This window comes from Coffea eugenioides, unplaced genomic scaffold (genome assembly GCF_003713205.1).
Source record: "Coffea eugenioides isolate CCC68of unplaced genomic scaffold, Ceug_1.0 ScVebR1_1901;HRSCAF=2835, whole genome shotgun sequence".
In the NCBI taxonomy this organism is placed as follows: domain Eukaryota; kingdom Viridiplantae; phylum Streptophyta; class Magnoliopsida; order Gentianales; family Rubiaceae; genus Coffea; species Coffea eugenioides.
The window spans coordinates 1-50,793 of record NW_020862339.1 but is presented as its reverse complement, the minus strand read 5'-3'; the positions used below and the strand labels follow the sequence as shown (position 1 = coordinate 50,793).

The window sequence follows — 50,793 nt, the reverse complement described above, 5'->3', positions numbered from 1 at the left end:
CGATGTCCCTCCCGAATCGGGCACCACCTGGGGTGGACGCGGCGGTGTTTGTTACCCCGTATTCCACTGCATGGCTTCCCTGGATGACCGCTGCTAAGAGTACGAGGATGACCGCCGAAGACGAGAGGAAGAAAGTTTTCCGTTGACCCATCGCTGTGTTGATTTTGAAGTATCTACTATCTAGTTTTGGTCGGTATGTTTTGCATTTGAAGCGCACAACGGCTTTTATTTATATAGAGCACTGGCAGAGGCAGAAGCAGAAGCAGCAGGTATCACGGGCCAATTTTGCTAATGCACTCGAGTAAAAAATTGACTCATTCGTAGTGCCACCACGGAGCAATGAGGTTTTAATACTTATTGTGGGTTCCAAATGATGTATCTCATCTCCACTAAAATTGCTAAAATAGCAATGCGTCCCTTATGCAAAGCTATTATGACCCTGGCGTCTGAAAGCACATACACTTTGAATGCTTATCTACAAATTACTAAATCATTTAAGGAACCACAGTTGCATTCATTCTCCCACCATAAATTGATTATTGATTAAAAAAACAAGGTTTACTAAGTGCACAAAAAATATTGGAACTGAGGGAGTATAAAAAAATAAAAGATTGTATTGGCAGATCCACTTAACCATTTCGTCTCTTATTTTATAATTAATATAGATATATAGACTGGTTATGCTTACTTTTCCGGTGTCCACTGTAATTAGAAGCGTGCATTCTCTGCCAGAAACGCATTAACGCATTAATGCACAAGTTTCGAGACAAATTCTACCATTGATGCACAAGTTAGATGGCTACATTTGATAGATAACATAAATAAATTTATGCTTATCTCATTAGATATAACATTTTTTGATATTAAATATTATGCTATGGGATTAATCTTTCCTACGCTGACAGTATATACACTATCAGCGTTGGATGATTGATAACTATGCAAAATTTGAATTTGAAATTCAACTTTTGCTTACATGTTATGAATCTAACGATGATAGTGTATACACCGTCAGTGTAGAAAAGATTTATGTATAATTAATCTGTTTACAATTTTGAACTTTATCAATTATACTAATCCCGTAATAAGTTGTTGTAATTTTCATTAGACACTAGTGTGATACACATCACTTTTGCCCCGCTCTCCGAGGACCAAATCCTGGCTCTGCCTGTGCCTGTAATATTGATCCCAATTTCTTAGTCAGGTAATACAGCCTACAGAGGAAGCTATAGGATAGGTGTCGTAAAATTAATGCCTTGTGGTTATAGGCAATTATTTGTGCATCGAAAATCTTGTCAAACTTGTAGGACTGTCACTGAATAGTTGACGGCTTAGATCAATCGAACTCAACTTAGCCTGTTTTGGACCGTCAAATGCATGTTTCGATGGCATAACAGCACCAGCCCGTGACCCCATATATGCACGCTCTCTTTGCAAAAGACTTGGGAGAAATTTTATGAGTGCCATCAGAATGGTATACGAGGCAAGAAAAGGAAAAAGGGGGGATTGTACAAATGATTCTGCTAAATCGTGCTTTGAATCCACAACTTAAAATTTCACTATACTATCCATGACAACTAGTCGTTCTTTCTCACGATAATAGTACGTAACAATTCTAACAAGAATAATGCTCTTAGGCCTTAAAGTATTTCCTTTAGGACACAGCCAATTAAAATTCATGTAAATTATGTTAATCTGTTGTGACTAGTTGTTGTTCTTCTGAAGGATGATTTATTTTGGTATTCACTGCACATAGCGAACGCTGGGGGCGTTCGTTTGTATTTTTTCTTTTTTTTTAATTTTGAACTTTGATTTTACTATTTTATTGTCCGTATTTTTGTTTCCTGCCCTTATTATTGTTTAATAATTTTAAAAAATGATTCTATTTATTTTCTTTTTGGAAATAGTTTGGGAGAAATACAAAATAAAAGCAACTATGACTTTGTTTCCTTTTTTTTTCTCTTTTCTTGGATCCCAAATTATAACTATTTTTTATTAATATGATTCTATATGGCTACTGTATGAGTTAGGGTAATGTTGTGATTTTACTTGTTAGACAACAATAATATTTTTATAATTTTATCCATTTTTATATTTATTAGTAACATATATACACACATATGTATGAATATTATAATTTTATAGTATTATTTTACATTTATATTTTATATATTTAAAAAATTAAAGTTTGTAAGACTTACGTCCTTGAGACTTTGGCCCTATTTGAACGAACATAAAATGTCCTGCGTAGCGCTCTCACCTTTTAAAACATTGCAATGCAAAATGGATGCACAGCGTGAGTACAACGATGCAATTGATGGTGGCTATTGTTCCCGCCTTCCTTTTACATTCCCTTGTTTCCCATGCCCAACAAAAATCACGCACATACTTCGTTCGTGGATTGGAATCCATTTACGAATAAGGCTGCAAACGAATCGAGCCGCTCGCGAGCCACTCGAGTCAAGCTCGATTAATATCGAGCTCGAGTCGAGCTTGAGCCGGCTCGCGACAAACTCAAGCTCAGAATATTAAGCTCGTTAGCTCACGAGCCGGCTCGCGAGTTTGAGTATATATATATATTTTTTTATTTTTATTTAATAATAAAATTACGTATATATATATTTATTTTTATTTTTTATTTTCATAGTAAAATTACGTATATATCCTTAATATTTTATTATTTATTAAGAAAAAAATATTATTTTATTTATTTTTTAAAAAATAAAATAATTATTTTTTATTTTTTTCGAGCTCGAGCTCGGCTCGACTTGATTCGAGTCGAGCTCGAGCTTGAAAATTGCCGGCTCGTCGAGCTCGAGCTTGGTAAAATTCAGTCAAGGTTCGGCTCGATTCGATTAGCTCAAAACTCGACTCGGCTCGACTCGTTTGCAGCCCTATTTACGAACACAAGTTATGGACGCGTTTTGTTAGCGGATTGATAAAATAAACACACTACCGATAGTCCAATTCCTATTCTCCAATATTAAAAGGTTTTTCATCCTAATCGATAATTAGTTTGTTTACTAGATAATTTCACTAATTAAATTTTCTTTTAGTTGCCATGACGCGTGGTAATTATCAAAAGCGAACCCATTCGAACTTTTTTTTTTTGCACAAAAAAATGATCTTTATTTCAAGGGTGGTAATCTAAAATTTGAGAAATAATCACTACCTTTATTATATGAATGATTTACATCACATCCACATTTCATATCCGCCCAATTTGAAAAATAAAGGACAAATTCCATTTTACTCCCCCTGTGGTTTAGCGTTATTTTACATAATCCCCCTATAGTTTCAAAAACTATATATAACCCCCTCATGGTTTGGATTAAAGTGTCAAAATGACGGGAATGATCATTCTTAACGGAGTTACCTAAAATGTCAAAAATACCCTTATGTAAAGTTGAAAATTATTTATTAACTAAGGAGGGTTATGTGTATATTTTAAAAATCATAAGGGGGTTATACGGTAAAATATTAAACCATAAGGGGGTTATATGGTGAAATATAAAAATCATACGAAGTTCATGTGTCATGTATTTATAAGAGTAATTTCGATATTTTTAGAAATTCCGTTACGAATGACTATTTCCGTCACTTTGACACTTTAATCAAAACCATGAGAGGGTTATGTATAGCTTTTGAAATCATAGGGGGGTTATGTAAAAAAATGCTAAATCACAATGGAGTAAAATGTAATTTGCCCAAAAATAAATTATGTTTTCCGTTATAATAAGACCTCTTATTGGTTGATTTCAACATTTGAAACTTCAACATGTTTACCTGCACTATGATCTATTGCCGACTTACTCTAAAAATCCAACAATCTGCTTTCAAGTATCTTTCTCTGAACTATTCTAATTCACTTAACCTTTGTGATCATTCTTGTTGTTAATCTACAGAACTCCCTAATTTTATTTTCAAAGACCACATTTTATAGTGTTATCTATATATGCTACTATCTACTCACTAGATATCGATTGTGCACCTAACATACTAATATCCAACTCTATATATCACATCACATTACCTTTGGGCTAACCGGACAATGATACACTTAAATCTCAAAATATTGCCTTAGAGACTAATAATGCATTTAACTTTTAATTTATTTGTCTTCTACTTCATTCTTCCTTTATACTCATTTAATTACTATACCTACTTATTTATTAATGCGTATTCATAAATCTTATAACTTCTATCTTTTTTTAGATTAATTAATGTTGCAAATTTTCGATTCATCTTAAATTCTAATTATTTTAGATCAATAGAGGCCTACTCATGAATTATACATCATAGTTGTGGATTGTGGTCATAAGCATATATTTACATTTGTATCTAACCACATTTTCATTCATTTTAACTATAGCTGGCAATTATGCCCAAAACCCAACAACTCACCCAACCCACCCACTAATTTGAGAGGTTGGGTTGGGTAATTTGGGTGTTGGGTCAATTTTGGATTGGGGAATAAAAATTCAAATATATTTTGGGCGGTTTGGGCATTTGTGTTGGACACCCATTACCCAACTTAAATTAAAAAAAAAAGAAATTAAATTCAAGTAATACAACTCTCATTTCCTTCCGGCAACTTCAACTAGCCCAAAACTTCTTGTCTTGTTTGGCAGCAAATAATATCAAAACAGCTCCTGGTATAATCCCCTTATCACATATCGATATCAATCAAGAACCATGGATTCACTAAAAACAGTTCCTGATGTAATAATCCCTTTGTCACATAACAATACTCTGGTTTTTTTGAAAAAACAATACTGGTAAAGAACAACGGATTCCATTATATGTTATGATTTAATATGTACCTATATCAATATTGCTGTATTGAATGAAATATCAATACCAAATTCTAAAGTTAAAATCCAAAGCTGAGTACTCGAAAAATAGAGAATGGTTATAAAGTGGATCATAGATTAACTTTTCCTCTATAATTATAAAGTAGGACATCTTCTCCTTTATTTTATCATTTTTTAAAATTTTTATCACTTAAAATTTTTAGAAAAATGTAGGACCAAAGGCATTAGAATGTGCTTTATTAGTGACTGGTGAATGATAGAGTTGTCATTGGACCTATTTTAATGTTGTGTTAATTTTCCCAAAAATTTTCAAATGAATTGGATAGTGATATTTGAACTAATTTGTTGAGAATTACATCTCTCTCATCAAAATTTCATTTTAATTAAGTTGTGATTGGATCTTTTATGATATTAGAAATATGTTTGGTATGGCAAATGCTAAATCAAGTAACAAGACTTGGAAAATTGTATATTGATATACCATTTTTTCATGCTATATCCAACTTGGACCAAAATTATTTTAGTGTGTGAAAATGTGTTTATGTGTGCGAAAAAAATTTTTTGCACATAAAAATGTGTTTATGTTAAAAATTTTTAACATATTTTCATGTGCATATACATACATGTATAAGGTTACTTTTATGATAACAAAAATGATAAAAAAATTCAAAACAAAATAAAATGATTAGTTTATCTAACATTTTATCTCCTATCAATTTAAAGCATACTAAATTATGCTTGTCACTCCTTCATTTGATCAGAGGCATCTATGAATTGAATCAATAGTAATTTCTTGAATACGAATAATAGATGCTTAAGAATAAGTAATCATAATAAAGGTATAAAAAATTGAATTGGATTGTTAAAACAATTTTAAGGACAACATGGAAAGGTTTCACTTTTTAGTTCCTACTGCCGTCTATGATATAAAAATAATGAATTCTACCTTTAAATTACGGACTGCAATTAAGAACCAAAACTAAATAATTAATTAATAAATAATCATTACGATAGTATCTTCAAATAGACTAATCATACATACATAAAAATATAATAGAAGACATTTTAAAGCCAAAAAAAAAAAGGAAGAAAAAAGCATTGCCTCTTAACAATGGAGTTTGAAGGAACACCCATCCTTCAAAAGATAATGATGAAATCTGGGGAATTAGATCATTAAAATCACAATAATGAACTTTGGAGGAAATAATACTATGTTTGTCAATTAAAGTCTTGATTATTAGTGTGTTAATTGGAGTGAATAGCCTATAAATAAATCCTAATGCAAATATCTATTTTATATAAATTCTAATAGAAAGCAAATTTCCTTTGACTTGTTAATTGGATTCGATCAACTTTATGAAAAATCCCAATAGAAATTAAATTTCCTTTAGTTTAACATTTGTTTCATTTTGTATAATTTTATTATTTTGTAAAGTTTGTTTCAAAAAATTTGTGAAAGAAAAGTTGCCTAGCAGTTGATTTCTTGCAGGAAACTTTGAAAGGGAATTTTTTTTTTTTTACACAAAATAACTTTTAAAAAAATTAAAAGGAACCCAATTAATCACTTAAGATAAGTGCGTTGGAGGTATGGTTGATAAATTTTAGCTAAAACCTACACAAGTTTTAAAAGTTCTAAAATTGACTAATGTCGTTAGTGGACGTGCCAGACTGCCTCAAATTATTCCCCACGGCTAGCGACAACATCAAATTGAATTATTCCCCACGGCTCGGCTAGCAAGCAACATCAACTTGAATTATTCCCCACGGTTGGGCTAGCAAACAAGATCAAATTGAGCAATGGACTTGTGGGTCTTTCTGCCTAAATGGAGCAGCTTTACACCATATGGTGACATCTCCACCACAGAGAAAAAGGCACGTCAATGAGCACTTGAGCTGATCCTGTGAAACCATATGACTATATCTTAGTTTAAGTCAACTGCAAGTGAAGTGCAAACCTGGTTTTCCAATGTTCTAGTGAAGCACCTTTGCGAGCAGGGATCGCAATGGGCTGGTTTGCAATGTTGTTAAATTCGGATCGGATATCAACCCGGCGAAATTGTTAGGTTAGAGGTTAATTTCTAAAAAAATTTGCTAACATTAGTATGATGTCATAATTATTTTATATTTTTTTTGAGTTTTAGAAATATTGAAATTAAGTTCTTGGTTATATTTTGACCAACTATATAAAATGTTTTAAAAATATTAGACTTGCAATCAAATATACACCTAAAAATTATATATAAAAATATGAATTCATGTTTAAAATATGTCTATTCTCCAAAACTCCTCGAAAAACTAAATTAAAACAAATTATACCCAATTCGAAATCTTTATGATTTTTTGATACAGGAATCACTAATAATAAATTGATAAGGTGATAGGAATGAAAACTTCTTGGTTTAGAAATCGTTTAGGGGTGAGAGTGATTTTGGTATTTATACTAAGTGGTGGTGTTTTTTTTATTCCCATTAATAAATGAAAGTTTTATAATTTAGGTAATTCAAATTATGTTTAAAAAAATTAAAAAAATTGAGAATCGGATTAAGTAGTCAAATCGGGTCATCGGTTTGGCCGGTTTTTAACTAGAGCAATTTTGTGCTACTCATCAATTCAGGAAGAAGGCTGGTTCGTGGTCAGACTGGTCGGACCAACTGATCTGGTCTGCCTCTAACAACATTGTCGGTTTAGAGTGAGAGGGATCTGCTCTCGAGTCCTCTCCATTGCCAAAAAATTCCTCTGGTCCCCACCCCATCCCCCACCCCTGTTCCGTCAAATCCCCCTTTCCTTTCCCGCCTCGCACCCTATGTGGGCACTTGAGGGTGACAATTTTATTTTTTTAATTGTCTTAAACTTATTCCATCTTGATAGGGTGAAACTTAACCCAACTCTCAAATCCATCTCCAATAGATCAAGACTAAATTTCATGAACAAAATAAAAAAGAGAACTGAAAAAGTGAAAAGGGAAAAAATGAACAAATAAAGAATCAAGAGTCAAGAAAGCACCAAAAAAAAAAAATAGAAACCTTAATCAAATTGTACAAATAACCCTTGGGAATGCTCATGCAGCCCAAAATATGCCTGTGCCAAATACCAACTATGAATCTGGTGTTTTCAAAATAATTTCCAAACATCTCTGTTTAAATTTCATTCTTTACAGCAATGGTTATTAAAAAAAATCAAGAAACATCCAAAAAAAAATGTCAAACTTTCATTCCAATATAACATAGAACAAAATAAAATAAAATAATACAGATAATCAATATCCTAAGTATTATTGTTAGATTACGCATTATATTATATTTATTTATATTAATAAATTTAAGTGAGGGAAGGAGTATGGGATGGGGTAGGGTAGAGAAAAATTTCCCTTGCCCATGCGCTGTCCCTACCCATTACCATCCCCGCGAAGCCGGCACCTATGGCACCCGTGTCGTTGCTATCCCTATTTACTCGCGTTAACTCTTTGATTTTTACAACTTTTTTGTCAATCGTTTTTACACCCTTTGCAAGGATCAATGCCTCACGAATTAAAATTTGTCCAACACAAATCGGTTAGTGTAAATCATACAACTAATCAAATCATTGAAAAGTATTTCCAAAATCCATACATCCACCCACTTTCAAATTAAACCTATTGCCACTATTAATTGCACTTCGCAATCACAAACTTTGAACAAGAATTCTCAATTGAAAAACTGTCAAAATACCGTCTTCTCTAGTATTATACCCCCAATTACACTATGTATCAAGGTGAACCTGCTTTCAATATTTCACAAACCTTCTATACATGGTGTAATATGGAGTGTGACGTTAAAAAATTGACGGAGGATCCAAATTCGTCAAACCACTTCAAGAGTACTTCAAATCCCTTCCTATAAGAAGCGCAGACCTTAGTCCCTTGGTTCATCGCAGTCTTCACAAACCATATTCCACCAAATGATGAGTCTCAAAGTTCATTCAATTGCTTCAATAATAGTCTCTATACTCTTTTCCCTCGTCTTGACTTCAGAATGTGGAGTCATTGTGGTCTACTGGGGCCAAAATGTAATGGAAGGCACCTTGCGCGATACATGTTCCTCTGGATTGTATCGGGTTGTTAACATAGCCTTCCTCCCAACTTTTGGCAGTGGTCAAACTCCTAAGCTGAACCTAGCTGGTCATTGTGAGCCTTCATCTGGGGGCTGTAAAAAATATAGCGAGGACATTCGCCAGTGTCAAAGCCAAGGAATTAAGGTCATGCTCTCAATAGGCGGTGGCACCGGGAACTATTCTTTATCATCAGCCAATGATGCCAAGCAAGTGGCTGATTATTTGTGGAACAACTTTTTAGGGGGAAAATCAAATTCAAGACCACTAGGTGATGCTGTTTTGGATGGTATCGACTTCGATATTGAACTTGGCCAAGGCCAATCTTATTATGCTGCTTTGGCTCAAGCATTGTCTGGTTACAGCAAGCAAGGCAAAAAAGTGTACTTAACTGCATCACCACAGTGTCCATTTCCTGATAAGAAACTCAATGCTGCCCTTAGCACTGGACTCTTTGACTACGTATGGATCCAGTTCTACAATAATCCTATGTGTGAGTACACTTCTAGCAGTCCCAACAACTTCGAAAATTCATGGAAGAAATGGACATCATCAATAAAAGCAAATCAATTTTTTGTTGGACTTCCGGCTTCAAAGATGGCTGCTAAAAGTGGTTTTGTTCCAGAACAGGATCTAAAATCGAAGGTCCTGCCGTTCGTGAAAACATCATCATCAAAATATGGTGGCATCATGCTTTACGATCGAAGCAATGATAAGCAGAGCAACTATGGTTCTGCTGTGAAGGGCAGTGTTTGAGTTTAATATATAAGCCACCATGTTATTACTAAATAAAAAACCCAGAAGAGTAATGTGGCCTAATAATGAAGCCACCATGTTATTACTACTTCTGCTGTGAGCATGTTATTTGTGTAATCACTAAAAAACCTTATTATCAATAATACACCAATAATTGTCCTTGTACTTTTATAGTCTAGTATTTTTGTTTAAGCATGTCAATAAAGAACTGGAGTTTATGAGGACATGAGTTGATCTTGAAGAACAGCGGTAAGGTTAAAAGAATTTCATATTGACTTAAGTTGATCTTGGTGAACCGATTTCAGTTAATTCAATTCAAAATAATTTTGTTTAAAATCCAATTCCAAATTTGGTATCAAATTTTCGACTTCAATTTTAAACAGAAACCGATTTTGATTCTTACTTATTTATTTTTTCTTGAATACATAATATTGATGTTGTTTATTTTTATGCCTAATGAATTATATGCCTATGTTACAACTTATTATTAAAACATGCTTAAAAAAAACTTATTATTAAAACATATATTTACATATACAAATTGATTAATAAATATTCACTATGTTATTAATTATGAATACATCTATTACTACCTTTCTTATACAAAAAAAAACTAAATAATGCAAATTAATATAGATAAAGTTGTAATAATGTCTACTACTTTATTACTTATGACAAATTGTGTTAGTGTGCTTACTTCTTACCATATACAATTTATATGGACACATGTCATAATATTCATATGATGGTACTTCTTTAGAGTTTATGAATAGTTGATTTGTGTTTGCATGAATACACTTAATAAATCACATGATATAAATAATTAATAGTAATTTAATTAGTCAAGATGGAGAAAATCAATTTTTTTGAGTTAACCACATTTATTTTTAAGTTTCTGTACCAAATATGAAAATAAATAGAATGATGAACCGATTTACATAAATTCATTTCCAATTTCAATTTTATATTGAACAGAGAAAACCAATGTCGACAGATCGATTTAATGTCAACTTAGCAGTGATTTTAAGTGCGATCCATTTTTATGGTTTACAAATGGACAAGGAACATGATGAGCCTACTTTGTAGTTTAATTTCATGGGGGTTTTCCTCAAATCAAAAGGCAACAGCAAGTGCTACCTAATGCAATTAATATGATACAAATTACAAACCTAACTAGATCTAATTTCGATTTAACTGCTTCAAGTTATATAAACCTGACTTCTAGCATCTCTCTCTTGCCTTCCCCATACCCCCTTGACCAATTTAAAGTTAATTTCTCGAGTTATTTTCTTACACTTTTTTACATGGAATTTTTTTAATATACTAGTGAGACTAAATAAATACCAATAAATGAAAAAGGAGAATTTAAATTTGAATAACGGCAATGTGTTTTTCATCTAACTACAAGTGTAGAAAAATATTGGATAAAAAACAAAAAAGTCCCCTGTGGTAAACCTAATACACAGAAAAGCCCTCCATGGTTTCAAAATATATAACACGACCCCTCATGTTTTGAATTAAATTGTAAAGGTGACGGAATCCGTTAAACTTAATGAAAATGGATGAAATGACCAAAATGCCCTTATATAATTACGCAAAAGACAGTTCAAAAAAATCATTTGTTTTATTCTCTAAATAGAGAGAATTGAGGGTTAAGGGGTAGAATAGGTATATTTGATAAAAATTAGGTATAAAATTTTTTTTTTAGGTTCCAATAAGTCATTTCCGTTAAGTTTAACGGATTCCGTCACCTTTACAATTTAGTTCAAAGTATGAGGTGTCGTATTGTATATTTTGAAACCATAGGGAGCTTTTCTGTGTATTAGACTTATCACAGGGGGTTTTTTTGTTTTTTACCCAAAAATATTTTACATTGATAGTGTAAGAAAGAATACTGTATTTCTTTACAGTTATCTAATTTCTACAACATGCTTAGTTCTATTCTTTACAAGTATAAATATTTTAAGTGGTTTGGAACTAAACTTGTCTTCAGTGCTGAATTTCCTTTGGTCTATTGTGTACTCCACCCATTCAAATTGGTGAACTGGTTACCCACTCCATCGGTATCTGCATGTAGTGGAACTCTTCTTTCTTTCCTTGTCTTCCATTTGGTCATCTTTATAGTTTCCATTTAAATCTCCATTTCATTTTTTTTTATGTTATGCAGGTTCTAGTGTATATACTATCAAAATATATATAAGACTAGTACACTCCAAGCACATGGGTGGCAGAGGCATGGAAAAAATTAGTACACCCCAAGCACTAGATAGATTTTAACCAAAGGGGGAAGTATACAGGAATGGATTGATTGGAACTTGAAAGGGCAAAATTGGGGAATAGATGAGGAACTTAATTGGCAAATCATGTTTCAGCAGATGGAGTATTATGCACTACGTCAAGAAACAATGCTGAGTCTGGAGAATTTCATTTAGAATTTTATTTTAAGGATCAGGGACCAGACAAGACAGGTGCAGAACTCTAAAACAAATATACTGCCTGAAGGCCAAAAAGAACTAAGATTCATTGGATGGGAAAAACCTCCAAGTGGGTGGACTAAGTTAAACGTGGATGGGGCATCAGCAAGAAATCCTAGGAAGGCAGGTACAGGAGGTTTGCTAAAGGATGATTCAGGCTGTTGGATAGGTGGATTTGCAGTAAATATTAAAATAGCCAGTAACATTGCAGCGGAGCTTTGGGCAATAATTCATGGCCTTGATCTAGCATGGGAGAAGGGTGTGAAAAAAGTGATAATATAATCAAATTCCAGAGTGGGCATTCAGCTGATTAATGAAGTGAATCGAAAAAGCCCACACTTCAATTTAATTGGGATGGCGCAGGACAGATTGAGATGTCTTCTATAAGGAAAGCACATTCGGAATGGTTAGAGCAGCAGCAGATAGAGCACAAAGAGAAAGGAGAGAGCACAGAAGAAACAGTCCCTAGGCAAGATGCTCAGGATCAGAATTATGTAAATGAAGGAGAAGTGCTAATGGAGGTGACTACAACCACGAAGCAAGGGCAGCTATTTGCGGGAATTGGAGTCACAGTTAAGCTTTTTGAAAGTAACACGATGATAGGGTGGGCACTGAAAGACATTAGTTCTGGAAACAAAATCCTAGATGAAGCTCTGGCACTGAAACTGGTGTTGTGTAAAGCTGTACAACGCAAGTGGAGCAATCTTAAGCTGAGGTTTTGTAACAAGGAACTGTGGAGACAATTAAAACATCAGAGCCCAACGGACAGCAAAATGGCAACAGTACTTGAAGACATCTCTCAGTTACAGAGATTGTTTTGCATGTGCTCTTTTGTTTTGTATAGGGAAGAAAATATGATAGTCAGTAAAAAACTGAGTGTTGATGCTTTAAGCATTATTGTGGATGAGGAGCGACAGCTTCCTCAGTGTCTTTGAACACTAGTTTGTAGAGTTTCGTTCGAGCCGTTGCTCGCACTTGTAATTTTTTACCATCAAAGCAATGAGATCATCTTATCGTTTCGACAAAAAAAGAGAGAATGCAAGGTAACTTATTCGTGGAGGGAGAGTCACTCAAGAACTGATAAGCTAGCCAAGATGAGTTTGAGCATGCCAACAGGAGTAACAGAGCTAAAAGAGCCACTGAGATCCTTGAGACCCTTTCTAGCCACCCAAGTCCCGAAAAAAGAAAAAACTATAACCCCATTTTACTAACATTGTTTTAATTTTTCACTTAGCCAAAAAAGTAGATAGAGGTATAAATAATATATATACCATTTAAAATATCTATTATTGTGGCAAAGTCCTTGGTATTTTGGTTATATTTTATTTTTCAATAATTCATCATAGACTTAATGAGTTTTACTTTCAATCCAAAGATTACACATCGTAACCAGTAGCCAGGAATGGCATGAATTGAAAGGCCAATTAATTTGCTCTAAAATCACTCTAGAAATTGATTTACAATTTAAGCCTTTACTATATGTAAACATTGTTTGTTGTTCCCTTGTATGACTTTTAACATCGTTGTTTTGTGTATAACAAACTATAATTTTATGATTTAATAAACGTAATGATATTGTGAATCTAAAATGAACTTGATAAATTATGATACTATTAGTATTTGTGTGTCAAAGTTCAAACTATTAATTATCCTCATAGTCTAGAGAAGTTTGAAAATTTTTAGACCTATGACTTTTAAACAATCAATTGTTGAAAAAATTAAAACAATCAATTGTTAAAAAATTTAAAACATTAAAAGAAACTATTAAAAAATTATTTAGTTCAAATGCAAATATTGTAATATGACATTGACAATCAATATTTGATAAAAGAATGAATTTCAGATAACATAACCACATACAAATCACGTGAAGTATTAATAGTTTATGTCAAATAAAGGAATAATTTCATAAATGTCCCCTAAGATCTCTGACTATTCATTTAGTTCCCTCAAAGTTTTAAAATTTACACTTACCTCCCTTGATTTGACACTTGGGTAACCAAAACTTAAAATAGGTCAAAATTTTAGTGAATATTCTAAAATGCCCTTATCTTATAATATTTAATTTATTCTTCTAAACAATTGCAAAGTAATTTGGCACAATTATAAAAGGAATGAGTGTCATTTTTTTATGCCAATATTTTTTGTTTGATTATAACAATAAATCTTTTTCTATAATAGGCTATTTTCATATTTTTTTATTAGGGATATAGATTCTTTCTAAAATCGAGAAGATAGTGTTGTCGTTTGTTTTTAAATTTATGGACTAGTTTTTTTTTAAGAAAAGTTTATGGATTAGTGCAATAATGGAACTACCATAGTTTGGTACTGATTTTTAGCCATTTGTTTTAGTTATTTATTTATTTATTATTGATTTTGATACAAAAAAAAGAGCTAACAAAAAATTGGATGATATTAAAAGTTACCAAAAAAATATTACTAGTTTAACATTTGATTGGGATAGAGGTTAGAGACAACATTCGTTGTTCTTCTATATTTTTAATGAAATATAAGAGAAACGAATAAGAAGAAAAAAGGAAAAAATTATAAAATCCATCCCTTGTATAAACATGAAAACAAGGGAGTTTTATTAAAATATTAAGATTCGTATTGTCATTTTAAATGGGTAAGGGAGGTAGGTGTAATTTTTGAAATCTAAGAGGTACTAAGTGAAATTGTTAAAAATCTCAAGGGAGGTTTCTGAAACTATCATAATCCAAAAATGATACATTCATTGAAACAACTCAAATGTGCTTCAGAATTGAAATGTGGTTTTTTTATTTTTATTTTTTTAGTGGGGAGAGAGAAATAAGATTATTCTGTAGAATTGCAGCATTATTCTCCTGGTACATGTAATTTTGAAAGCTGACATTCTACAATTTTATCTCTTCCACATATCTTTGAATTTTCTTATTCATTTTCCAGTTTTGTATGTGGAGGTATATAGTGTCTGGTTAAACCTGCTTTTGGTATAATTTGCTATGTACGTCTCAACCAAGTCCATATAACTTACATTCTTGGAACGGTTTATGGTATAAAGCAATGTTTTAAAAACCGGACTGTTAATTGAACCGGTGAAGTGAAAGGGTCGAGATTCAACCGGTCGAACCGATTCAACCTCGATTCAATGAATTTTTTAAAAAATAATTTATATAAATATATATATGTACAAAATAAGACATGTAATGGACTAATTTAATACTTTATATGATGAAAAGTTTACTATTTTTTAATAACTTGGATTTTTAAAAATAAATTTTTAAATTATAAGTTAAAACAAATAAATTTCATCTCAATTTCAATTATATCTAAATCCAACCCAAAAATATCACAATATTTTGAAATTATACAAAATTCACGTCTATGAGAATTTAGATATTGTGAACTTAAATTTTATTCTACGTTTTGGGATTTAGAAATTGCAATTTAAGAAGTTTGGAGTTCAAAGGTAGTCAAGAAAATCGAAAATAGAAATGTAAACTTGACAAGAAACAAAAAATGAGATAAAAGTGAGTGGTTGTGGCATTAAATAATTTGGGTTAAAAAAATAATTCTTTTTTAACTTTTTTCAATTTAATGGACAAAAACAAAATTAAAAGATAGAAGAAAACATCAATAAATTAAAAATAAAGAGGTTTGATTAAAAAGGGAGTGACAAAAGAAAAGAGGATAGAGAGAGAGAGAGAGAGAGAGAGAGTTGAAAATTAAAAAGAAAGAGTCATGAGAGGATGAGATTTTGTAAGAAAAATGGAAAAAAGAAATATGAGTGTTTGCTTTATATAAATAAGTTATCAAAAAAAACTAATAAGATGCGATGGTGTAACGGTTAATACATTGGTCTTCTATTACAAAGGTCTTGAGTTCGAATCTTGATAGTTACAAAAAAAAAAAAAATCAATGACGGTTTTTACAGTTCGACCGATTCTTGACCGGTTTTTCTGACAAAGTCAACTATAGCATTGAACTGGACCGGTGCCATGGCCGGTTCGCGGTTCAATCGGTCGAACCGGCCGGTCCGGTCCGTTTTCAAAACATTGGTATAAAGCCATGTTTCAGAATAAGCAACCATCCACTCAACCAGCACTCCGTACAATTTACAGGACAATGCTCTGCTTATGCATCTTCCAAACCGACTCTAAAATCTAACGCTAACTGAAGAATAGGACTAATTTCACTTTGCACTACTAAACTTGTACCACTTTCTTATTTTGCACTCTAAACTTTATTTTAAACACTTTGCATCCTATACTTTCAATTTTAGATACTTTACACCTAAATTATCAAGTTTGTCTCATTTAAATCCAATCGATAACAACATTAGCAAAATTAACGAGATAAATTATGGTACAAATTAATGACAATATATCGTTTTATTCTAATTGCAGACGTTATTGGTTCCTGTTGATTACTTTTGGTATATGATCATTGATTTGTTTGTCCTAAACATTAGCATTGTTATCAAAATTTATACAATAAAAGACAGTGCAAATTAATGTCAATATATCATTTTGTTGTAAAAGTGATATCTTAGCTCCTTTAGACTATTTTCAGCAAATTATCATTGATTTCCAGAGTTCTCTATATCCGTTAATCTTGCTAACATTGTTATTGATTGGACATAAATGCAACAAAATTGAGAATTTATGGTGCAAAATATCCAAAAGTAAAATTTAGAATGCAAAGTGAAAAAGTGATACAAATTTAAAGGTGCAAAGTGGAGTTTGTCTGAAAAATATGTTCATCATGATATCATTCCCCACTTCATTTCCCTATCATTCCAATTCAGATGCCGATTCCGAAGTGCAAATGAAACACCTCCTAAGTTCAAGTTTTGTTAATCATTTGTGACTAGTTATTCTTTAAGGATTTACACTGCATGCTGAGATCTGTCTTGGTCACAGAAAAAGGAAATGGAAAACGTACTAGCAGTCCTTCCAGCTACACTCAGTAGATCATGTAAGATCTCACCGTTGGTGGCTGAAATCTTTAAAAATAAATATAAAAATAAAAATAAAAAAATTAGTGGAAAAATAAGCAAAATTCTCAGCGTAATGCAGCTGCAAGAAAAGTAAAAGGCACATTACGTTAGCTAATTGTGTAGTAAACTAGTAATTAAGGAAGTCACCTCAGTGCCAAGTAATTTTTGGTTTTTCCAGATTTTCTTGTACAGCTACCTTGCAAGTCAACTGCCTACTTTTTGTTTTTTTCCTACTTTCTATTCAAGCTTACGTCCTCGCACCTATAATAGTGATGCTCAGTTTCTTAGTCAGGCAACTCAGCCTAGAGAGGCAGCTAGTATAAGTGTCGTAAGATTAATGGATACCTTTATGGTAGGAACGCGTTGACCGTGCCTATGGTAGGAAGGCCGACACGTGTTGCAGGTGGATGGATTGCAAACGGAGACGTTAAGCCGTAGAATCGCGCGTGGAGATGCAACGTTAACATATTGTCCGCGGCTGCAAGGTAAAAGCACAGGTTCGGATATTGCCTATTATATGAATACAATAGTCAATTGTTTTGAAAGACTAAGTCTGCCTAGATATTGCCAACTAATTAAAGATAACTTTTATTTAACATAGCAAATACATATTTACATATGAAGACGGTAATAAGAATACATAAAATAATTAATGATACCAAAAGTTATCCTTAGTGTTTGGGTTTTACATTCTTATTCAAATCTAATCAGGGTCAAATTTGGGTTAGATATATACAAATTAAGTAGTATTTTAGGGTCGAATGTTCTATATTTTTTCTTAAATTATAATGTTACTTTTTTTAAAATTTTTGGTAGAATTGGTGTTGTTATTATCATATTTATCAAAAAAAAAATTCCACGTTAAAAGGCTAGTAGTACTTTTTTTTTATTTAGTGATTTCATAATTTAGATTTCATGAATGGTACCATTCTTGATTTTTTAAATCCACGACATTATTTCCTTTTGTTTTCTGTATAATTTTGCTATTTTACTTAGGATTACTAAGTTAAAAGATAAAATATTATTATTTACTTTTTTACTTTTACTAAGTTTGGTAATGTTTTCTCTTTATTTACCTTCCCACTAATAAATTTCAAACCAAATTCCTATATAAGTGGAGCCACTTCTTACTTATTTAAATTAGAAAGGCATGGAAGGCACTTCTTACTTAGAAAAATGTTATTTGCACTCCATTTTTTATTATTTGTAATTCCACCATTTGTTTTATCATATAGTCTAATTAATGAAAACTATATGATCAAAATGATTATTGAAGTGTGAATAACAAAAATATAGTGTAAATAATCTTACTTATTTAAATTAATAAGAAAGCATGAAAGGATGTCATATTTGTAATCTCTTGTTATGGTCTTATAAAAGTTTTAATTGGAGTAGAATCATAAATAACGCAAGGTAATCGAAAACGTGATAGGTTGAAGTACAAATAAGATAACATGCACATTAACCAACAATTTGAAATGAAATGATTTTAAAAAATAACTAACAATTTCAAATGTGAAGAGTAGATGTAGAAGTTAAGAGAAATATATTTTATAAATTAAATTAAATGTGAAATGCTAGAAAAATAGAATTGGTAGTGGGAAGACGTGTGAAGGCTTGTTGCTAAAAATTCTTTCTCAAATTTATATAGATATAGATAGATATAGATGTCTTTTTTTTAGTGGTTCAATCTCATATTCATGAACTATCTGCAGAAAAAAAAAATTCTGGACTATACTAATTTTGTTATACCAACTCTGTTATTCTTATTAGTGTATTAATTGTTACGCTATTTCTCTCATTTTGTTGGGTCTACATTAATACAAGTGTAATTGTTATTATGTCTCGTGTCCCAGAAAATACATAATATCCTATTCAGGTGGATACATGCAACAGATAATCAAATTGATGGTAAAAATTTAGAATGAATAAGTTGCTTTTGCATAACGGTTGTAAAGGTTTCTTGAGACTTTATGAATTAGGTGTCTTGCGTTTGCAAAAAGAATTTCAGAAGATTTTTTGTATTGGAAATGGAGTTAAAACTTGCTATAGGTTACTTTCCTGTATTTCAATCTTATCGTAAAGGGTAATTTGCTGTTGAACCTAATTTTTTTTCTGATTATATCCAGCTAATAAATTAACTTAAGAAAATAGATAATTTATGGAGGAAAGCTATAAGTAGCTGGTGCTTATTTTGAAAAATAGATTTATTTTTATTTTATCCAATAAATAAATTAGTTTATGAAAAATGGGTACTCTGTTCTTATAATGGAGGAAAGCCATAAAGAGCTAGTGTTTTATTCAAAAAGGATCTATTTTTATTTTATCCAATAAATAAAATTTTTGTATGCAAAAATGGGTACTCTATTCTTATAATGGAGGAAAGTCAGGAAGAGCTAGTATTTTATAAAAAAATGTGTTTATTTTTAGTTTAGCCAATAAATAAAATTTTTTATTTATAGAAAAATGGGTACGCTGTTCTTATAATGGAAAAAAGTCATAAAGAGCTAGTGTTTTATTGAAAAACGGGTTTATTTTTATTTGATCCGATAAATAAAATTTTTTATGAGAAAAACGGGCACTGTGTTCTTATAATGGAGGAAAGTCATAAAGAGGTAGTGTTTTATTGGAAAATGGGTTTATGCAGAATTTTATTTTATCCATAAATTTTTTTTATGGAAAAATGTGTACTCTATTCTTATAATGGCGGAAAGCCATAAAGAGCTAGTGTTGTATTCAAAAACAGGTTTATTTTTATTTTATCCGATAAATAAATTTTTGTATGGATGTCTAGATAAAATTTATTGATCGGATCAAAAGAAAATTTATTTTAACACTCATTTTTCCAAAAACAAATTTTCTTTTCGAAAAAAAAGAAAATAAGCCCGTTTTCTAATAAAACAGTCGCTGTTTATGGCTTTCCTACATTATAAGGAAAGAGTACCCATTTTCTCAAAAACAAATTTATTTATCAAAATAAAATAAACATAAAGGCGTTTTACAATTAACCACCCACTATTTACGGCTTGCCTCCATAAATTATCCACTTCACTATATTTCATAAGTTAATTTACTAGTTGGATAAAATTGGAATAAAATTAGGTTGAACAGCAAATTACCCTTTAGGATAAAATTGAAATACAGGAAAGTAACCTATAGCAAGTTTTAATTCCGTTTCCACTACAAAAAATCTTCTGCAATTGTTTTTACAAACGCAAGAAGAATAATTCATAAAGTCTCAAGAAACCTTTACAACCGTTATGCAAAAGCAACTTATTCATTCTAAAATTTTAGCATCAATTTGATTACCTATTGGACGTATCAACGTCAATAAGATAATATGTATTTTCTGATACACGAGACATAATAAGAATTAAACTTGCATTAATGTTGACCTAACAAAATGAGAAAAGTGGCGTAACAAATAATACAATAATAAGAATAACATATTTGGTATAACAAATTTGGTATAGTCTAAAATTTTATTTTTTTTCTGCAGATAGTTCACGAATATAAAGTGCAACCACTAAAAAGAATGACATGCATATGTAATGTAAAAATGAATATAAAATGAATGTAGTTACATTGTGTCATCCGGTATTCGGGCCCATAGTGGAAGCCGAACTTCAATAATGGAAAGCCAAAGTTGAAGCTTACTTCAGACGCTATGGGGAAGAAGTGGGGTCACCAAATATTTGGTACAAAGGAAAGACTTGCAATAACATAGTACGGAAGTCAGTCTGCTATTTGCTTCCATCCGTACACGCTTTTACTTGATTCCCTATGCACTCGCTCTCCAACAATTTAACGTCTCCATTTGGACCGTTTTGCCCCTAACACGTGTCGCTCTCTGCCGGCATTCCTACCATAGGCAGGTTCCTACCATAAAGGTATCCTAAGATTAATGCCTTGTGGTCATAGGTAATTATTTGTACATCAAAATTTTGTCAAACTTGCAGGATTATCTTAGTTGAGTTTCGAAACTGTTTGTAAGGAGGGTAGCATGAAATACTTGGCCCCCCTAAGTTGCAATTTTGGTCCCTAACCTAAATATAATAGGTGTTTATTGTGCAATTAATTGAATATAAAGTCATATAAATAAAATTTAAGTGTAATTTGAGTTCATTTAATTAAGAGAATAAACTTATAGACTCATTTTATTCTTTAGACGATCAAAAGAAAAGTGAGGGAGAAAACTTATGCCAGACTAAGGAGAGGGAAAGAAAAGAAAGAATCAGTTCTAGTTGCTTCACAATGGAGGTAATCTTAACACTTTATTTATTAGTTTTTTTTTAATGAAATTATAGGAGGTTTCTTTGATAAGATTTTTAGTGTTAGTCGAATTGTTAACAACTTGCTGGAAACCATGCGATGGAAATATATAATGAATTATAACTAGGGGTGCAAACAAGTCAAGTCGAGTTGAAATTTAGCTTAATTGAATCGAATCTCAACTTAGTTTTATGAATTTCAAGCTTCATGAGTTCAATATATAAATCTCGAATTCGAGCTTGAAAAAAATAAAATAAAATAATTATTTTATATTTAAAAAATAAATAAAATAATATTTTTTTAACAAATAATAAAATATTAGGGACATATATGTAATTTTATTATTAAAATAATATATATATATATATATATAATCAAGTCGACTCGCGAGTTAACGGACTGAATATCTTTGAGTTGAAGTTCGACATGGTCAACTCAAACTCGACTCAAGTTCAACCGAACTCAAGAAGAACTCGGACTCGAGTTGCTCACGAGCAATTCAATTCGTTTGCACCCCTAATTATAACAGGATAGGTGGTTAAAAGAAGAAGACTAGAGAGATGACATGAATTCGATGGATGCATAATTATTGCATCAAAACAAGATGGAAACAAATAATTTGAAATAATAACTATCCGTGCGATTTTTGGAGATTAATGAACTAAACCCGACATCATAGATGTCTAATGTACTGCTGTGAGTAGTGTACTGTAAACCTTTCCATAAAAATAAGCAAATCAAAATGTATCGACTATCTTACTTATTAGCGACTGCTGTTCATCCCGCCTTAAAACAGTATAAAGACTTACAATTAGCGTTTCAGGAACCAACAATGGATATAAGATAAATCAGTTGTTGCAAGTTACACTTTCGAAGGATGATTTGTTTTGGTAATTTTACTGCATATAAAGATCTGTCTTGGTAAAAGAAAAAGGGCAGAAGAAGTAGCTGTCTTTCTAGATACAATAGATAGATCATGTACGATGTTTTCATGCGTGGTTGAAATCATACTTAAATCAGCGGACAAAAATGCAGAACCGTTGGCGTAGTGCAGCTGCAAGCATGGTTGAACCGGCCGAGTCCGAGATGACTCAGCCGAGTCATCACCATCTCGGGAGCGTCCAAGACGATGCCGGGACGATATGATTTCGAGATACTTGATTCGTCGAGACGTCACCGTGAAGGGTTGAAACGGTTGAGTCACACCAAGTCATCTCGAGTCAACTCGAATTTTTATTATTTTTACTAATTTTTTACTTATTTTTGTTTATCATATTTTTTATAATTTTTAGAATATTAAATATTTCAAAAATTCGCCGCGACCGATATGCCGAGACCGATGTGGAACAGTCCAGGCCGCGACCCCAACTGCGACCGCGACTTTGAACCATGGCTGCAAGAGAAGAAAAAGGCAGATTAGTGCTTGAGCTGATTATGTGAAACCATGGCTACATCTTAGTTAAGTCGACTACAAGTCAACCGCAAGTCAAGTGCAAACGTTTTGGCTTTCCAACTTTCTAGTGAAGCATCTTTGCAAGTGCCAACTTTTTGATTTTTACAGCTTTCTTGTCAAGCGTTTTTGCACCTATAAAACAGATGCTCAGTTTCTTAGTCACATTGCAGCCTACAGAGAAAGCTGTTTAAACCAAAGATGAGCTTAAAACACTTTTCTTCCTTTCTGTTGTGTCTATGTGATCTTTTCCCTGATTCTGAAATCACAATCTGGAAAGATTGTGGTCTATTCGGGCCAAGACTCGAGGGAAGGCACCTTGAGGGAGACTTGTGATCTGGACTGTATGAGATTGTAAACATAGCCTTCCTCTCAAAATTTGGCCATGGCCAAACTCCTGAACTCAACTTAGCTGGTCATTGTACGCCATCATCTGTTGACTGCCAAAAATTGAGCAATAGCATTCGCCTTTGTCAAAATCGAGGAATTAAGGTCATGGTATCAATTGGTGGTAGCGGTAGGAGCTATTCTTTATCATCACATGATGATGCCCAGAAATTGGTTGATTACTTGTGGCATCATTTTTTAGGTGGTCCAGCAAATTTCAGACCACAATGTGATCCTGTTTTAGATGGTATAGACTTTGATATTGATCAAGGCAAAACTCATTATGCTGCTATGGCTCAACGATTGTCTAGTTACAGCCAACAAGGTAAAAAAGATTACTTAACTGCAGCACCACAATGTATTTTCCCTGATCGGAAGCTAGGCAAAGCTCTTAGTACTGGACTCTTTGACTATGTATGGATCCAGTTCTACAACAATCCCATCTGGTGAGTTCAACTCTGGCAATCCAGACAACTTCAAAAACTCATGGAAGCAACGGACATCTTCAGTACAGGCAAGGGAGTTTTTCATTGGTCCTCCAGCTTCAAAGGCAAAGGCAGATGCTGCAAATGGTTATGTCCCAAAGCAAGTACTAACATCACAGGTTCTGAAATTTGCCTAAGGGTCACCAAAATATGGTGGCATTATGGTTTGGAATCGATATTATGGTTAACAGACTGGATACAGTTCCTCTGTGAAGAGGAGTGTCTAAAGCGTGTGGAGCCATGTTAGAATCAGTTGAATAAGGCCTAAACAGAGCACCCTATGTGCCTTTAACCATGTTTGCATCAGTCAAATAAGGCCTAAACTTCTGTATGCGCCTTTAACCTTTAATAAGAACCTTGATCATAAAAGGTAATTTCTACTTTTACAATGTAGCAAAGTTTTTACCATTTTAGCAAATTACTAGAGCTTGAGAGGGCCTAGAGTTTTCCACCCTGTCAAATTAATAATGACTTCATCATAATGAGATTTCTTCAATTTCACAAAATTTCATCCAATTCAAGTATGATCCCCTGGAAACAGAAACTCTTGCATAAATGATAACCTATTCCAACCATTGAGAACTAAAAAGCACACGTCATTTTTTCGAGAGGTACCTTTTCTGCAGTTGTTTATTAATTTGCATTAGGCATTCCACATTGTTTTATAGAGAGTTGCTTGAAGAACTGCACCAAACTAGTCATTTAATTAGCACACTGATACCCATTATACTCATAACAGAAAATTGTTGCTCTGTAGATTTGATGATAACATGCAGAGGTTTTACTAATTGCTGACTTCAACAAACTAGGGTTTCCCTTCTCTTCAGTTTTTCTAGTTTTTCTTGTTGGAAGAATTCTGGTAAAAGCAGAGTCCTACTTCAGTTCCAAAATACCAAGAACATAAGCGTCACTTGTTCTGATTGTAGATTTTAAGTTTGAAACCTGTTAGGGTGATCAAATTGTTCTGAATGTGCTAACATTAGCATCGCAAAGCCAAGAAGATACCATGCACACTAATTTTATACGACAATCCAGGCTGGATCCTAGTTTTCATATAAGATCCAATGCAAAATGGTTGCAGATAGCTTACATTAAGACCACCTGCAACAAGTTACTTGTACTTCTTACCTTATCAAATTACTTCAGAGTAGCATCTGCTTAACAATACAAGTTAGTTCATAAGAAACAGAACCAATTTTAGGTAGGATCCTGGTTATCCTGTGAGATCTAAAGCACCACAATATGTATGGTGTATGGTGCAGAAGGCTTATACTGTAACACCAGCTACAGTGATCAAATTGTACTCGTTTTTTAGTAGAATTGAGCCTAAAGTGTGGCATTTGTTGAGCAAAGCCAAGAAGATGCTTTTCTGACTGATCAACTTCATAAGATCCTAGCTCCTTCTGAGATCTAAAGTACACCACAGTTGAATAATTCAGAAAGCTCATATTACACTATTAATAGCATTATCAAACTGTACCTGTTTTTCATCAAATTGATTCATACATGTTGCATTTTCTTTTGCTGCCAAGAAGACATATTGGTTTTCTTACGGAATCTAAACTGAATGACTGCTGCTTATGTGATAGGACATAATCTAGGTAGGATCTTGTTTAGCTATGAATAACACCTAAATGTTGCCTGTCACAAATAACATTTAAAGCTGGTTGATCTATTAGGTCCTGTCACCCAGAAATTAGAGCGAGATACGTCTGAATATAGATGGCGCATGTAAACGTTACAAAATTGATCCCACTTTTACCAGTTCAATCTTAATCTCTTCCTTTGACTTAAAGAGGGGGAGGAGGTGGGTGGTAAGGGTATTTTGGTAGTCATCATTGAGAAAGAAGAAGATATAACCCTCACAAGATAAATCATCTACATTCAAACCATCATTTCCTATAGTTTCTTTATTGTCGTACATTAGTATCCTATAATGAAGAATATCATCACCCCGTACACTCGTATGAATAAAATGAAAGGAAAACAGCCTCAAGAAGAAGTTAATATGAATGTTAACAAACAAAGAACGGACAATAAAACCAATCACACAAATCTGTTAAAAGGCTTCCTCCCAACTATAGCTGGCATAGAAACTGTTGATTCCACACTTACGTCTCCAATAGATCTCATCGATTCATGTTTCTCCAGTACCTTCTGAGAAGTAGCTTCTTTGCTAGATGCTTTGTTCCACTTGAAAGAACCTATATTTGGAGTCAAAGGAAACGAAAATCGTCTCTTTGAGTCATTTCCTGGAGTACCAGGAAGTCTCTCCTTTGGATTGCTACTTGCTCTCACTTTGGCTTTGGCCGAGACAGTAGGTGCCATGTAATTTGGAACAGAAAAAGGTGGACAGCTAGTAAGACTATCAGTATCATTCATTGGAAGATCAAAAGCAGATTCAGCTGCACTGGCTCTTGGTCTTGTATATTTCATAAGACCTGAGCTGTTTGGTGGTGGTGTTCTCGTTGGAGTGTGAAACTGCTTGCCTCTACCTGGGACAGCTGATTTCGATGACCTTGGTGTCACTGATTCATGATTGTCAAAAGCATAATTATGATGCTTATAGTTGCTTGCTTGAGGTCGCGGACTACGCTTGTACTCTGAAATTGGCCTCGGAGGTGTTAGATGAACATTCTTGGCAACAGATTGGTTCTCTGAAGGATTTGCTGGAGGAAGCTGACGTTCTAACCAATTCCACCACCATGGGAACCCATTGGATCTGATGTCAAGAGCTGCTTGAGATGACCTTGGATTTGCTTTCCACAACTGATGCACAAAGGGAGGAGGAAATGGATTACGAAATTTAGAAATTTAATACCTGGATATTGATTACTTCCTGCAATTTGACGTCTATCAATTAATCTTGTATTAAAGTTAAAAATAGTTGACCCACTGAGCAGATTTATCCTTATTTACATACTAGAGTTGCACATCTTCATCCTTTCTAAAGCATGCAAGTTCATGTGATAGGGTGTCCATTTACAAGCTCAGCATTCCAACTAAATTAACAGTTATTCTGGTCTCTTGTCCAGTCTATTATTTGGAATCCATGATTCTAAAGTCTAATTTCAATGAATAACTTGACAATACATACTAGCAAGAATAAAAAGTTGAAAAAAGCTATAGAAATGGACTTGGGAGTAGCAGAAGCAAATTTGAATTGTAACATATCCCCCCCCCCCCCCACCAAACAAAACCAAAGCCGCATTATAAATAGTTGACTACAATTCCAAAAGGGAATTGAGGGGAAAATAAATCTAATTATGTTGTAACTAGGAAAGCCAACTGCACCTGGTGAGAGTATGCATAGGCCATAGCTCTCTCTCTCTTGATGACTGCCTCTACTCTCTTCCGGAGCCTTGCTTCAACTTCCTCTTTAGTTAGTAAGCTATCATCCCAATCTTCATTGTTACCTGCCTCAGACTAAACCAAGTACAATTCTTTAATGATACAACCAAGTAAGAAGAAGTATATAAAAATGGAAGTCTATCACAGAGCCACACGTCCATTTTGTAAATGGTATCATTCAACACCGGTCCACACAGAATAAAAGACGCAGCATAATTTGCAAAGGTAAGCAGCTCTTTGTATAACCAGTCATGGGTTGGTAATACATGTTCAGCAAACGACAAAACTTTCATAGTTTTGCTTTGTAGTAAGTTCTCTTGAAGCAGATCATTAGATACAACATCAAAATGGACTGAAGCATAAAGGAACACATACTGATGTTATGAAACTTATAATTGACTAGTTTAAAGAAACAATGTAAAACAATTCATAATGAGTTGCCATCTAAAGAAAGGGAAAATGAAGACTCTGTCCATATATATGACTTTCACTACCTGGTTCAAGGTGCATTTGCTCAGTGTACTCTCTGCTTCCTTGTCATTCTTACAAGATTGGCGCTGCATTGCCTGGCTTTCCAACATTTGAATTCTGCGTGACTGAATTTGCGTTTGAACTCTAACCAAAAGCTGCATCTGTTTCATGGCATTCATGGTCTGTCGCTTCACATTCTGGCCTCTCACCACACCTTGAAGCCTCACTAACCCCCTCAAAGCTCTGAAACTTCTCCTTGCCTATATAACAAAATTGTTTTGTGATCTTATTCCTATTAGAATATGTTATAAAGTAAGAATGCTCAAGAGGCAAATTTAGATACACCCCAAAAAAAAAATTTTCAGTAGACATAAAAAAAAAAACTGGGTAGAAAACAAAGTGTTGCACTCTACATCACAGTGGCACGTGGAAAACTTTTTTAGGGAGAGGTCAGAAAGCACAAAGTACTTCAAATGCTTCATAATTGTTCACAATGTCACGAGGCTATATAGTATGTCCTGATCATTTTTGTACTGTAATCAAGTGGAATGATATTTCCCCTTTGGTTTAAGGCAAAACTATTCCAGATAAATGCCAGAATAACTAAATCAAACACAAGCAATGTTTCTTGAGATCTAGCTTTGCAAGTTATACGCTAGACAGAACTCATGTCCAGTACTCACCATAGGCTACTAAAACAAGTAAACTATTGAATTGCATGAGCATTGAACACATTGTCCTACTAGATTGTGGAAAATCATGGCTTTCTCCAATTCTATCGGCATTCTTGAAGCTACCATGAAAATTTAATGACCGAATGCAATTAAATTATTTCAAATTTGGGACACAGACAAATAGTTCAATTCTTCTGATAGCAGGGGAACAAACAGTTCAAATTCCGATTAAATTGAAAAATTACCATGTAGCCTCTATAAGCTGCCTGGATCTTGGTGGCTGCAAGGTGAACGTTTTTCGATGTAGGTTCAGGCCTGTAAACATAGTTGGTTTCCCTGCGGATTTGGGGAACCACAGGAGAAGCACCCCTTGGCGAAGCAGCACAAGGAGGAGCTGGCCTAGGGGAAGCCACTCTTTGGGATGGAGCCCTAGGAGAAGAAACCTTTGGAGAAGCAGCCCTGGGAGAAGTAACCCTGGGAGAAGCAGCTTTAGGTGAAGAGACTCGTGGAGAGACTGGCCTCACAGGTAATGCTGGTGGTGTTCTCGGAATTTCAGAAGATGTAGTAGGTCTGATAAATAATTCATCTGCTTCACCAAGGATTTGCTCAATGCTACTTGGTCCCCTGAAGAGGGGAATTAATGATCTGTTCTCTCCATGCTTCAATTTACCTCGTCCCTTCTTCTTTTCCTTCGAACTTTTCTTATCTGTTCCCTGCAACAGTCGAAGCAAGCTTGTAAATCACTTAGAAGACAGGCGCTTTCTTACATTCATGATACTTTCAAGCCAATTGAGTGGTGTAGGGAAAGATACGAAGTATAAACATGAGTCATATACCTCAGCTAAAGCTGCTCTTACCTAACTGAGCTAGCTCTGAGCTACCACAAAACTTTTTATTTCTTTCAGTAAAGTTTTTACTAAATCTAGGATCAAGCACCAGAAAATGGAACATAACTGTACATTTTCATTTTGTTGGCGACCAAAATGATAATGCATTACCCAATTAGCTTTTCAAGATATAACACGAGAATAGCTCCTGACAAACTGTTGCATTTTCTCAATATTATCAATTCAAAGCCTAAATCCAATCGAACATAGTTTCACTTATGCCACTAGCAACTTATTAGTCCTCCTGTGAAGCAATTTTATGTTCTCCATCAGACTAGGAGCCATTATGCACACCATGCTTTTGGCTTTGACAGGAAATACTAGAAAGGAGAAATCTGCTTATCTTGAGAAAAGACCCACTTACATCATTAGGCTTCTCCTTGGAGCTGGATGAGAAAACTTTCTTGATGGCTGAAAACCAACTCCCTTTCTTTCCCATATTTCTAGCATCAGTGTTTTCCCTTGGATAAGCTGAAACACAGAGAATGGTTTAGTACTGCTTAATTGCAGTTTCATCTTATCAAGAAATTTCTAGATCACAAGTAATCTCATTTGTAATAAGAGCATGTCATCATCTTGAAGATACAATTAGAAACCATCTCCACAACGAAGCTGGAAAATAAAGTATTTGTTCCTTGTCATGGATAGACCACGATTTACCTATGCAGCAATAAAAACATGATATTCGTCTTGGTCTTTCTTTTCTTTTTACCAACATTTCCATTTGCAGCCGAAGAATATCAGCCTCTATCTTGCCAACAATCTAATAAATAAAGCAACAGGATACACAATCAAGGAATATGAGTCAAAACATTGACAACGTCAAGCTGACCAAGTCTCTTCTGACCAAAACAACACATTTTACATGCTAGAGCACACGCAATTGTCCATCACAAGGTCTACCAAGGGACTTCAGCTTGATCTAAGGCAATTAACCAGAATGGGCCTCAACAAAAGCAGAGAGGCGGGTCCCTGGCAGGGATGGGGGGATTTGGGGATGTGGAGAGGTCTATTCTGGAGCAAAATATTGGTTGGAGAAAACAGAGATTTTCCATATACACACATCTTTGCAGTTGTTAACATCGAGCAATAGATAAAATTATCCATTGTCATGGTTCTTTCTATCTCTCAATAGAAGCCAAAATTGGATTTTTTATTTTTTATTTTTAAAAAAAAATTCACAAGAGAACACAGTTAAGCCAAATTCTGTCCAAGCGAATACATACAAGAGAGAAATGACATATAAATATTTTGTCTGTTTTTGAGCTTGCTTAGGTAAAAAAAGAGGGAAACAAAGCCATAAAAGATATATATCACAAACCCTGTAAAACCTTCCCTATATATATAGGAAAATTATCTACTTTCATTTTCCAAATTAATATAAGTTAAGAGTCCAAAAAGGTGAAAAACCAAGGTATAACTGAACTAAACGTGCAAATTTCACCAATTTCAACGGACTGAAGCCCATATTTCAGGCAAAAGTGTCAACAAAATCAACAATTATGACATAATAAACAAACCAACTTGCCCAGAAACCAAGAAAACAGTAAGCTCTGCTACCATTACCAAAGATCAATTAAAAAAGCTTACTTTTTTGCACCATACTGACCAAATTGACACAATCCCAAGAGAGATCATGCAGAATTAAGTACAATTAGCAAGCAAGAACACATTTTTATTGCTATTTTACCTTAAAATTCTCTCCAACCTTCCACAAACTTTCGGAAGAAAAAAGCTGCAAAACCAACAAAGTACTCTAAAATTTTTTGAAAGAAGAATTCTTGAAGATTTCAGCCAACCTCAGCCTTACTGCTGCATAATACCATGCTTCTTTTCCTCATACCTTTTTTGGGTTCAAAAAAAGAAATATAATGGGCTAACTAGAGAGAATTATACAAGTAGAAGGAGGAAGGACTAGGACTCTTCTCCTTTACTTTCTTTAATTTTTTTCCCCCCTATGTTTGGAGAATCTGGTTCTTGCTTGGAGGGGCTTCACTTTTGTTACAACTTTTGTGGTTTTATAATTTTACTTTCGGATTGTTTGATCATTGATGATGAAAGGGTTCATTTAGTATTGGCTGCATATGGAGTGTGAAGAGCAGTGGGGTGAAAAAAGGGGAAGGGAGGGAGAGGGGAGGGGGCTGGGGTGGGTGGAATGTGGATGATGGATGAGGGAGGTTGGCCAGTTTCTCACTCAATGGCTTTGGCCACCTTTCAACTACCTTTACTTGGATGGGAAGACTATTTTCAGCACACAACAGCAGATAGATAGGATAGCAATCCACCACTTAAATTATTTAATCAACTGTTAGGTACCTTCTTTACTCTATCCATCTTCCCTCTTTAATTTCTTGCTATCATTCTTGTAGTAGTAATTAATTTGGAATGAACTTTTTTATATTTCAAAGATTTTTTTTTATAAAGGGGACCATACAAACATGTTATTATACTAAAATATAAAAATGAGTGAAAATTTGCACAAAGCGAATTCACAAGACAAGATTCGAATCTTAAATTTAATAAGTATTTTATAAATGATAATATCGCAGCTAAATTTTTAATGTCACATCAAATACGACAAGAAGATCACTTATTTAATTTGAGAAGGCTAATCCTAGTATTTCATTAAAAAAATTTGGGTATTAGAGTCTAGAGATTCATCCCAAATTGAGCAAGGCAAATGTTGATTATGGGAGGTAGTAGAAGCATTGTAATTAGATGATTTGTTGAACCCAACATTAACAACACAATAAATTTTTATTAGACAATAAAAAAGGGGGTAGGGCATGGAAAACCCACTACTATTTTGGCGCGTGGAAGGACGCTCCCCCTCCTCTTTTCTTTTTTTCCCCTGTTTTATGGGTAGAGGGTAAAGAAATGGAGAGGGACTGCAGCAGAGAGAGTTAAAATCCCATTTGGCCCCCACATGTTGGGAGGGATGTATTGGCTCTCTGATATTTGGCATCCCAGTTCTCACATGCCCCTTGGAGATTCCTTGGACAACCCAAAGAAACAGGGCATGCCTTTGGCTCCTGTAATATGGCTTTGCGCCAAAGGAACAATTTTGTATTGTAAGCAAAATTTAATTTTGTGTCCCAAAAAAAAGACAAAAAATCATTATGACATTTCTTCTTTTCCAGAAAATGACTATTATTTTTGTTTTTTTTTAAATACTGAAATGTTATGTTTCGACTAATTTTTGTATATATTTAAACTTTAATTTAACCTGCAGAGTCACATTATATTATATTTTGATTTGTTACATAAATTAAGATTATGTCTAACAACTACGATATTCATCTTTCAATCATTAGTAATATACAGGACTTCGTATTAATAATTTTCACCCTGTTTAGTAAAAGAAAAATATACTTTTGAAAAATTCTATTCTATCTGACATATGAGTTATATAATAAACACAAACTAAATTGATGGTCCGCCAGAAATTTTTATATTTGTATTTATCGTTTAGAAATATCGTGATTTTCAATCGCTTTTTTTGTAGATGAATTCAACACTTTTTTTTCTTGAAAATTGGTGCGAAAATCTTTATCTCCTTTTTTTAGTGGCAATGGAAATAGTTAACCTCCATACAAATATAATAGCCTATATATCATTTGGACTCAACAACTTTTGCTATGTGATTATTCATCACTTCATTAAACGCACAAAGCGCCATGCTGTCACAAGTCTAAGTGATATGAATTGCACATCCGTAAAGCAATTCTTGATTGTAACATTGCATCTATACGTCTCAATATAAGTGGACAGCAAAAATGTTACTTATAATAGATCCAATTAGGGTGGCCTATGCATTAAAATTCACAAATCACTATTCAATGAATATGGAAGCAAGGCAAAGATCATATCAGGCAATAATTATAGCTAGCGTATTAACTTTTTGTTGTGACAATGTACCGCCTAAACTATTAGGTTATGCTACTTTGACCCATTTTGACATTTGAACATTTGATTCTGTATCATTAATTTTGTACTTAGGCAACACATTAATGACATGGTTGTAGTACGTGACGCCTTTTATTATCAAGGATAATGGCCTCATTAATGTTTAGAGACCAATAATACATTTCGTAAATTCAACCAGACTTTTAACATCCGTTTTTCATTTGGATCAAAGTTATGACGTGCAAGGATTTTAAATAATAATCACGGCGAAATAAAAATTTAAAATGCAAAATATTCTGATAATCTTTTTCACGTACGTTACATCGCTATCTATAGAAGGGAAAATGGAACACTACAATAGTAAAAATAAGAGTAATTCTTAACATGTTGCTCAAGAGAAAAGCATCTTTAATTCTTTATTCCTTGAGCCAATCCTTGCTCCTCAAACGGCAATTATATATAATTCTGCTTCATTATCATCATTAACCCTTTGTATGTAGCATAAGAAACTTGCTTTTGGACTTGTCATGCCTGTTGAATTGAATACCCTTAGTCCTCCACGGAGGCCAACACCAACAAGAAAGCTCCTAGTCCCAACCGGCCAACCATTTTGGAATAAAATATAGAAAAACACACATACACAAACACATAATCATATATTTTCTTCTTTACTCTTTCACGCAGACACACAGTAGTGAGACACACAGAGAGATAGATAGTAGTGAAAAAAGGGGCATAAAGCTGGTCATGTATTTTGATGAGGAATGTGGGACATGATTGGCACTCAAATGGAGCTAGAGCCTTGTAATTCCAGCCATTGGATCCCAAGAAAAGTTGCCCTCTGGAAAGTTAGTACTGGATTCCAAACATGATTGTGTTTGAATATTTTATTTGCCAAATTGTTGAATGCTTTCATTGCTTCACCATCATGTCACACAGTCTTTGCACATGACCGTTGCAATCTTAGACCTGCTACAAACGTTTAAAGCCCTTTTTTGTTTTCTTGTTTTTGGAATTTTAGAGGGCATAAAATGTTGAACCATGAATGAACAGATGGAAAACATTCACAAAATCTTAAAGCAATTTAGTTACAGGTGTCTGATGACTGCATGATTACTACAGGTAAGGAAGGAGAGTTAATTTTATGAAAGAATAAAATCTAAAAGGTCTTATATATTTAGGTATTATACTGAATATAAATTAAGTCCCCTAACTAGCGCTCTTTTTGTTCATTTCGAACATCATTTGCGAAGATGAATGTGTATTTATCATTTGTTAAGTTGTGACTGATAAGTCATTTAAGTATTAGCCAATTGGAAACTTAGAGAAAAATTAACATGCTAGACTAGAGTTAGTTGAATATGTGCCTCAAATTTCAAGCTATGATAAATAATTACATATTTTTTTGTAGTATCCATGCATGAGAAGTATGATTTTGTGTCAAATAATAGAAAGTATAAAATTTCTCACATAGATAACAAGAGAAATTGACTTGAGTCTATTTCAAGTTCATCACATTATGACTCGGTCCAATCCCAAGTCCTCTTAATGAATTTGCATCTGTCACTCTCTTTCTACCAAAAACAAAAACAAAAAACAACAGAAAAAAAAAAAGAGGCCCTCTCTTTTTTTTTGTTGGGGGTGTTGTGGGATTATTTTATTTTGTTTTGTTTTATTTTATTACTATTATTTTTTGGCTGTCATCCTAGCAATAGCTAAGCCCACACCTGTCGTTTTGTTTGAGACAGAATTCTGCAAAAAGAATGTAGATTGAGAAAAGCCTTTCAGTCCCTTGTGTCAAGTATGGTTGACTTGCTTCAAGTTGTAGTGACTTAGCTTGTCAAACTATTATTGCGTGAAGACAGAACTATAACTATTTTTTTTTTTATTGGAGAGGACAGCTCAAAACAAAACCGGTGCATTTAATATAGAACAATGATTCTACAAGTGCCCTCAAAAATTAAGACCTCTGAAGAAAAAAATCATTGTCATATTTATATGGGCGAAAATGTTCTTGTTTGGATTGTAATTTTTTGAAATTTTTATAAAAAATATACTGTAGTGATTTGATATATGTGAGATAAAAAGATAATTGAAAAACGTGTTCACGAAATGTAGAATTTTTTTAATGAAAACTAGCATTCCAAACAAGGGATGATTACGAATCAGTTTACACAGCAGTACATCCTTTACATTAAGCAATGTCTCCCTATCTACTACTTCCTACAATATCTCCCTATTTACTACTCTATATATAATCTACCAGAATTACTATGAAAAAATCTCAAGACTAAAATTCCATTCTAAACTCAGTTCCCAATTTGCTTTTAATTGACATTAGTTTCCCTAACTAGCCAGCAGAATGCATTTTATTTATAATAGTACATAAGATGATCAGCTACCAACCAATGGATATTTAAATGCCTGATTTTGGACTCCGATGTGGCTTGGGGTGCTTAAGAAATTGATAAGATTAAAAAGAAGATTAATCCCAGCTCTACCATGCATGGAGCTCTGAAACTACAGTATACTGCCTTGTTTGGATTGCATTTTCTTGAATTTTTTGTAGAAAAATTATTGTAGCGATTTGATGTATATGAAAAAAAAAAGTAATAAGGAAATGTGATCACGGAAAATGATGCAATTTTTCTGCGAAAAATGGCTGTCCAAACAAAGATAACACTAAAATCGAGTGGTTCCTAGAATGGTTCACCAATAGAATAGCACATTTGTTAATAAAGACTTATATTGAATATGGGCATGGTAATAAATTGACAAACTATCATTTTCGAGTAGAGGGAGTAGCTTTCATCATGGGAATTGTTTACTAATGTTAACTATTCCTAACGCAAACTCCATTTATATAGAAATATCAGAGGATTTTTATTTTAAATTTTTTTTTGGGACCAGAGTTGTTTTCCTAGTCGATACGTACATGCAGTAGTAGATTTCCCATCTAATACAAAAGGTTTACCAAACAGAAATCTTGGTTGTTGTTCATTTAAGAGGACAATTAAATGGTTTATTCAGGAACGTACTATGCATAACCCTAGGAATTTCTAGAATTTCTTGCATCAAAAGAGCATATATTTTATCTTTTATCTCATTCTACCACTGTATTCAATGTGTTTTTTTTTTTAATAAATATCTCTCACAATTGTTTAGAGTTTTGGTTTTGAGATAATACTAATGAAATATCCAAAGCCATAAAAAATGGAAAAAAAATAAAAATGTTGAGGTATTTAGCAAATATTTTTTGTCAAGCACTCCCGAAAGATATCCATGTATGATGACATAAAAACGAAAATGAGTAATGGTGTTTTTGCTTTTATTAGTCCTTTTTGAGGAAAATGAATGTTTTAGTTGGGATTCATATTAAAAAGTAAGAAAGGAGATCATCAAACAACATATGAGAAAATTGTTTAGTAAAACTCCAAGTGGTGACGTCCGTAGAGAGAATTTATACAAAATTGACTAAATTGAGCAAGCCTAAAAAAAATGGTTTTCCTTTCTAATATAATCTTTTCATGTGATATAACCTTTGCTAGAACAAGAAATACTAATTATGTCTGCAACATGAATAAGTATTTTTGTAACTTGTCTTAAAAAAGGATTTGTTTAACTTGAACATTAATTTGTTTTGTAATAACGAGAAGTAAAAGATTCGTATGAAAGGCAACATACATATGAACCTGTCTAAAAGAAAATGAAAATGTCAAATCTAGAAATGTAATACCCAATATATCTCAAATAATATTTCGCTTGCATTATAAACACATTTTCTAACCCACCTTTTTATATTTTCAATCACATTTTTATCTCACATACATCACATCACAAAAAGTGCTACAGTAATTATTCGAAATAATATTTCAAATAATATCCAAACAAAAATACTCCATTATTTTCCTGAGTGGGGAAATAGCGATGTCAACTTCTTATTTGAGGATGAATTATTAATTATATCAACGTTGACTACTCATAGGATGTTGAAATTAGTGTTAAGGTTTCGTACATTCATCAAAAAGTCCCTTTTTCTGTCACAATCTGAATATATATATATATATATATATATATATATATATATATGTATTTCCTTCAAGCTTTCAAGATCCTTCGAGACTTTTGAAAACTGATCCACCATTAATATATGTTGGGTGTCAAACCAGCAAAAATAAAATTCCTACTCTTAAGTCACGAATTAAGTCCACTATGGTACTGGAGCAGGGACTTAGGCTGTGCAATGGGTTACTAGCTTCACCCTGGTGCCAGAGTTTGCTTGATCCGATATACCAAAGTGTATTAATTACGTGAAAGACAAAATTCGAATATAGCAGCGAGCAGGGTCGAATCCACAGGGACTTGGGAATTTATTTTGAATGAATGTAACATTAAATAAAAATGGGGGAAGTTGATATGGAACTGTCTAATTTAATTGCTCAAATTAAAAATATAAAGTAAATTGACGGAAGGAAAATCTCTAGTCAAAGGTATAATCTCCACTTATGGTTCGAATCACTGATCACAGATGCAGAGATAAAATCTTTCATTTACAAATAAACTGGTTATGGTTGTCAACAAGCTCTGACAACCTGCCTAACCTTACTGATTCGATAACCACAACAAGCTCTGTAGTTATTGCCCTAGCCAATTAAGCAGTCCTAAACACGCTCTTAGGATTTAACCTATTGACAGCATTAATCATTAGACTGGCCACCAATTATAACCAACAAACACACACGCTCGGTTTATTTAGGCTATATCATATATTTCCGCAACAACGACTCAAAAGTTTCTACTACAATTGAATCATATCACTTGCCACATGCACTAAAATTACCCAACAATTACGGATTGAGCACTCTTAGATGGCTGTTAATTACTCACACAATTAAACAGTGATCAAGTATTTAATTGCAAGAAATAATCATATGCATAAGTGAACAGGAAATATATAAACACTTGCAAATTAAAGAACGTAGGGAAATCAATTCGATCTCACAGTTTTGTCGAACCAAAGCTTCGATTTAACCTCTGACTAGATGAAGAAATTAGCCACTCCTCATAGTTGAATTGCAGCCAAAAGTACTGGATTGCAAAGGCATTGCGTTTTTACTAGAAAGCAAGGAATAAAAGATGTTTTTCCCGTTGGGGAATATTGTCGAACACCTGGCGTGTGTCAGAGGCCAGTCCAGAGAAAGGAAACTAGAACTAAACTAAAAAGCTAAACTAGAGGTCCCCCCTTGCTTCTGTACGTCCTCTCCTTAAAAAGCCAAAAGTAAGATGACTAAAAGCTATCTCCGGTGGTCCCCACACATGTGGACAAAGTCTCCAAAATTACTCCTTCTTCCAAGTCTCTCTACGTTGCTTTCTTTTAAGAGCCCAAATGACTTATAGCTTTGTGGTCCCCACCAATCCAAGGCCTAAGGATTGAAGCCCTTAGAAGTCTCCATATTCTCCATAAAGTCCCTCCTTTTTGGTAGTTTTCTGCTTCATTCCTGAAATTAAGTCCCGATACCAAATATGAGTAAATATCAGCAATTAACACAATATTTGTCAGGGATAGAAGGGAAAATTAATAATTAAAATACCAACAATTAACACCCTATCAATTCCCCCCACACCTAAACCATGCTTGTCCTCAAGCATGAGAACAAGAAACAAACACCAATATTTGATAGTGGCTATTGCTCTATCCAACAAATTGCCAAGATACCAAGAAAAATAATATTCAAGCATCAATGGTCAAGTCCAAGAAACATCACTCCGGTTAGCTTCTAAACCACAAATGCCTCTAATTCCAGGTTAACTAATCTAAGAAAAAGGAATGACACACAACAGTTATCAGCAAATGGTCCAACTATTAACCAAAATCTCAACATTAAATCCATAATTCGGCAAGCTGACTTTTATTACACACTAACACAACCTTCACTTTTTTTCACATTTTTTCTACTTTTCTCTCCTTTTTTTTTTCTTTCAATAGTAACAAAAGACTTAGTCGCTAGCCATTTGAGCCTTTTGACGCGAACTCCAACATTGGCCAGATGAAGGAGCCCGGTTACTCAGCTTCTATCGCCACGTGACCACGTACTCATAGAAGTTACTACCTTTTGACGCGAGAATCAACACTTTTAGGTGCAGATCCCCGGTTACTCAGTAGTAACTAATAGCGGAGTACAGTCAAGTTTATTCATAGTTAAAAATCACAAAAACTCAATATAACACAAAAACCAAAAGAAAACTTGCATCAGCTAGCCTCATTTTCAAACATGGAGAACTAAAGTTAATAACCGGACCAATTCACACGAAAATGCCAATAATCATTCCCTATGCCTAGGAAAGTTAACCAAAAATTATAAGAGTAAAACAATCATTGATATTCACCAAAGAGATGTTTTTGGATTCAACCACATTAACTTGGTACCCTTTTATTATTAAAACTTGGCAATAGCAGAAATAAAGGCAACAATCCAACATCAAACTTGGCATCACATACGAGCTAATCACTAAAAAGAAGAAAAAGAAAATGAATGAAAGACACTAGCACCATAACTGCTCCCCCCACACCTAAATCCTACATTGTCCTCAATGTGACAAATAAAAAGCAAAAGTGAAGCAAAAGTGAGAGGGAAAGCAACCACACTTCCCTGAAATCGGGGCATAGTGAAGGGCGAGGTGGAAACGGAGGTGCAAAGCCTGTAAGAAACAGAGACTGCGCCAAATCATGTGCCATGCCGGCGACATTGGCATCGACGTTGACCATGCGAGCCTCCAAAGTCTGAACCTGGAAAACTAAGAAGAGAGGAAGAAATGAGCTGAAATCGCGTTTCTGAAGCCTTTGTTGGGACACATAAAACGCGATTGAAAACGCGCCTTCAACTCGCGTTTTATAAGTCGCGTTTCCTTCACAAATCTTGCAGGAATGAAAACGCGATTGAAAACGCGCCTTCAACTCGCGTTTTATAAGTCGCGTTTTGTGCACAAATCTCGCAGGAGTGAAAACGCGATTGAAAACGCGCCTTCAACTCGCGTTTTATAAGTCGCGTTTTGTGCACAAATCTCGCAGGAGTGAAAACGCGATTGAAAACGCGCCTTCAACTCGCGTTTTCTAGTCGCGTTTCACTGTGGCTTTCGGACGATTCTCATTGTGAGCTTCCTGCACGTCATCACGCGGGCACGTCAAAACTGAAGGGCACCTATAAATCGGCAAAAACGAAAACTGAAACCCAAAATTAGTCGAATTCAAGGAGAACACCTCTAAACTACCACACGGAATTGAACAAACAATTAAAATGAACAATTGGGTTGCCTCCCAAAAGCGCCTTTCTTTAAAGTCTTTGGCTAGACAAAATAATGCTTCAATCAGAGAGTTCAGGCACTGCAAGGGTCACCTCCTCAACATTATTAACTTGAAATCCTTCATAAAAAGGTTTGAGACGATGACCATTAACCTTAAAAATCTTGTCAGTGTGAAGACTTTGAATTTCTACTGCACCATGAGGAAACACATTAGTCACAATAAAAGGTCCAATCCAACGAGAACGCAATTTACCAGGAAAAAGTTTAAGTCTAGAGTGAAAAAGAAGTACTTTTTGACCAATACAAAAAATTTTCCTTGAAATTGCTTTATCATGAAATGCTTTTGTCTTCTCCTTATAAATGCAAGAACTCTCATATGCATCATTTCGGATTTCCTCCAACTCTTGCAATTGCAACTTCCTGTGTTCTCCAGATTCATCCATCCGCATATTATAATTTTTAACTGCCCAATATGCCCTATGTTCCAATTCCACAGGTAGATGACAAGGTTTGCCAAAAATTAATCGGTAAGGAGACATACCTATGGGGGTCTTAAAAGCTGTACGGTAAGCCCAAAGTGCATCATCTAAGCGCAAACTCCAATCCTTTCTATTGGGATTCACCGTCTTTTCAAGTATCGACTTGATTTCTTTATTGGAGATTTCTGCTTGACCACTAGTCTGCGGATGATAGGACGTAGAAACCCGGTGAGTGACGCCATATTTCTTCAACAATGCTTCCATTACTCGATTGCAGAAGTGTGTCCCTCGGTCACTGATAATTGCTCTTGGCGTGCCATACCTGACAAAAATATGAGATTTAATAAAATCAACTACAACCTTAGCATTGTCAGTCCTAGTTGCCTTAGCCTCTATCCACTTTGAGACATAATCAACTGCAAGTAATATATACATATTACCAAAAGAGGAAGGAAATGGACCCATAAAATCTATACCCCATATATCGAAAATTTCACAAACCAGTATAGGAGTAAGAGGCATTTGATCTCTATGGCTTAAATTACCTGTCTTTTGACAATTTGCACATGATTTACAAAATAAGTATGCATCACTAAACAAAGTTGGCCAAAATAAACCACACTCTAAAACCTTTCTTGCAGTTCGCTTAGGGCCAAAATGTCCACCACACGCATATGAGTGACAGAAAGATAAAATTGATGGAACCTCTTCTGTAGACACACACCTGCGAATAATTTGATCAGAACAATATTTCCACAAGTATGGTTCGTCCCACACATAATATTTAACATCACTTTTAATTTTTTCCTTTTGAGCTCTAGACAAATCATTAGGTAGCGTTCTAGTAACCAGATAATTCACTAAATCAGCATACCAGGGAGTTGTCTTTTGAACTACAAAAAGATGCTCATCTGGAAAATTATCCTTCAAGGGAGCAGGTCCTTCACTATTGATCAAACGACTGAGATGATCAGCAACCATATTTTCGGCACCCCTTTTGTCTTTAATTTCCAAATTAAATTCTTGGAGTAGGAGAATCCACCTTATAAGTCGTGGTTTGGCCTCTTTCTTGTTGAGCAAATATTTCAAAGCTGCATGGTCAGAATAAATAATGACTTTAGTGCCAAGTAAATAAGAACGGAATTTTTCTAAAGCAAAAACAATAGCTAAAAGCTCCTTTTCCGTAGTCGAATAATTGCACTGGGCACCATCCAAGGTCCTCGAGGTATAATAAATGACATAAGAAGCTCTGCCCTCCTTCTGGCCAAGTACTGCACCAACAGCAAAATTGCTGGCATCACACATTATCTCGAAAGGAAGACTCCAGTTTGGTGGTCGAACCACTGGTGCTGAAGTCAATGATCCCTTGAGCGTGTCAAATGCACTCTTGCAATTATCATCAAAATGAAATACCACATCCTTTTGAAGTAATTTGCATAGAGGATGGGATATCTTTGAAAAATCTTTGATGAAACGCCTATAAAAACCTGCATGGCCAAGAAAAGAGCGAACTTCCCGCACACTTGCAGGGTAAGGTAAACATTTGATAATTTCTACCTTAGCCTTATCTACCTCAATTCCTTTTGCAGATACCACATGGCCTAAAATTATGCCTTGGTCCACCATAAAATGGCATTTCTCATAATTTAAAACAAGATTAGTCTCAATGCACCTTTTAAGAATTTTTGTGAGGTTAGTTAAACATTCATCAAAAGAATTACCATAGACAGTAAAATCATCCATAAACACTTCTATGATATTCTCCACATAATCAGAAAATATACTAACCATACACCTTTGGAATGTAGCAGGCGCATTACAAAGACCAAAAGGCATTCGTCTATAGGCAAATGTACCAAAAGGGCAAGTAAATGTGGTTTTCTCTTGATCTTCAGGCGCCACTGGAATTTGTAGAAAACCTGAAAAACCATCAAGACAGCAATAATGAGATTTTCCTGCCAACCTTTCCAACATCTGATCAATAAAAGGCAATGGAAAATGATCTTTACGAGTTAATGCATTTAATTTTCTAAAATCGGTACAAACTCTCCACCCATTTTGAACTCGAGTGGGCACTAACTCACCTTTAGGATTTTCAATAACAGTAATTCCTGTCTTTTTAGGAACTACTTGAACAGGACTTACCCACTTACTATCCGAAATGGGATAGATTATACCTGTGTCAAGAAGTTTTAAAACTTCTTTCTTCACTACCTCCATCATTGGTGGGTTCAATCTCCGTTGAGCCTCTCTCGAAGGCTTAGCACCATCTTCTAACAAGATGCGATGCATGCAAGTGGCTGGACTTAATCCTTTTATGTCAGCCACTGTCCATCCTATTGCCTCCTTGTGGTCCTTCAACACCCGAATTAGTTTTTCTTCCTCTAAAGCAGTCAATTTACTGGAAATTATTACTGGGAGTGTATCTCCATCTCCCAAGAATGCATACTTTAAATTATCCGGTAACTGCTTTAATTCCACCTTCGGGGCTTGCACAATAGATGGCAAAAGCTGTGAATGAGACAGAGGTAATTCCAAGTAAGACACATTGGAAAATTCTGGGCAAAGAGAATTCAATTCAAAAATAACTTCCTGCAATTCAAAAGGAAAAACAAACTTCCCTTTTATCTTTTGCAAATTTTCCTGACAGAGACCAGTAGAAATAGCAACCTTCAACGCATCGTCATTATTAAATTCAAAATTTTGCTGCGCCAAAGAATCAATTACATCTATAACAAAAATTGAATGAGATTCACCAGGATATTTCATGGCATCATAAATATTAAATTTAATAACATCACCATCAAATTCCATAGTCAATGTGCCAGTGAAAACATCAATTTTTGTTCTAGCAGTTTTCAAAAATGGTCTCCCTAACAGTATTGGAGATGAATTAGAATTATCATCCTCCATATCAAGCACATAAAAATCTGCAGGAAAAATCAAATTATCAATTTGCACTAAAATATCCTCCAAAACTCCATCAGGATAGGCATTTGATCGATCAGCCAGTTGAATTATTACGCCCGTCTCTTTTAAAGGCCTAATGTTCATCAAATTATAAATAGAACGAGGCATAACATTTATCGAAGCACCCAAATCCAACATAGCTTTTTCAATTTTAATATTACCTATTTTGCAAGGGACAGTAAACATACCTGGGTCCTTGCATTTAGGAGGCAATTTTTTCTGCAAAACTGCCGAAACATTTTCTCCCATATGCACTTTCTCGTTTCCTTTCAACTTTTTCTTACCAGTGCATAATTCCTTCAAAAATTTAGCATATCTAGGAATTTGCTTAATTGCATCTAAAAGAGGGATATTTACCTCAACTTTTCGAAAAGTGTCCAAAATCTCCTGTTCGTGCTCTTGCTTTTTGGACTTTGCCAGTCGACTAGGAAATGGAGGCGGAGGTGTAACCACTTGTGTTGATTTTTCTCCAAAATCTGGTTGTTCCAAGGCTCTAGGTTGAGACACATTCCCCTCTTTTTCGAGCTCTTCCTCGATTGCTTGTTCAGAAATTTTCTTGCTCGGCTCAGGCAACTCTTTGCCACTTCTTAATGTGATGGCACTAGCATTTTGCTTGGGGTTGACAATTGTCTGCGAAGGTAGCTTTCCAGATAATTGGGATTCCAATCTATTGACTGTGGAAGCTAACTGGCTCATTTGATTCTCCAAATTATGAATGCTAGTTTTCGTCTCCTGTTGAAATTGTTGAGTGTTAGTAGCCAAAGATTTCACAATATCCTCAAGTGACATACCTGATTTAGGAGCAGGTTGTTGCTGTGAAAGTTGAGGTCTAGGTTGATATTGTGACTGATGTGAAAATCCTGGTGGCCTTACTGCATAATTAAAATTAGGATGATCCCTCCATCCTGGATTATAGGTGTTTGCATAGGGATCATACCGTCTCTGAGGTGGTCCTGGAAATCCAACTGCATTAGCCTGCTCAGTCGAATCATCTTGGAGTGTGGGGCACATATCTGTTGGATGACTCGAACCATAGCAGATTCCACATGTTTTCAATTGCTGCATTTGTCCTATAGCTAACTTTTCAACCAAAGAAGTTAGACAATCTAATCTTTGCTCTATTGTAGAATTACTTACCTCATTGACTCTACGAGTCGTGTTATCCTGCCTGTCTCCAAATTGTTGAGCATTTGCAGCCATACTCGATATCAAATTTCTTGCCTCCGTGGGTGTTTTATTCACTAAGGAGCCCCCACTGGCAGCATCAATAATTCTTCTGTCAGTTTGGGACAGACCCTCATAAAAATACTGGATGAGGAGTTGGTCAGGAATTTGATGATGAGGACAACTAGCACATAGTTGCTTGAATCTTTCCCAATATTCATGTAGAGTCTCTCCATTGAATTGTCGAATTCCACAGATGTCTTTCCTAATGCTTGCAGCTCGGGATGCAGGAAAGAATTTTTCTAGAAAATGCTTCTTCATGTCTGTCCATGTGGATATTGACCCAGAGGGCAGATAATAGAGCCAATCCTTAGCTTTATCGGCTAAGGAAAATGGAAAGGCTCTTAATTTAATTTGCTCCTCTGTGACTCCCTGAGGTTTCATTGTCGAGCAAACCACATGGAATTCTTTGAGATGCTTGTGGGGATCTTCACCTGGTAAGCCATGAAAAGAAGGAAGTAAATGGATTAGTCCAGATTTTAACTCAAATGCAACCTCTAATGTAGGATAAGTAATGCATAGAGGCTGTTGATTTAAATCTGGTGCAGCCAATTCTCTCAATGTCCGTTCATTAGCCATGGTGCTATCTATCTCTTCCGTCTCACTAAATGAATCCACAAAATCTACTACTGAATTATGTCCAGTAGATGAGGAGGATGCCTCTGCTCGTTCTCTTGTTGCTTTTCTCAATGCACGAGCAGTTTTCTCTATCTCAGGATTATATTGCAGTTCACCTGTACGAGAAGATCTAGGCATAAACCAGTAACAATAAAAATAAAAATAAAAAATAAACAAAGAAAATATAATTCAAAGAAAATAAATTTATTTTGACACCAAGTCCCCGGCAACGGCGCCAAAATTTTGTTGGGTGTCAAACCAGCAAAAATAAAATTCCTACTCTTAAGTCACGAATTAAGTCCACTATGGTACTGGAGCAGGGACTTAGGCTGTGCAATGGGTTACTAGCTTCACCCTGGTGCCAGAGTTTGCTTGATCCGATATACCAAAGTGTATTAATTACGTGAAAGACAAAATTCGAATATAGCAGCGAGCAGGGTCGAATCCACAGGGACTTGGGAATTTATTTTGAATGAATGTAACATTAAATAAAAATGGGGGAAGTTGATATGGAACTGTCTAATTTAATTGCTCAAATTAAAAATATAAAGTAAATTGACGGAAGGAAAATCTCTAGTCAAAGGTATAATCTCCACTTATGGTTCGAATCACTGATCACAGATGCAGAGATAAAATCTTTCATTTACAAATAAACTGGTTATGGTTGTCAACAAGCTCTGACAACCTGCCTAACCTTACTGATTCGATAACCACAACAAGCTCTGTAGTTATTGCCCTAGCCAATTAAGCAGTCCTAAACACGCTCTTAGGATTTAACCTATTGACAGCATTAATCATTAGACTGGCCACCAATTATAACCAACAAACACACACGCTCGGTTTATTTAGGCTATATCATATATTTCCGCAACAACGACTCAAAAGTTTCTACTACAATTGAATCATATCACTTGCCACATGCACTAAAATTACCCAACAATTACGGATTGAGCACTCTTAGATGGCTGTTAATTACTCACACAATTAAACAGTGATCAAGTATTTAATTGCAAGAAATAATCATATGCATAAGTGAACAGGAAATATATAAACACTTGCAAATTAAAGAACGTAGGGAAATCAATTCGATCTCACAGTTTTGTCGAACCAAAGCTTCGATTTAACCTCTGACTAGATGAAGAAATTAGCCACTCCTCATAGTTGAATTGCAGCCAAAAGTACTGGATTGCAAAGGCATTGCGTTTTTACTAGAAAGCAAGGAATAAAAGATGTTTTTCCCGTTGGGGAATATTGTCGAACACCTGGCGTGTGTCAGAGGCCAGTCCAGAGAAAGGAAACTAGAACTAAACTAAAAAGCTAAACTAGAGGTCCCCCCTTGCTTCTGTACGTCCTCTCCTTAAAAAGCCAAAAGTAAGATGACTAAAAGCTATCTCCGGTGGTCCCCACACATGTGGACAAAGTCTCCAAAATTACTCCTTCTTCCAAGTCTCTCTACGTTGCTTTCTTTTAAGAGCCCAAATGACTTATAGCTTTGTGGTCCCCACCAATCCAAGGCCTAAGGATTGAAGCCCTTAGAAGTCTCCATATTCTCCATAAAGTCCCTCCTTTTTGGTAGTTTTCTGCTTCATTCCTGAAATTAAGTCCCGATACCAAATATGAGTAAATATCAGCAATTAACACAATATTTGTCAGGGATAGAAGGGAAAATTAATAATTAAAATACCAACAATTAACACCCTATCAATATACGACCTCCATTTGGCAAAATTTGGTTAGCCTTAAAACATTGAGTTTCAAACATCGACTGCTTGAAACCCCAAGAGGCAAGAAATGAAACATCATCAGATTGAAAAATCAAAATTGAGGACGTTGATTAAGAAAAACTCAGAAGCACTTTCCGACATTGTTTACCTAGGAAGGAAAAATTTTGGGACGTGGCAGAACCAGGATTAATGAGCAATTATCTATCCCTTGTGTTTAATTGTTGTTTAATTAGGATAATGTTATTTACATTATTTGCTATCTGACTTTGAAGTCATTTCATTGTCTTTTGGCCAAGTAGTATTCATTGTTGAATTTGTACGAGTAGAAAAGTACCAAGGATTAATAGGTTTAAACATTAAGGAGAAGACCTTTTATATTAGTGATAATTACTGAAATTTTAATTGTTTAATGAGAATCGTGAAAGATTAGAAGGAAAAAAATTAGGGGAAGAAATTTGGAACAAATTGGGAAAAAAAAAAGAAGAAGTTGTTCATTCTCTTGCCTAGTCTACAAAATTTTTGCAGTTGAGGAGGGAAAGTAAAGACACCTTCGACCAAATATGACTCTTATTAAGCTTTCGATAACTTCAATCTTATTCAACATTTTTCAATAGAAATCAAGCTTGAAATTTATGAGAAAAATAAACAAAGCAAAATGAAATTCAGGGTTGATGTGTTTTGCATTTGATTCTTTTTCGTTTCCTGAATAGGGGAGTGAGAGATTATGAAACTAAGGAAGGGTGCTGCTAACAATTCTTGATATCCAATCCAATAGTTACCTTTCAAGATAAACATCACTTACGTAATAGAGTTGGTAGATAGATTAGAACTTAAAAAGCAAAATATCAACACAATGGTTGTACCAATAAAATAAATGTTTCAACTGCATGAGTTTCAACAACAAAATACAAATCTTAGTGTTGCAGGGTTCTCAAATGTAGCACATCAATTTAGGGTTGTATCTTCCATAACCAAAAAAGAGTACAAAATCAGTACTAGAACTCATGTTGGATTTATTATCGAGACAAAGAACAATAGCAACACCACCAAGCTTTACTTCCCTTTCCCTGTCCCTCTATTTCTTTTAATGTCATAAACAGCAAACAAGTGTTGCCATGTCCAAAATCTACTCTGCCATTGGTTTTGAATATCATCACTTTTTAGCCTTTTTGAAGATTCCTTGAGTAAAAGAAATAGCAATCCAACAGATCTTTAGTCGTTCTATCAGTCCCAATTTCTTCTTTTTCTTTCTTTGGATACTTTATTTGGTACTGTCAATTCAACAGTATACATTTTGTCCCCTAGATGCTATTCAAATTAGTCCAAATGCCTTCCTAACATGAGTGCGGGATAGGGTCGGTTGCTGCAGCTCCTGTCCCTGAAAGGTAAAAGGTTAACATTGGCCAAAAAAATGTAAGACTTCGCGTTTGGATTGCAATTTTTTAGAGTTTTTTTTTAGAAAATGTATGGTAACGATTTGATATATGTAAAGTAAAAAATTAATTATTGTAATTTTCTAGAGTTTTTTTTTAGAAAATGTATTGTAACGATTTGATATATGTAAAGTAAAAAATTAATTACAAAATATGTTCACGAAAAACGTAAAGATTTTTTGATGGAAAACGAGGTTTGTAATATCATGTGTGGATCTCACTGAATTTTGTTCTATATTTACATCATATTGAAAGTGATTCATATTTTAAGCAAATGAACTTACATTTTGTTGAATTGAGCAAAACCATCCAAAAACGATATATCTCCTTTTGTCTAATAGAGAATATAAAAATCTTGTGTTAAAGTTAATAAGCAATAGGAATTAAGCAGAGGGCCAATTATGAAAATGAATGACCAAAAAAAACATTAAGTGTGAATATTGCAACTAAAGGGTTGGTGTAGTTGGCAATGAGGAGGGTTGAACTGACATTAGTAGTTAGAGAACAACCTCAACAATTTTCTAATACATCTGATTTCGATAACATAACAACTATCCTTGTTTTACAAGTTCATTGCATATTAATATACTTTGGAGTGCCTTTCAAGCAAAATAATCATTCTAAAAATGGAAGTACACTCTGTCTAGGATCTTTAGGTTTGTTAATCTTGGGTGACCTAAAAAGGGTTGTTAGCCTAGTGTCCATGGAGCAACAAGAACCCAAATTTAAAGGGGAAAGAATGTGCATTAGAGCATGAGACCATGATCATTTGATATCCATTAGTTTAATGTTCAATCTTTCCCAAGTCTCATCCACTTGTATTTAGGCTGTGCTACTATCAACAACTTGTTTTTTCTTCATTGTTACAATCCTTGCTCATCCCATAACAAGTCACCTAAGGACACTACTATCAAGGAAAAGAATGGAAACTAAATATTTCCAATATTGCTAGTCTTCAATTTTCGTTTATTAGTTTTATTTGTGCTATGAGTTTCTTCAATTGTTTGTTCTCTGTTTAAATGTGTCTACATTTCGCACATAAAAAAATGCTCAAAAAGTTAAAGCTACAAATTAAATCTCGAGTAAATGTTTAATCGCAAAGAGAATTACATGGAAAAATATTTTCCATCCAAAAGCACAAGCAATATACCACAATTGCAAAGCCAAAAAGATGGCAAAAAGAAAGAATAAAGATATAGCAAATTTTTATTTGAGGTCATTCTTCCTCAGCCAAAACCATTCTACTAAGAGGACTCGGACCAAGTTTTTTCCTTCTCATGGCACTTCTTCTTCTAATAATTTCCATTTCATTCCTTCTCCTAAGTTGCATCATTGCTTCTTCTTCAATCACAAATCTCCTCATTAGCACATCATCTGTCAATGATTTTCCGCGAAAAATTTTCCTCCCTTCCGTGCTAATTCTCCCGCTTGGAGTTCTAATTTCTTGCTGTATGGGAACTGGTTTTGATCTTGGATAACTATTACTCCTTCTAGGTGGAACATCACCATGGAAAACTTCAGTGTAGGAGGAGATTGGCGCACACAAACAAACTCGAGTAAACGATGAAGCAACCTTCAAAGAGGTGCATTTCCTTAGCTTGTGCCTGTTAGAATTTGTACCTGGAATTTCTGTTGATCTCGAAATAGTTTTCCATATACTAGCATTTGGTGTTGGAATTTCAGTTGGTTTTGCTACACTACCCTTCCAAACTGTAGCCATCTGCATTGCTCTTTGGTACCAGGGCTTCCTGCAATGTAGCATGATCATTACTTTAATTTAGGTATAAGTTTTTTTTTTCTTTTTAACTAGTGCTATAAAAAAAAGACTTGTAATTGGAGGTGATAATAAGCGAAATACAAATTGAACTATGCAAAAAGAGTTTGAACTTATTTAAGCATGTGCTTGGATATAATTAGCCACATAATCTATACTTAAGTATTGAATAATTACTGTGTGTCTGTGTGTAATTTATTGCATAAAAATATTCTTTCTTGTCCACATTCTCTCTTCATCTAACCTACAAGATTTGCTTATGCTTATGTGTAATCTAA

At 34.3% G+C, this 50,793-nt stretch overlaps 5 protein-coding genes and 1 pseudogene across 5 annotated transcripts; 2 read left to right on the top strand and 4 right to left on the bottom strand.

The window, feature by feature from the left end:
- The first annotated feature begins 8,691 nt into the window (after window positions 1-8,691).
- Window positions 8,692-9,827, top strand: LOC113756027 (basic endochitinase-like). Its single transcript, XM_027299848.1, has one exon. The coding sequence runs from the start codon at window positions 8,751-8,753 to the stop codon at window positions 9,654-9,656; it is 906 nt and encodes a 301-aa protein (XP_027155649.1). The 5' UTR covers window positions 8,692-8,750; the 3' UTR covers window positions 9,657-9,827.
- A 13,253-nt stretch (window positions 9,828-23,080) lies between these two features.
- On the top strand, window positions 23,081-23,929 carry LOC113756025 (annotated as a pseudogene).
- Window positions 23,930-25,558: 1,629 nt separating this feature from the next.
- LOC113756029 (protein IQ-DOMAIN 14-like) lies at window positions 25,559-31,216 on the bottom strand. Its single transcript, XM_027299850.1, has 6 exons — window positions 30,776-31,216; window positions 29,450-29,556; window positions 28,444-28,911; window positions 27,548-27,784; window positions 26,997-27,128; window positions 25,559-26,471 (listed from the first exon to the last, which is right to left on the bottom strand). Exons 2-6 carry the CDS (start codon window positions 29,522-29,524, stop codon window positions 25,749-25,751), a joined length of 1,635 nt encoding a protein of 544 aa, XP_027155651.1. The 5' UTR covers window positions 29,525-29,556; window positions 30,776-31,216; the 3' UTR covers window positions 25,559-25,748.
- Window positions 31,217-40,352: 9,136 nt separating this feature from the next.
- On the bottom strand, window positions 40,353-43,453 carry LOC113756028. Its single transcript, XM_027299849.1, has 3 exons — window positions 43,450-43,453; window positions 41,478-43,330; window positions 40,353-40,973 (listed from the first exon to the last, which is right to left on the bottom strand). Exons 1-3 carry the CDS (start codon window positions 43,451-43,453, stop codon window positions 40,353-40,355), a joined length of 2,478 nt encoding a protein of 825 aa, XP_027155650.1.
- A 34-nt stretch (window positions 43,454-43,487) lies between these two features.
- LOC113756026 lies at window positions 43,488-45,722 on the bottom strand (the record flags this gene model as incomplete). The annotated part of the gene is made up of 2 exons (XM_027299847.1): window positions 44,534-45,722; window positions 43,488-44,458 (listed from the first exon to the last, which is right to left on the bottom strand). Coding segments are annotated over exons 1-2 (2,160 nt in total), but the record flags the coding sequence as incomplete, so codon positions are not given.
- A 4,058-nt stretch (window positions 45,723-49,780) lies between these two features.
- LOC113756031 lies at window positions 49,781-50,485 on the bottom strand. The gene has a single exon (XM_027299851.1). It carries the CDS (start codon window positions 50,465-50,467, stop codon window positions 49,958-49,960), a length of 510 nt encoding a protein of 169 aa, XP_027155652.1. The 5' UTR covers window positions 50,468-50,485; the 3' UTR covers window positions 49,781-49,957.
- Window positions 50,486-50,793: the final 308 nt, after the last annotated feature.

Bases quoted from the DNA above. Each gene is read 5' to 3' on its own strand.
- LOC113756027 (XM_027299848.1), top strand. From the start codon at position 8,751: ATGATGAGTCTCAAAGTTCATTCAATTGCTTCAATAATAGTCTCTATA.
- LOC113756029 (XM_027299850.1), bottom strand. From the start codon at position 29,524: ATGGGAAAGAAAGGGAGTTGGTTTTCAGCCATCAAGAAAGTTTTCTCA. The intron at 28,912-29,449 runs GTAAGTGGGTCT...CGACTGTTGCAG, and splicing joins CCAAGGAGAAGCCTAATGAT to GGAACAGATAAGAAAAGTTC. The intron at 27,785-28,443 runs GTAATTTTTCAA...TTTGTTATATAG, and splicing joins CAGCTTATAGAGGCTACATG to GCAAGGAGAAGTTTCAGAGC.
- LOC113756028 (XM_027299849.1), bottom strand. The intron at 40,974-41,477 runs GTTCCATCAATT...TATCATCCGCAG, and splicing joins GGTGTGTGTCTACAGAAGAG to ACTAGTGGTCAAGCAGAAAT.
- LOC113756031 (XM_027299851.1), bottom strand. From the start codon at position 50,467: ATGCAGATGGCTACAGTTTGGAAGGGTAGTGTAGCAAAACCAACTGAA.